At 37.4% G+C, this 72,089-nt stretch overlaps 1 protein-coding gene across 1 annotated transcript; it reads left to right on the top strand.

The window, feature by feature from the left end:
- Window positions 1-16,911: 16,911 nt before the first annotated feature.
- On the top strand, window positions 16,912-56,234 carry LOC128665125 (bombesin). Its single transcript, XM_053719870.1, has 3 exons — window positions 16,912-17,108; window positions 39,828-39,973; window positions 55,900-56,234. The coding sequence occupies exons 1-3, from the start codon at window positions 16,946-16,948 to the stop codon at window positions 55,948-55,950; spliced, it is 360 nt and encodes a 119-aa protein (XP_053575845.1). The 5' UTR covers window positions 16,912-16,945; the 3' UTR covers window positions 55,951-56,234.
- The last annotated feature ends 15,855 nt before the right edge of the window (window positions 56,235-72,089 follow it).

The following is a 72,089-nucleotide window of genomic DNA, read 5'->3' as shown; positions in this document are numbered from 1 at the left end:
GCTGCCAGACGCTGAGCCAGGTCCTTGCTGATTTTCTTCCGGACTCTCAAAGAAGAAACTCTGAGAAACTTCTCATCAGATTTTGAAAGTTTTCTTGACCTTCCAGTCCTTTTTTTGTCCTTGACCACTCCTAAAGCTTTAAAGTTCTTTATAACAGCTTGAATACCACACCTTGAGTATCCAGTTTGTTTGCTGATTTCACTTTGAGAGTGGCCTTGCTGATGCAATGTATGATTTTATGTCTGTTAAATTCTGTGATCTTTGGTATTTTGAATGGAATGATTTGATTGAATAAATAGAACATACCCCTCTATGTGAAGAACACTAGAATGTGAAATATTCATGTTGGGTTTAGTGCCCTTGAATTAACTGCGGCGTGTCAGCGTGTGATTGAAGTCTATGCGGGAATACATTAATGCGTTCACTTTATTCTAAGTTCCAGTTTTTGCACGCATTGGGTTAGCGATCGTGCGCAAACTTTTAACTCATACGCGCGCAACCCATCACAGGTAAAAAGCCTCCATCTAGAGAAGATAACACGTGAACGGGAGAGCTATATATAATTACAATAGTATGATAAATGTGATACTATACTTATAGATGCAGCAGCGTAAAATAGAATTCAAATAGATATAAAATTCCAATCGATTTATTAAGATGCCTAGAGATATAATAAGATCCGTACGGATTCCGTAATTATAACAGTATACATAAAAGTATTATTAATAATACATATATATATATATATGGAGCTCTTAGAGTGACTTGAAACCAAAAGTAAAGCATTACACTCATTCACTGTTTATACATATGAAATGTAAAAGTCAGACATTTTCCATGTGTTATGTAATCTTCCAACAAACAAAAACCTAGATAGAAAAAACAAATAGATAATAAAAATAACTAAAAAAAAAATACAACACCCTGATTGCGTAACTTTGCACACCATTTTATAACCAATCACATTCAAAATCATGCCTGTAAGTAAATAGCATACTCTTGCCATCAATGGAAGTGATTCTGATTAAACCCAGATTAAAGTCAGCTGTTGCTTTAAGGTTATCTTGAATATTTGGGGTTGCATCCTACATGATTTAAAAAAGAAAAGACTAAATTATGTTTATGTCACATACATAGAGCTAGATTACAAGTGGAGTGCTAAATTATTGCGTGCCCGCAAACGGGCAAATTTGCCCATTTGCGGGTGTGCGATAATTAATCAGCCATTATTAGTGGCTGGTTATTGCTACCATGAGCTTGTGGTAGCAATTAGCAATTATAAAATTAACCAGAGATCAGATATCTGGTTAATTTTATAAATCTGCCCAAAATGGCCTCAAAATACTGTCTAGTGTAGTTTATTAAAAAATAAAGATGGCAGTAAACTTGTAATACCAGCGCACATTAGCGTGCACTGGTATTACACAGTGGAGAGCTAATATCGCTTTCATAAAAGCGATAGCATTCCACTTGTAATCTGACCCATAGTGTAATATACATAGAAATAAAAATTTAAAAAGTGCAGCATATAATTATTTATATAAATATATAACATTGCAAAGCAAATAAACCCAAAATGAAAACATATTTATCATAACCATAACAGTGCAAAACCAAAAAATAGAATGCTAAAAATGATATATAGTAAATGTTTGTAATTTTAGGTCTATGTCACATTACAATAGCATAAGTTGACACCGTTTTAAAATATTGTGCAAATGCTTTCAAGTAAAGGTTAAATTCTTTCTTTCACAATAATATTAGTAATGTTTCTTTTTAATGTAAGCATAAAACAATTATTCACAACTCAGTGTCATGTGAAATTTATGTACCAGTAATAGGGCCAAAGTCCTAGGTTTTTGGGGTTGATGCAATGTTTGTTGGGAGAAAAGTTTATTGAGACTGCCAATTATGTGATACCTCTCCAGCCACTATTTTCAAAACCTCACCAAAAATGGGGTACAGAAATTCAATGCTAGTCTTTTCATAAAGAGTCTTTAATTGCCATTGCTTCTTTGCCTTGGAAAAGAAAGACGTGTATCTGTCTTGTCCTAAGGTAGTACTTAGCATGTTTTATTTTTGCCTTCAAATGTCCAATGTTATAATGATGTTCCAGAACAGCCACTTTGGTTCATGCTTCCAATGTCAATGCTATCAAATGGAAAATGTACACATTTTAAAGCCATAGGGGCCTAGTTATCAAGCCGTCAACCTCAAATACGCTGGAATTCCGCAGCGTATTTGTGGTGAATCTGATTCGCCTTAGTTATCAAAGGCTAGATACCAGCAAAAGTAGAATTTTGTGACGTAAACTTCGATCCGCCGGACTCAGTCCGACACAGATCGATTCTTACGTCACTCCAGATGTTCCGCACACAAGTTCGGCACAATCTGACTACTTTTGCTAGTTATCAAAAAACTAGCAGGTACGCTCTGCACTTTTACGGCCCAGCGTACCTGGTTTTCAAACCGCCACCCTGGAGGCGGCGGAACCCATAGGAATCAATGGGAGTCTGACCATAGCGAAAGTACAAGTTCGCTGCTGCCAGATATCCCATTGATTCCTATGGGAGCTGTCTACACCTAACACCCTAACATGTACCCCGAGTCTAAACACCCCTAATCTGCCCCCCTACACCGCCGCAACTAAATAAAGTTATTACCCCCTAAACCGCCGCTCCCGGAGCCCACCGCAAGCTACTCTATACATGTTAACCCCTAAACCGCCGCTCCCTGACCCCGCCGCAACTATAATAAATGTATTAACCCATAAACCACCGCTCCCGGAGCCCACCGCCACCTACATTATACCTAGTAACCCCTATCCTGCCCTCCCTATACCGCCGCCCTCTATAATAAAGTTATTAACCCCTATCCTGCCGATCCCGCACCTCGCCGCAACTAAATAAATAGTTTAACCCCTAAACCGCCGCTCCCGGACCCTGCCGCAACCTATATTAAATTTATTAACCCCTAATCTGCCCCCCCTACACCGTCGCCACCTATAATACATTTATTAACCCCTATCCTGCCCCCCACTACACCGCCGCCACTGTAATAAATTTATTAACCCCTAAACCTAAGTCTAACACTAACCCTAACACCCCCCTAACTTAAATATTAATTAAATAAATCTAAATAATATTTCTATTATGAACTAAATTAATCCTATTTAAAACTAAATACTTACCTTTAAAATAAACCCTAATATAGCTACAATATAAATAATAATTATATTGTAGCTATCCTAGGATTTATTTTTATTTTACAGGCATCTTTCAATTTATTTTAACTAGGTACAATAGCTATTAAATAGTTATTAACTATTTAATAGCTTACCTAGCTAAAATAAAGAGAAATTTACCTGTAAAATAAAAACTAACCTAAGTTACAATTACACCTAACACTACACTATACTTTAATAAATGATTCCTATTTAAAACTAAATACTTACCTGTAAAATAAACCCTAAGATAGCTACAATGTAATTAATAATTACATTGTAGCTATCTTAGGATTTATATTTATTTTACAGGTAACTTTGTATTTATTTTAGATAGTTAGAATAGTTATTAAATAGTTATTAACTATTTAATAACTACCTAGCTAAAAGAAATATAAAATTACCTGTAAAATAAATCCTAACCTAAGTTACAATTAAACCTAACACTACACTATCATTAAATTAATTAAATAAATTAGCTACAAACAACTACAATTAAATACAATTACATAAACTAACTAAAGTACAAAAAATAAAAAAAGCTAAGTTACAAAAAATAAAAAAAATAGGTTACAAACATTTAAAAAATATTACATCAATTTTAAGATAATTACACCTAATCTAAGCCCCCTAATAAAATAACAAACCCCCCCAAAATAAAAAAATGCCCTTCCCTATTCTAAATAAAAAAAAGTTCAAAGCTCTTTGACCTTACCAGCCCTTTAAAGGGCCTTTTGTGGGGCATGCCCCAAAGAATTCAGCTCTTTTGCCTGTAAAAGAAAAATACAACCCCTCAACATTAAAACCCACCACCCACATACCCCTAATCTAACCCAAACCCCCCTTAAAATAACCTAACACTAATCCCCTGAAGATCATCCTACCTTGAGTCGTCTTCACTCAGCCGAGCAGCGATGGAACTGAAGAGGAGATCCGGAGCGGCAGAAGTTATCCTCCAAGGGGCGCTGAAGAAATCTTCCATCCGATGAAGTGATCCTCCAGTCGGCGCTGAAGAAGTCTTCCATCTGGGTGATGTCATCTTCCAAGCGGGGTCTTCAATCTTCAATCTTCATCCCGCCGACGCGGAACATCCTTCTTTCCCCACGGACTACCGACGAATGAAGGCTCCTTTAAGGGACGTCATCCAAGATGGCGTCCCTTCAATTCCGATCAGATTGAGCTCGCATTCTATTGGCTAATCGGAACAACCAATAGAATGCGAGCTCAATCTGATTGGCTGATTGGATCAGCCAATCGGATAGAACTTGAATCTGATTGGCTGATTCAATCAGCCAATCAGATTTTTCCTACCTTAATTCCGATTGGCTGATAGAATCCTATCAGCCAATCGGAATTGAAGGGACGCCATCTTGGATGATGTCCCTTAAAGGAGCCTTCATTCGTCGGTAGTCCGTCGGTAAAGAAGGATGTTCCGCGTCGGCAGGATGAAGATTGAAGATTGAAGACCCCGCTTGGAAGATGACATCGCCCGGATAGAAGACTTCTTCAGCGCCTCTTGGAAGATGACATCACCCGGATGGAAGATTCACTTCATCGGATGGAAGATTTCTTCAGCGCCCCTTGGAGGATAACTTCTGCCGCTCCGGATCTCCTCTTCAGTTCCATCGCTGCTCAGCTGAGTGAAGACGACTCAAGGTAGGATGATCTTCAGGGGATTAGTGTTAGGTTATTTTAAGGGGGGTTTGGGTTAGATTAGGGGTATATGGGTGGTGAGTTTTAATGTTGGGGGGGGTTGTATTTTTCTTTTACAGGCAAAAGAGCTGAATTCTTTGGGGCATGCCCCACAAAAGGCCCTTTTAAGGGCTGGTAAGGTAAAAGAGCTTTGAACTTTTTTAATTTAGAATAGGGTAGGGCATTTTTTTATTTTGGGGGGTTTGTTATTTTATTAGGGGGCTTAGATTAGGTGTAATTAGCTTAAAATTGTTGTAATATTTTTAAAATGTTTGTATTTAGGAACTTCAGGAGTGTGAAAGGCGCTGGGAAGCTGAGGGTTAATATAGATGAGTCAAAATGACTGATAATATAAAAAGTGTCTGTGACTGTTCGTGAATTTAGATGAATTAAAGATTTGTTGTTTAACAAGGTTTAAGTATGGGTGAATTATGTCCCATATGAGGTAGAAACAGTTATTCATATAGCGAATTCCGTTAGGATAATCAACCCAACAACTAGGTAAAATAAACAAATGAGATTTAATAAAAAGATTTTTTTTGCATATATAAAATACAGTAAAATACGGTTGTGGCCACAACTACAATTAAAAATGATAATTCGAAACAGTATCAGAAATATACACAGTGAATGTGTTGTCTGTCAAAGTATTCCTTATAGGCCTTAAACTGACATATCGTTTAGAATTTTATGATTTTAAACACTTAATAGTGAAAATAAACAATTAGTAGCTAAGAAATTTTGCACTCAATAGTGAAGTATAGTACTTGGTAGTGAAGATATTAAAAAGTCTTATGAACAGTAACCATAAATTTATTTCTTGGTAATCCCAGTGTTGTTAGTGATTAGTATCAATGTTCCAAGAACTCCTATGCTTTTAGCACAAGAGGTTACAGGTGATTTGAGAGAAATTGACAATTCTTCAGTGTCAGGTTTTTACTTAAGTGATGCAATTTTTGTATCCAAAATAAATAGTGACTCTTCTCAATACAATTGTTACTTTTATCCAAGTGTAACTTTTTTTCAAATGTGCAGTGTTGCTCCGGTTATAAAATATATGCAGCTGTGTGTTACGTAAGAGACGATAATTGTGTTCAAAGTTAGTTGTTAATATTCACAGTGTTTCAAGTCCGATAATTTATCGGTATGTTTCTGTAGATGTTATTATCCTTATGAACGAAGTGTAATGGATATGGCTTGAGACAGACTTACCTGGCTGCGCTCCCTGGCCGGCGTTGTCCCTGCAACTTTTTTTATTTTTTGTACTTTAGTTAGTTTATGTAATTGTATTTAATTGTAGTTATTTGTAGTTAATTTATTTAATGATAGTGTAGTGTTAGGTTTAATTGTAACTTAGGTTAGGATTTATTTTACAGGTAATTTTGTATTTCTTTTAGCTTGGTAGTTATTAAATAGTTAATAACTATTTAATAACTATTCTAACTAGCTAAAATAAATACAAAGATACCTGTAAAATAAATATAAATCCTAAGATAGCTACAACGTAATTATTAATTATATTGTAGCTATCTTACGGCTAGATTTAGAGTTCTGCGGCCAAAAGGGTGCGTTAGCTACACATGCTTTTTTCCCCCCGCACCTTTTAAATACCGCTGGTATTTAGAGTTCACAGAAGGGCTGCGTTAGGCTCCAAAAAAGGGAGCGTAGAGCATATTTACCGCGTTGCTTACGGACGCGGCCAGCTTCAAAAACGTGCTCGTGCACGATTCCCCCATAGAAAACAATGGGGTCATTTGAGTTGAAAAAAACCTAACACCTGCAAAAAAGCAGCATTCAGCTCCTAACGCAGCCCCATTGTTTACTATTGGGAAACACTTCCTACGTCTGCACCTAACACTCTAACATGTACCCCGAGTCTAAACACCCCTAACCTTGCACTTATTAACCCCTAACCTGCATATTTTTTTTAACCCCTAATCTGCCGCTCCGTATACCGCCGCAACCTACATTATACCTATGTACCCCTAATCTGCTGCCCCTAACACCGCCGACCCCTATATTATATTTATTAACCCCTAATCTGCCCCCCACAACATCACCGCCAGCTACCTACAATAATTAACCCCTAATCTGCCGACCGGAGCTCACCGCTATTCTAATAATTTTTTTAACCCCTAAAGCTAAGTCTAACCCTAACACTAACACCCCCCTAACTTAAATATAATTTAAATCTAACAAAATAAATTAACTCTTATTATATAAATTATTCCTATTTAAAGCTAAATACTTACCTGTAAAATAAACCCTAATATAGCTACAATATAAATAATAATTATATTGTAGCTATTTTAGGATTAATATTTATTTTACAGGTAACTTTGTATTTATTTTAATCAGGTACAATAGCTATTAAATAGTTAATAACTATATATTTATATTTATTAACCCCTAATCTGCCGCCCCCAACATCGCCGCCACCTACCTACACTTATTAACCCCTAATCTGCCGACCGAACCACACCGCTACAATAATAAAGTTATTAACCCCTAATCCGCCTCACTCCCGCCTCAATAACCCTATAATAAATAGTATTAACCCCTAATCTGCCCTCCCTAACATCGCCGACACCTAACTTCAAACATTAACCCCTAATCTGCCGACCGGAGCTCACCGCTATTCTAATAAATGTATTAACCCCTAAAGCTAAGTCTAACCCTAACACTAACACCCCCCCTAAGTTAAATATAATTTTTAACTAACGAAATAAATTAACTCTTATTAAATAAATTATTTAAAAGTAAATACTTACCTGTAAAATAAACCCTAATATAGCTACAATATAAATTATAATTATATTGTAGCTATTTTAGGATTAATATTTATTTTACAGGCAACTTTGTATTTATTTTAATCAGGTACAATAGCTATTAAATAGTTAATAACTATTTAATAGCTAAAATAGTTAAAATAATTACAAAATTACCTGTAAAATAAATCCTAACCTAAGTTACAATTAAACCTAACACTACACTATCAATAAATTAATTAAATAAACTACCTACAATTGCCTACAATTAAACCTAACACTACACTATCAATAAATTAATTAAATAAAATACCTACAAATAACTACAATTAAATAAACTAACTAAAGTACAAAAAATAAAAAAGAACAAAGTTACAAAAAATAAAAAAATATTTACAAACATTAGAAAAATATTACAACAATTTTAAACTAATTACACCTACTCTAAGCCCCCTAATAAAATAACAAAGACCCCCAAAATAAAAAAATGCCCTACCTTATTCTAAATTTAAAAAGTTCAAAGCTCTTTTACCTTACCAGCCCTGAAAAGGGCCATTTGCGGGGCATGCCCCAAATAATTCAGCTATTTTGCCTGTAAAAAAAAACATAGAATACCCCCCCAACATTACAACCCACCACCCACATACCCCTAATCTAACCCAAACCCCCCTTAAATAAACCTAACACTAAGCCCCTGAAGATCTTCCTACCTTATCTTCACCATGCCAGGTTCACCGATCCGTCCTCGGAAGTCTTGATCCAAGCCTCCGAAGTGTTGATCCAAGCCCAAGCGGGGGCTGAAGAGTGACGTCCATCCTCCGGCTGAAGTCTTGATCCAAGCGGGCAGAAGAGGACATCCGGACCGGCAAACATCTTCTTCAAAGCCGCATCTTCTATGTTCTTCAATCCGATGACGACCGGCTGATCTTCAAGACCTCCAGCGCGGATCCATCCATCTTCACCGACGACTTCCCGAGGAATGACGGTTCCTTTAAGGGACGTCATCCAAGATGGCGTCCCTCGAATTCCGATTGGCTGATAGGATTCTATCAGCCAATCGGAATTCAGGTAGGAAAATTCTGATTGGCTGATGGAATCAGCCAATCAGCTTCAAGTTCAATCAGTTTGAGATCGCATTCTATTGGCTGTTCCGATCAGCCAATAGAATGCGATCTCAATCTGATTGGCTGATTGGATCAGCCAATCGGATTGAACTTGAATCTGATTGGCTGATTCCATCAGCCAATCAGAATTTTCCTACCTTAATTCCGATTGGCTGATAGAATCCTATCAGCCAATCGGAATTCTAGGGACGCCATCTTGGATAACGTCCCTTAAAGGAACCGTCATTCGTCAGGAAGTCGTCGGTGAAGATGGATGGATCCTCGCTGGAGTTCTTGAAGATCAGCCGGTCGTCATCGGATTGAAGAACATAGAAGATGCGGCTTGGAAGAAGATGTTTGCCGGTCCGGATGTCCTCTTCTGCCCGCTTGGATCAAGACTTCAGCCGGAGGATGGACGTCACTCTTCAGCCCCTGCTTGGGCTTGGATCAACACTTCGGAGGCTTGGATCAAGACTTCCGAGGACGGATCGGTGAACCTGGCATGGTGAAGATAAGGTAGGAAGATCTTCAGGGGCTTAGTGTTAGGTTTATTTAAGGGGGGTTTGGGTTAGATTAGGGGTATATGGGTGGTGGGTTGTAATGTTGGGGGGGGGTATTGTATGTTTTTTTTTACAGGCAAAAGAGCTGAATTATTTGGGGCATGCCCCGCAAATGGCCCTTTTCAGGGCTGGTAAGGTAAAAGAGCTTTGAACTTTTTTAATTTAGAATAGGGTAGGGCATTTTTTTATTTTGGGGGTCTTTGTTATTTTATTAGGGGGCTTAGAGTAGGTGTAATTAGTTTAAAATTGTTGTAATATTTTTCTAATGTTTGTAAATATTTTTTTATTTTTTGTAACAGTTCTTTTTTATTTTTTGTACTTTAGTTAGTTTATTTAATTGTAGTTATTTGTAGGTATTGTATTTAATTAATTTATTGATAGTGAGTGTAGTGTTAGGTTTAATTGTAGATAATTGTAGGTAGTTTATTTAATTTATTTATTGATAGTGTAGTGTTAGGTTTAATTGTAACTTAGGTTAGGATTTATTTTACAGGTAATTTTGTAATTATTTTAACTAGGTAACTATTAAATAGTTATTAACTATTTAATAGCTATTGTACCTGGTTAAAATAATTACAAAGTTGCCTGTAAAATAAATATTAATCCTAAAATAGCTACAATATAATTATAATTTATATTGTAGCTATATTAGGGTTTATTTTACAGGTAAGTATTTACTTTTAAATAATTTATTTAATAAGAGTTAATTTATTTCGTTAGTTAAAAATTATATTTAACTTAGGGGGGGTGTTAGTGTTAGGGTTAGACTTAGCTTTAGGGGTTAATACATTTATTAGAATAGCGGTGAGCTCCGGTCGGCAGATTAGGGGTTAATGTTTGAAGTTAGGTGTCGGCGATGTTAGGGTGGGCAGATTAGGGGTTAATACTATTTATTATAGGGTTATTGAGGCGGGAGTGAGGCGGATTAGGGGTTAATAACTTTATTATTGTAGCGGTGCGGTTCGGTCGGCAGATTAGGGGTTAATAAGTGTAGGTAGGTGGCGGCGATGTTGGGGGCGGCAGATTAGGGGTTAATAAATATAATATAGGGGTTGGCGGTGTTAGGGGCAGCAGATTAGGGGTGCATAGGGATAACGTAGGTGGCAGCGGTGTGCGGTCGGCAGATTAGGGGTTAAAAAATTTTAATAGAGTGGCGGCGATGTGGGGGGACCTCGGATTAGGGGTACATAGGTAGTTTATGTGTGTTAGTGTACTTTAGAGCACAGTAGTTAAGAGCTTTATAAACCTGCGTTAGCCCAGAAAGCTCTTAACTACTGACTTTTTTCTGCGGCTGAAGTTTTGTAGTTAGATTTCTAACGCTCACTTCAGCCAAGACTCTAAATACCGGCGTTAGGAAGATCCCATTGAAAAGATAGGCTACGCAAATGGCGTAGGGGGATCTGCGGTATGGAAAAGTCGCGGCTGCAAAGTGAGCATTAAACCCTTTCCTGACTGACTCCAAATACCAGAGGGCGGTAAAAACCAGCGTTAGGAGCCTCTAACGCTGGTTTTGACGGCTACCGCCCAACTCTAAATCTAGGCCTTAGGGTTTATTTTACAGGTAAGTATTTAGTTTTAAATAGGAATAATTTATTTAAGTATAGTGTAGTGTTAGGTGTAATTGTAACTTAGGTTAGTTTTTATTTTACAGGTTAATTTCTCTTTATTTTAGCTAGGTAAGCTATTAAATAGTTAATAACTATTTAATAGCTATTGTACCTATTTAAAATAAATTGAAATTTGCCTGTAAAATAAAAATAAATCCTAAGATAGCTACAATATAATTATTATTTATATTGTAGCTATATTAGGGTTTATTTTAAAGGTAAATATTTAGTTTTAAATAGGATTAATTTAGTTCATAATATAAATATTATTTAGATTTATTTCATTAATATTTAAGTTAGGGGGTGTTAGGGTTAGTGTTAGACTTAGGTTTAGGGGTTAATAATTTTATTACAGTGGCGGCGGTGTAGTGGGGGGCAGGATAGGGGTTAATAAATTTATTATAGGTGGCGACGGTGTAGGGGGGGCAGGATAGGGGTTAATAAATTTAATATAGGTTGCGGCGGGGTCAGGTAGCGGTGGTTTAGGGGTTAAACTATTTATTTAGTTGTGGCGAGGTGTGGGATCAGCAGGATAGGGGTTAATAACTTTATTATAGAGGGCGACGGTATAGGGGGGGCAGGATAGAGGTTACTAGGTATAATGTAGTTGGCAGCGGTGTCCGGGAGCGGCGGTTTAGGGGTTAATACATTTATAAGAGTTGCGGTGGGGTCTAGGAGCAGCGGTTTAGGGGTTAATACATTTATAAGAGTTGCGGCGGGGTCTAGGAGCGGCGGTTTAGGGGTTAGTAACTTTATTGAGTTGCAGGGGGCTCCGGGGGCGCCGGTATAGGGGGTAGAACAGTGTAGTTTAGTGTGGGTGCTTAGTGACAGGCTAGCAAGAAAGCTGTAAAAAAGCCGAAGAGCAGCGAGATCGGATGAGTGATAACTCTCACAATCCGCTGCTCATCGCCCCGTACTTGGTGCGTGGCTTTTTGACAGCTTTTTTGATAACTTTGGCGAATTTTTGCAGGTCCACGGCGGCAATGCGAGCTTAGGCGGGCGTATTGGGCCGGCGATGACAGGTAAAATAGACACGTTGATAACTACCCCCCATAGTGTGAAACACTTCAATGCTGCCAGTTTCACAACAATGTCTAAGGTGAACCAAGTCCTTCAAGATCTTTGGATCATTGACCAATTAGATACTGCAGCAATGGTTTGTGAGCGTACATTAAACCAAGGCCACTACACTACAGAAAAATGTTTTTGTTTTTTTAAATAAATTAAAAAAATATATATATTTATATTAACTGGGTCCTGGCAGTCTGCTGCCAGTACCTAAGATGGTGGATAGTCATTAGAGGGGGGGAGGATTAGAGAGCTGTTTGGGGATCAGGCAGGTGGGAGGGTAAGGGGGAATCCTACACTGCAGAAAATAAATAAAAGTTCACATTGCCAGACTGTCTGTCAGTATCTAAGAGGGTGGTGGGGGAGGGAAGAGAGCTGTTTAGGAGGGATCAGGGAGGGATCAGGTTGGAGGGCAATCTCTACACTATAGCTAAACCTAACCTTACAAGATACCTGATTAACCCCTTCACTGCTAGGAATTTCAGAAGTGTGGTGCACAGCTGCCATTAGCAGCCCTTTAATTACCAAAAGGCAATGGTAAAGCTATGCATGTCTGTTATTTTTAAACAATGGGGATCCCAGAGAAGCTTTTACAACCATTTATGTTATGACTGCATACGTGATATGTAAATAATTTCAGTGAGAACCCCGTTTGTGAAAAAGTTAATATTTTTTTAAAATTTTATTGCATTTGGCAGCAAAATGGTGGCATGAAATATACCAAAATGGGCTTAGATCAATACCTTGGGTTGTCTACTAAAAAATATATAGTTTTGGTAGGTAAATAAAAAAAACCTCAAGGCTCTGTTTCTGCTTTCCTGTAGAGTGGTAGCAAAAATGCTAAAAATGCTCTGGTCTTTTGAGTAAGTTTTTATCTGAAATTCCCAGTCATTAAAGGGTTAAATTGATTTGATGCACATCTACAAATGTTAAAATGCAATTTACCTAGAAAAATAAAACACAGATTACATTATTTTATGTTCTATAAATGTAAAATCTCACAGTTTTGTCTTTCAGTTTTCTCCCATATCTTCAAACAGTTTAACCAGAAAAACAAGATAACAGAATTGATTGAACATAATGTAATAATTAAAGGGACACTGAATTCCCAGGGTATAAGTAAATGTTATTACATTGTATATTCGGCACAAAGAGCCGCCTTCTTCTACATGCGAAGGTGAATGAAACTTTCAAGTGTACATGTCTCATTTTTTACATGCACTTGTTAGATATTGGGCCAGATTACAAGTGGAGCGCTAAATATCGCTTTTATGAAAGTGATATTTGCGATCCACTGAGTAATACCAGGCACAAGCTAATGTGCGCTAGTATTACAAGTTCTCAGCAATGCCAACGCGACCTCACGTTCGCATTGTTGGGAAGTATTGTGCTCACGAGAGCGTGCTTCCATAGACTCCTATGGGAGCCTCGTTCTGATGCCGTCAGAGACGGCATTAGAACCTAAGTGCAGCGACGGGAGTAAATAGCGCAGCGAAGGCAGCAAATATAAATATATGTGTATATGCTTATATACATATATATTTATGTGTTAATAAGTGTATATATACATTTTAACATATAAATATACATGTTTATAAGCATATACACATATATTTACTGGGAACACACAACCCCATAGAACACAATGTAATTTTATAAGCTCTAATTGCTTCTGCAAGCTCGTGGTAGCAATAACCAGCCAATTGTAATGGCTAATTAATTATGGTTGCACCTGCAAACGGACAAATTTGCCCATTTGCGGGTGCGTGGTAATTTATCACTCCACTTGTAATCTAGCCCACTATATTTACTGGGCCTTTAAAACTAAATAATATAGGTGTTTTTTTGTTACAAAACTATTGTGTATATAAATATATATATATATATACCAGAAACCAACACTAATAGAATAAATCCCTATAGAAGATAAAGGGCACAAGACACAATAAAACTAAATACAAAATACAATACAGCATATAAGATCCACAAAGACCCATAGTAAGCGTTGTGTATTTTGTAACAATTCAGATTACATAAATACCAATCAAATTTACCACACAGTCCAATTGCAGGTGTATCCCTTTAAATAGGATAAATATGTTGAGCAATGATCCAAATGAACACTGTAACCAAACGATTACAAAGGCAGCTCTTCTTGCAAAACTCCACTTCACTTCTCACTCTGTTAAAACAAAACAGACAGAAGGTGCCTCCTAGTGCAACTATATTAGACTTTCCAAACTGTCAACAATTTAACATAACCATACTCACAAAAGTGGCAGCACTGGTATGTGCTAGATATAGCAGGCTGGGAACTCTGTTTCCCAGCTCACTGGCCGATGGTGTGGGGTGATTAACCCCCTGCTCTCTCCAACGCAGGATGTGGAAAAACACTTGTGCTTCACAGTTTTATAAGATTAAAACTTTGATTATACAAATATGTAAAAACCTTTAGGCACAACAATTGAACTGGGTCCTGGCAGACAGCTGCCAGTACCTAAGATGGTGGATAGTAGTTAGAGGGGGGAGGATTAGAGAGCTGTTTGCAGACGATCGCATGAAGAGGACCTCCACGTTGGACCTCCGTGCATCGACCGCTCCGCCTCCACAGGGATGAAGAAGATACCGGTCCGGCTATGGATCAACATGGAGCCATGGGGATGAAGATGCTTCGCTGCTGTGATGAAGATCGTTTGCCGGACTTCAGCAACTGTGAGTACCGATTTTGGGGTTAGTGTTAGGTGGTTTTTTTTTTTTTTTTTTTTTTTTTTTTAAGATTAGGGCTTTTTTTTTTTATTTTAATGGGCCGAAAAATAGCTGAATGCCCTTTTAAGTGCAGTAAAAGAGCTGAATGCCCTTTTAAGGGCAATGCCCATACAAATGCCTTTTTCAGGGCAATGGGTAGATTAGGCTTTTTAAGTAACGTTTTTTTATTTTGTGGATTTGTGGGGGTGGGGGTTTGTAATGTTAGGGGGGGGTTTGTCTTAATTTTTTTCAAAAGAACTGTTTACTTCAGGGCAATGCCCTACAAAAGGCTATTGGTAGTTTATTATAGATTAGGGTTTTATTTTGTGGTGTGTTTTTTTTTTTTTTTTTTTTTTTTTTTAAAGGGGGTATTAGAGTAGGAATAAATATTTTTTGGATAATTTCGTTTTATTTTTTGTAATTTTAGTTTTAATTTTTTAGCAATCTTAGGTATTTTTATTTTTAGTAAAGTTAGGTTTTTTATTTTTAGTAATGTTAGGTTTTATTAGTGTAAGTTTAGGTTTTATTTTTATTTCACAGGTAAGTTTGCATTTATTTTAACTAGGTAGTTAGTAAATAGTTATATTGTAGCTAGCTTAGGTTTTATTTTTATTTCACAGGTAAGTTTGTATTTATTTTTAAAGAGGTAGTTAGTTAATAATTGTAACTTTAATTTAGGTCTTTTATAATTATGTTAAAGTTAGGGGATGTTATATTTAAGGGTTAATAGTTTAATTTAGGTTGTTGTGATGTGCGGGCCGACAGTTTAGGGGTTAATAGGTTTAGTTAGTGTTGGCAATATTTAGGAATGGTGGTTTAGGGGTTAATAGGTTTAGTTAGTGTGGGCAATGTTTTGGAACGGTGTTTTAGGGGTTAATAGGTTTATTTAGTGTTTCAGTTAGCGTTGGCAATGTCGGGGACCGGGTTTTAGGGGTTAATAGGTTTATTTAGTGTTTCAGTTAGTGTCAGCAATGTCGGGGAATTGCGGTTTAGGGGTTAATAGGTTTAGTTAGTGTTGGCGATATTTAGGAACGGGGGTTTAGGGGTTAATAGGTTTAGTTAGTGTGGGCGGTTTTGGAATGGCATTTTAGGGGTTAATAGGTTTATTTAGTGTTTCAGTTAGTGTCGGCAATGTCGGGAAAACTGCGGTTTAGGGGTTAATAGGTTTAGTTAGAGTTGGCGATGTTTGGGAACGGCGGTTTAGGGGTTAATTGGTTTAGTTCATGTTGGCGATGTCAGGCAACTGCGGTTTAGGGGTTAATAGGTTTAGTTAGCTTTCTTTAGTGATTTAGTTGGTGTCGGCAATGTCAGAATGGTGGTTTAGGGGTTAATAGCTTTATTTAGTGATTTTGTTTCAGAAAAATTTCAGAATATGAATAATGGATCCGAAAATTTGGCTGAAAATTAAATTCGAACGAAACGCACATGTCTAATATATATATATATATATATATATATATCTAACAGTTCAGAGTTATATAGATAATATAATACAAATTTAGTAATACAGATACAGTAATGCTGAGTTATGTTTCTTGCAGAATTATAGTAGCATATAAAAAGTCATAATAACAGTTTGAAAAGATTAATAAATATACATATATATATATATATATATATATACATATATATCTGTATATTTATTAATCTTTTCAAACTGTTATTATAACTTTTTATATGCTACTATAACTCTGCAAGAAAACATAACTCAGCATTACTGTGTCTGTATTACTAAATATGTATTATATCTCTCTATATAACTCTGAACTGTTAGATCTATCTGTATGTTATAATTCTCAGTATATCATTAAACATCTTGTTATGTTATACTCTCACTATTGTTACTGCCCTCTATATGCTTCTGTCCCTTCTTAGAGTGCAGGGGTTATGTTACATCCCTTTGATGTCTAGAGTACACCAGCTGCACCTGTAGCACAGTATCCTGGTCTCTTCATGCATATTAATTGTTTTCCATCCACCTGCACAGTCTGAGCATGCTGCCAGCCTGGACAGTGTAGGGTTAATCCTTTCACACTGTGAAAACACGTGTGTTATTCATCACATTGTCATTGCTCCCTCCCTGAGCACCTACTATATAAAGTGGCTGAGGAAAGAGAGGAGAGAACAACACACACATCTCTCAGACTCTCACAGCTCTGCGGTACTCACAGCTTTAGACATGTCTGCGATTCCTCTGAACAGGATCCTGCCTCTAGGGTTCCTATTTCACCTGCTGCTTTTCTCCTTCATTTCTCTGTCCAGCTGCATGGAGTTCGTTGAAGATCCTAACAATCAGGGCAGAATCAGCCTGCAGCAGAGGCTGGGGAATCAGTGGGCAGTGGGTAAGTTACATACTGATATGTTTAGTGTGCATCAGACCAACAGGGGAGCAAAGTGGCACTGAAGAACACATGACAGGGACACTAGGTCACTGCCAAAGACAGCTAGCTCACACATTGCAGTGATTCCTTAATGGGTTAACGGGTCTGTCCCGCTAGTGGCTGATGAATGTGACAAATAATAGGTGAACAAGTTTTACTAAAGGACAAGATAACACAGATACATCAGTAGATGAATGGTTCTGTCTTACTAGTGGCTGATGATATTAATGCGTTTAATGGGTTAAATAAGTTTAATTAAGGGCAAAGCGTTTGATAAAACATATTTTATTCACCTGTCACAGTTATGTATTTAATGGTTTAGTTAGGCTCATCACAACAGAACTTTCTTATGGATCGAGAAGGGTTTGAAGCTAAAAATAACTAATATTTCAGTTAGCCGAATTAAAAAAGTTACTTACTGGAACATAGTTATTCTGCGACCTATATGCCTTGGGAAGTCTGAACTAAAGGGGGTATATAAGAAGTTACTTTTGGGCAGAACAAAAAAAAAACATTGGTAAGATAAAGTTCTCTTGAGTGATGTTTATTTGATGGAAACTGAGCTGCAAAGGTCAGACTTGCTTGAAAAAATTATATTATAAAATTAAATGATATATTTCAAGAAATATACTTATAAACAAAACAGTCCAGTTATTTAAAAAGGAGATTAACTTCAAACATCATTGTATAGAAAAAAGTATTAAGAAATTACACCCAACATAAATAGACTGATTTTTCCTGAAAATGATAAGATTAAATGTAAAGATCAAATAATATACACTAAATATGAAATTTGCAGACAACGTTTTAATACTTGTAATATACAATGCACAGTAGCAGGTGTAAAATGAAAGGTTGTAAATATTATGTGATAGTGAAAGAAAATTATTCTAAAAAATACTGTATGCAAATCTGTTATCTGTATTGAAAAAAAAAGGTTTCATTTGAAAAATCTGCTGATCTTTTTTGTAACATTACAGTTAGGGTAAACAAACTTTATAAAAAATCAAATAATACAATTATCACATATTCCATTTCTTAGTTTCACTGTTGCACCTTATTAAGTTATTTTAGTTTTTCTATTGTTATATTTCTAGAAATAGTTGTCTTGCATATTTTATTCTGGTGTCCCTAAAAATTAACTACTAATTCAATATCATGCTAATAATCAAGGATATTTATTAAATATTTCTGCATTTTCAATTTAGTTTGTATTTTTATTAATACATTTAATGTCAATATATTTTATTAATTTGAATAATGTTAATGCTAATTAATATATTTTGTCCATGACAAGTATTGCAACTTCTAGAAAAATGTGGATATTAAAGGGATATTCCAGCCAAAATTGGAAACCACATGGGTGCATTTCAGTATTGAACAGAAGCAATTTTGTAATATACATGCATTAGCAAAAATGCTTCTAATGAAAGCTATAGCTTTTTCATAAGTGTATTTAAGTATGCACCGTGCACCAGCATTTTAAACACAACAATTGTTTGGAGAGCCTAAGGTGCTTGTATCATCTGTTAATGACTTAATTTGTTAATTGCTGACATGATACAAGACCCACTGATGATCTGAGCAGCTTCAGTATATAAAATGCTGGTGCACTGAGAATATCTAGCTATGCAGCACGTGCATGTGCAGAGAAAAATGCTAACACTAAGTGATAACTTTTACTAGAAGCATCTTTGCCAATACGTGTACATTGAAAATGTTTCTATTCAAATATGCAATAAATCTATGTGCATTTATATTTTGACTGGAATGTCTCTTTAACTCAAAATAGGGTTCAGTGTTGAATTAGAATTGCTGACACAATGTATAACCCTTTTGCTTGTGGCTAGAAACACAGACATGACACAGGAGTCAGCCCAATGTAGAAGAAAAATGATTTCTGCCATTGACTTTGCCTTAAACTATATACCTGTAAATGGTACACATGTGTAGGCAGTGGTGTGGTGTGTATCTGTATTCCAAGCAGCAATGCTGTGGATGTGCGTATATCAGTTATGATATCCTGTGTTATACTCCAAGCAGTGGTAATGCTAGTGTATATGTACAGATATTTCCATGGTGTTGAAATCTTTAAATTTAATATGTAATAAACAGTATTTTTGTTCTACTATTACAACACTGCTGTTTAACATAATTAATTAGAATATTATAGGTTAAAGAGATAAAGTAGTGCAAAATAAACACAGAGCATTTCATTTGTCCAAAGCTATGTTTTAACATCAGCAACAGGGATAAACCCGGGGTTAGCAGCAGAGCTGCTGCAGGACTTTGTTGTGAGCAGGACATGGCTAGTGGTTATGTTCCTGATTGATGAGCCAGTCATGCATTCCAGCTCCTCAACACAACTTTACTTATGTGTTTCTCATTTTGCAGTGCTCATACAAACGTTAGAGACAATCATGAGTGCTATAATGAAATTGTTTTAATGATTTTTTTCTTAGTTTAACTACTTGGAGTTAATTTTAACCCTATATACCACACACCTGCACTGAGACTATATACAGTTCCATTCCAAATGTTCTATTTTTATCAGTGTCTTTTTCAGCACCTATATCACACTATAAATTATATAACAAGCAGTGTATATAACAAGTAATGGTGATGTTTATGTAGCAAGAACTGATATTATGTGTATTACATTGGTGATGTGTGTTGTATTCTGGTTATATAGACTGGTTCAGATGTGAATGTGCAGCATTTCTAGTATATATACTAAGCCGTGGTGCAGTGAGTGTGTATATGCCAAGAAAGAGGAAAGCGAGTGACAGTAATTAGCAGTGCTACAATGTTAATACTGCATGCAGTGGCACAGTGCGTATGCATATAATAGACAGTGCTGTCACACTTATTGAGTCACAGTTGATTATGTGTGTGAATTCTACAAGTAGAAGTAATGTATATAATAATACATTTTGTTATTACTTTTATTTGAAATGCGCCAGCAGATTCTGTAGAGTACTACAGGTGTACATGGGTACAGTAAATACAAGACAGGGAAGGCGGATTGCAGGGCCCAGCCCCCAGAGAATATATAATCAAGGAAAAAATGCGGGGCATATTTATATATGTGCAAAAATATGTAGTGTTAAAGGGCCATTATACACTCATTTTTTTCTTTGCATAAATGTTTTGTAGATGATCTATTTATAAAGCCCATAAAGTTTGTTTTTTTTAAAAATGTATAATTTTGCTTATTTTTAAATAACATTGCTCTGATTTTCAGACTCCTAACCAAACCCCAAAGTTTTATTTGAATACCGTCAGCTACCTTCTCCAGCTTGCTCCTGTTTGTGTAAAGGGTCTTTTCATATGCAAAAGAAGGGGGAGGGGGGTCTTATTTCCCACTTGCAGTGGGCTTTCAAGCTGCATTTTCAACAGAGCTAAACTGAAAGCTTCTAAGTGAGTTTTTAAACAATTTTATACTGGATTTTTATATCAGTATCTGCATCTTATTCTTTATAGTAGTGTCTATTACATGCAGTTATATGAAAATGAGTGTATACTGTCTCTTTAAGTTCACGTTCAAAGTGGCAGTGTTGTGTGTTTGTGTGTGTGTGTATATATAAAAACAGCAGACTGTGTAGTGGTGATGTGTGTGTATGTGTATATATTATTATTGTAAATTAATTGTAATTTTAAATGAGAAATCAAAATGCACTATCGGATCCCCCCTGGGAAACGTTGCCGTTCGCGAAATGTGAGTGACATACATGCTGTACATTGTAAACAGTATAAACAAAAAGTAACATATGTAGTTGCAACAATGATCACTGGGATTTAACAAGTAACACGTTGTAATGTAAAGCTGGAATAGTTAAAACATTGTATAGAAGTGACGGTATCATTGGCACATTTGAAACATACAGCTGAAGTGACAGCTGTCAAAATCTCACAAGCAATATGAATTAAAATATAATACGATTGTTTAGCCAATTGAATAGCGAGAATACTTTGGCATGTGTCTGGCAAGTGAGACGAATATGTCACTTCCGGTCTTTTGGGTGAACGGCGCGCAACCAAAGGGGGATTTAATGTGATCTGTGTTTGCTTGCAGACAGCTATCTTTGAGAAAGCAGCAAGCGAAACACGTCAGATGGCAGACTGGCTTAGACACAGCGGTATGTGACTGTGAGTTTATGTACTTGAACTTTTAATATACAAAATAAAATTTAAAGATCTTAATAAATAAATAGCCTCACTTATGTAAAGGGTTAATTTTACTATACTGGATAATCCTCAACTTCTCTGATATTTCACTCTTATTCTTATAGAGCCCCTGATTGTACAGCACAAACTGAGGAAGTGCTCTGAAATAGAGACATAAGCTAATTGCTAGTGGCACGAACTTAAGGCTAAGGGCTCGGTTTATCAACATGTTTGCTCCAGCTCACCTCTGGCGGGCAGCAATCCGCTGCCGGAATTTACCATTGCACGTGAGTGCTATTTTGCGCTTGTGTGCAACACCGCCCCCCTTGCCCGCGCACAGGCAATCACGCATACGCTGTCAGCATTTAACATTGCACAAGCATTTCTGGTGAAATGATTGTGCAATGCCGCCCCCTGTACATTAGCAGCCGCTAGCAGGGGGTGTCAATCATCCCAATTGTTGTCTGATTTGGATGATTGTGGTCCGCCACTTCAGAGGTGATGGACGAGTTAAGGAGCAGTGGTCTTACGACCTCTTGTTTCCGGCAATCTGGAAACATCAGGGGTAGATTGCAGCATTCGCTGCTTGGAAAATCTACCCCACTATGTGTAACCATAAAATATTTTAAATAATGATTCCCGTGCTATTGTATACCATGTATGTTATAGACAATAACATGTAAAAAACATTTTTGTTAAATGTATGGCGTTTTTATTTCCATATTTGGGTATTTCTGTCAGTTATTTTCCTAATCGTGTTTGGTGTGCTGAGAAAAAACAAGCTATGATTTGTGTGAATAAAACACCAAAAGTGCTAAGTTAAGTGCAGTAAGTATAACTTTGGTTTAGGGGTATGAAATGGCTCAGTGCTGAAGGAGTTAATATAGCAGCATGCATTTATCACAAACAAACATTTGTGAGATCAACGTGATGAATATTTTAATGTTGGATCCCGTTCTAACAAAATAAAGGTCAGTTTTAACAACAATTTTGGTTGGACCCTTTATCTGTGTACTTATCCAACCAGATACATGCACACAGCTCACTTCTTTATCAGGATTCCAGAACTCTATCACATTTTGTAGTCCTGGTTTGGAAGGTGGCTCTCACATCTTTGTTCCTCCTTCGTGGGTAACACTTAAAAACCCTCCCAGAAATGCCCAGGCATGCCCCTGGAACCCCACAATACAAGCCAGAGAATGAAAATAGGTTGCATGTATGGGAGATACTAGAAAATGTATTAGTAAAACATATATATGCATGTTTCTCTCACAAACCATTGGATTATCCTTATTGGGGATTTTTTAACTGCAAAGTCTTCAATCTTTCCCATTTGTATCCACTGCACTGTAGGGGCCATTTTCTTGCTTAGTTACTGTTGGCCATTATGTGCATCGTGCATATCAGATGACTCTCCAGCCATATTAAGTGGTCAAAGGAGCTGGTATGTATACATATACACTGACATGCTACACTTCTAGAAGATTTTATTTATTTTATTTATAAAATGTTTTACCAGGAAAAAAAATACAATGAGATTTATCTCGATTTTAAGTATGCCCTGGTATTTGCCAGCAATACATTACAAATTGTACAAAAAGTTACATATTCACATAATACACAGACACAAGGTAGATATAATTTATCTACTTTACAGGATTGATTTGTTTGTAAAGATTGAGAGACTTTTTTCAAGGATCTCAGGTTCCCAAAGGATTTTGTGTCTTCCGGGAGGTTATTCCACAGTTGAGGGAGCTCTGATGAGAACACCAACCGTCCAGCTTCCTTGTTGTAAAGGGGAATGGAGAATAGAGTGGAAGAAGAGGACTTAAGTTATAGGGTAGTGTGGAGCAGGGGTGAGCATACTGCTCAGATAGTGCAGGAGTTTCTCAGTAAAGTAGTTATAGACAAGGCAAGAGAGGTAAAGAAAGGGTCTAGAGTCAAGCGATAGACAGCTTAATTCTTTAACATATCACAATAATTTTTGTAATCACAGAACAAATTGGCATAACGAGGTATATAGAGTTGCATGTTTACTGAGCTGCATCTGAGGCACAGACACATACACAGTATCCCATAATAGATTGCTGGGATCAGCATTTGTTGCAAAATATGTTTCATAACCTCAAGATTTGGACAGCTTAGTGTCTAAAGTAATAGTTTAAACATGTGGTTTATATAGTTACTGAGCCAATAGCCCCTTTTACTCTGCTGGCAGACAATATTCCCAGCTAGGGAACCTGTCCTGACAAATTTGGAGCTAGCGAGACGGCATCCTCCACCCATCATTGCACAGGCAACCAGCTTTACAAGAGCAAGGTCTATCAATCATGACAGACAAATAAGTCTATTTAACTGCACCACTTATGAAAGTAGATGGTTTAAAGGGACATAACGGTGGAAAAACAAAAAACTGTAATGTGTTACAGCATTTTATTTCTGCACTTTTTGTTTGCATATAACTATGTGTTTAAAATCCTGCTCTAAAGCAGCAACATAGTTTTGGGAGCTAGCTGAACACATCTGGTGAGCCAATAACAAGATGTATATGTTTGCAGCTGCCAATCAACACCTTACACTATGCCACTATTCTTGAGTCTGCCTAGGTATGTTTTTCAACAAAAGATCAAGAAAAAGGAGAATGGTTCAATGCAACAAAAAAAAGGTTACTGCTTCCACTTAGAGTAATGTCCAGACAAGAACTAACATATACATTCCTTGTTAATCCAAGTAATAATTAAGTTGCAATAATATGCCTCCCTCTCTCTTTATGGCTGAGAGACCAAACAAGCGCTACCATTAATAACTTTTGTTTCTGTGTAATGCGCTATTCAATGACTTTGTTTAGCATATCCCCAAATTGCAGTGTGTGACCAGGTTACAAAACCGCGTTTATGAGAGCAATACAGACATAGCAAAGTCCGGCAGGTTTTAAAGATCCTGGTTACCAAACGAGTATCTATTGCCCATGTATACCATGCATACCTCCGCTCCCTCCAGTGCCCCAGTACCTCTGACCTGAATCCTCCTTGATCCTTCTGTGCACTGTTCCGGACCCCCGTCCATCCACACCATGCGGATTCAGCGTCTTCCGTATCGCCCCCTATTTTTCCTTTCAATAGGGTATGTACCCTCCATGTTTTAATTATTTCCAATAAAGAGATTTTTTACTCTGACAGCAACTGACATTTTGTTTATTTTTCAACAAAAGATACCAAGATAACGAAGTACATTTGAGTAGTAGTAAGTTGCAAAGTGTCTTAAAATTGCATGCTCTAAAATGCATTTACATCTTCATAATGGACATCTTAGGGGTAGATTTATCATAGTGCGAGCGGACATGATACAATGTAGCGTATCATGTCCGCTGCACATTGATAAATGCCGACAGCATACGCTGTCTGCATTTATCATTGCACCAGCAGTTCTTGTGAACTGCTGGTGCAATGCCGCCCCTGCAGACTCGCGGCCAATCCAGGGGGTGTTAATCAACCCAATCGTATTTCGATCAGGTTGATTTCTGTTCGCGGCTTCAGAGCAGGCGGGCAAGTTATTGAACAGCGGTCTTTAGACCGCTGCTTCATAACTTATGGTTCCGGCCAGTGGCGGCTGGTGACTTTTGAAGCTGGGGGAGCACTAGCCCCGCCCCTCAGATGGCTCCGCCCATTTTAATGTGCGTGTGTGTGTATATATATATATATATATATATACACACATACATACACACACTCTGCCAGTTACCTTAACACATCCTTAGGAACAAGGTGAGGGCAGTGTGTTATGTGTATTACTGTGTGTTGTTAAAGTTTGTGTGTGAGGTATGTACATAAATAAGCTGTGTTATGCACACAACACACACAACCACATATGCACACAACACACACACCAACATATGCACACAACACACATGCCCACATATGCACACAACACACACACCCACATATGCACACAACACACACATATGCACACAACACACACACCCACATATGCACACAACACACACACCCACATATGCACACAACACACACACATATGCACATAACACACACACATATGCACACAACACACACACATATGCACACAACACACACATATGCACACAACACACACACTCATATGCATGCATACCACATATATAAATATATATATAAAAATATATCACCCTTTAGTTTACTGTGGGACTTTTCATAGACCATGTATAACAAAAGACTGTTACAGACTGATTGCACTGCAAATTAGGATAAAAGTAATTTGAAATATTGAAGGAAACCCCACCAGCACAAGAAAACATGCTGCACTAGTAACTTGTGGTTATTAAGCATTTTTAATGTTTTTATAAACATTTGATTCCTGAATACTGTAGTTAAGTCATCATTCTATTAAAACAACATACCTTCCAATATTTCAAACTTCCAAAGAGGGACACCCTTTTAGAAAGTGTATATGTATGTATATATATATATATATGTATGTATATATATATATATATATATATATATATATATATATATATATATATATATATATATATACTAAGCAATTTTCACAGCATAACAACCATTTCTAACAGGAGCATAAGGGTTAAAAAAGCATGATGAGTTCTGCTGGGAGCCTTTATGTCCTGTCCTGCATGGCAGCACACATTATTTACAGCCCCCTCTTACCTCATTCAGTATCAGTGTAATAATTCTTCACACAAACACACACAGTACTACTACTGCCTGCCCTGGGGTGTTGGCTGAGACACGGACAACCTCTGCTGCTCTTGAGCTAATAAATAACCGACTACACAAATAAAATAACTGCTTAGATATTCCCACATACAGCGGAGGATAAATATCTGCTAAGAACTGCACATTCCAAAACCAAAGCACATTTTTATTGCCAGTGGCTGGTACATATAAGGGACCTTGCTGTCACAATGTGTATGAAGAGTTAATTCAGGATTAAACATGAAAATACTATATGGGTTACATAATTTGACTTTTATGGCGTCTCTATTAAAACTTTTTTTTTATTTAGTTTTTGTATTTCCATCAAAACTAAACACTTTAAGTATTGAGCAGTTGCCTGGAGGATATGTGCCAGAGAGCAGTGAAAACTGCAGGGATATCACAACAGCCAGGCTCAGCCGCTAAAGAGTTAGCTTAGTAAGGTCAGGTCAGGCAGTGACAGTCTCTCAAAGAAGAGTAGAGCTTCAAATATTGCTGTTTGCCACTCAAAAGACACTGCATTCTTTCTCCCTGCTCCAGCGCTAACTGCCTCTGCAGATACTCACAGACAGACTGTGAAGAAAAGCAGGGGTGCAGGAGAAGCAAAATGAAAAATGTCATGCCACGCTAACTGCCTGCTCTACATCAGTTAGCAGCAGGGTGCTCCTTAGGCTTCCAAAGGCTGGCTAGCACCAGCAGCAACAATTAGGATAAAGACAACACACCTTGTTAGTTGTTACAGAGCTCCTTTCCACTCAACGGCTATCTCCTCAATGAGATTTTCGCGCCGTTGAGGGGGAGGAGCCTTGTGAGGGCAGTCACATGACGCTAGTAGCGTATCAGAGGTGAGACTCACCCATGACAGGCAGACTGGGAGGAGCCAGAGCACAGGCTGAAGTCAGCTCGCACACTTCAGCCTGTGCGAATAGGGCTCAATTACTAGTGCCGGGCTGGGAGGAGCAACGCCTGCACAGTGATGCATAGAGATCACTGTGCAGGATAGGGTTTTGCTTGATCGCACGTGCGATCAGTGTGACAGTGTCTGGTCTGGTGTGCACAGTGCGCGCACTCGCGCAGTGAGACTCAGCAGCCCGAGGAGGAGATGCTAGTGACTGATGCGGTCGCCTGGGTCCTAGCTCCCTCCTGCTTCAAGTTCAATCTATCTTGACTAGTTGACTTACTACTATAATGGTAAATGGTGTGGTACTGCTGTACCGGTCCTACAGCCTACAGGATGAGCTAGTAAACAGAGCCTACATCATGTTTAAACAATATAATAACACACACACTAATTAAAAAAAAAAAAATAAAAAAAAAAAATAAACAAATTTTTTTTTGGCTGATTATTTTTTTTTTTTTTTTGGCTCAATTTTTTTTTCCTCCTTGCCCCCTGGGGGGTTCACGTATGAATGTGCACAACTGGAGGAGCCTCCACTGGTTCCGGCGAGCCTAAAGGCTTGTGCAGAAACAGGGGCATCAAGCTTGATACGGAAAAGTTAATTGCCATTGAGACATTTGTGCTTCTTGTGTCACCCAGGCAAATGCTGCTTGGTCTATTATATAGTAGGTCCTGGTGTTTCAAAGGATATATTATAGGATAAATTTACTTTGAGGAACACATGGTTGTGAAGTATATGTTTCTGGGTCTTTGTGTATGTGTAAGTTTTTTGACACTTGGGTGATCATAAGCAATGGCACATATCTTGCTAAAGAACTGCTTATTTGTAGTTATGTTTATAAAAATAATACCAGTGTGACCGCTTATTTTAAAAGAATGGAGGCTGCTGGTATTTTGCAACAGTTGATTAGTGTGTAACAGTTCTTCTACAGAAGGAATCTATCTGTGGTGTGTTGACTAGGTGGTGGTTTACTTTACTTCAGGACTTTACAAATCCAGACAGCCAGAGAACAATGGATCCTAAAATTCAATTTTGGACTCTTAATTTTGTGTTCTTCTACATACATCATGGTATAAAATAATTTGCTGTCTCATGTCCTGGCTTTATCTATTGCACTTCAGATGTCATCCTTACTCCATAGTGTCTTTATTTTAATTTAATCACATAAGTGCACATGCAAAACCTCTTATCCATACAGTACAAATACACATAATTCTTACTGGCACCTATACGTTTGTGGAGGGACTTGTTGTAAAGGTGAGATCATGTTGAAATTAATTGGGCATCAGTTCACCTTTATTTTCCTGCATTTCATTAGTGAGCGTTCCTGCTATAAACATGTACAGTTGTATGAAGTGCCCAGTGTATGATGTCTCGCACATCCAAATCAAAACGCTAGCAACATGGAAAAAATAAAATGAAAAGGTTTAAATGTTTGTAGCAAATCATAAAATATTTGCCTGTCTGTTTTGTTCTATCCAGCTAGACTACTTGACAGAGCACAAGGTGTTTCCAGGGGGCTGACTGTTGGCGTTCTAGCGGTGTGACTGCTATTTTTCACCTACACTTAGTTCACAGGATCCATAGAGTCTTTATGAATCCAACATGTTGGACCTATCTGATATTGTGGTTGTCTCACTTTTTCAAAGCTGACAAGGGTCTTTTATTTTTTACAGGTGTTAATTTGGACTGTTTAATAGAGGGAGCTTTATTTGTTTTATATTTTTTTTGTTCTGTAAGTTTGGGAAGGGTTTTTGTGCATTGATAGCCATTCTGATATGTTTACTATAACTTTAAATATGCAATTTGAAACTAAAATGGTTACTTTTCAATTTCTAAATGCTAAATTTAAAGGGACACTGAACTCAATTTTTTTCTTTCGTGATTCAGAGCGTGCAATTTTAAGCAACTTTCTAATTTACTCCTATTATCAAATTTTCTTCGTTCTCTTCCTATCTTTATTTGAAAAAGAAAGCATCTAAACTTTTACTTAGGTTCAGAACTCTGGACAGCACTTTTTTATTGGTAGATTAATTTATCCACCAATCAGCAAGGACAACCCAGGTTGTTCACCAAAAATGGGCCGGCATCTAAACTTACATTCTTGCATTTCAAATAAAGATACCAAGAGAATGAAGAGAATTTCATAATAGAAGTAAATTAGAAAGTTGCTTAAAATGTCATGCTCTATCTGAATCACGAAAGATAAAAAAAATTGTGTTCAGTGTCCCTTTAACTTTTGAATAAGGTGCATTAAATATGTTTTTGTGTGGCAAACTCTAGAGGATTGACATGGGAGCCTACATATTTATTACCTTCAAAGAAAATCCATAATTGTGGATTCTGATTTGGTTTAGCATGCTCTGAATTGCTTTTAATCACTAATAATATTAATCCATCACTTCTGGTCCCTTTAATAGTGTAATTAAAATTAACAATCAATTAATAATCCGTGAGTCATTTCTGAGCAATTTGTCCTAACGCCTTTGTGTGTGTTACCAAGATCTGTGAGCAGCGATTAGTCATAGAATAGCAGGGGTGATGATCTTTTTAAATAGATCCTTCACATAGACCTTGTCTTCAATTTAAAACTATAGGTGAAAAAAATGTTGTCTGTACAATACTGACTAAACTGTTTTCAGTTATTATTTTTCCTGATTACTCCATCCAATGACATCTGTAGATACATGGGGCAATGCGTATGTAAATACTTGCTCAAGCATACCAAACAATACAAGTTAGAATCATGTGCCCTTCAAAGGTTTCTCATATAAACTTTGTCTTAAAAACATATTGACTAAACAACTGAAGATTTAGGGCTAAATTAGAAGTGAAGCACAAGCAATAAGGGGTTTATCACGAGGGTTTGCGCTTATCTGGCTTACTGCTGGTTTTACAAGTTTGAACGAAAACGCGATCGCGGGTGCACAATCTCGATTTACACTAGAATCATCACCCGCGACTTCAGAGCTCTGGTTAAAAGTACAGTTACACTCGCAATAACACTGTCTAATAAAAATTATATATATATATATATATATATATATATATATATATATATATATATAAAAATTGCACTTAAAAGTTATAAGGGCTTAAAGATATTAGGTCTCAAGTGTTAGAAAGAAGAAAAGAAAAAAAGCCAGCAAAGGGCTTTAATGTAGAGATGCATACATATACATGTCTAACTAATGGTGTGTGTATGTATGTATGTATATGTGTGTGTAGATATATGAATGCATTCATGTATTTATATGTGTGTGTGTGTATATATATATATATATATATGTATTACCACTTAGATAAGATAGGATTGAACAAAAATACTAGTCAATCAAAGAGGGACACAGGCTGCACTTAGTTTTCAAAAGCTTTATTACTGTGAATCTCCAAATAAAACAGGCAAATCAGGTCGTCTATTCTCCACCCTAATTCCTAGTTGCAAAGTTGAAAACACCTTACAAACACACACACACACACACACTTCCAGACTCAGCTAGCTCATAGGATAAGTGTCATATACATAGTAGCTCTTCTGTTCACAAGAGAGTGAAGAATCACCTATTGTACATTACTGTCACTCAGTATTATCACATATGAACAGAGAAATATTGTTACCAACCAATACACAATAAAAAGTATGGGGCCCCAGTACTGAAACTGTCAATGTTATTACTGAATGTCCATATCCCAGGCTCATAAGTGTTAATACACGCTCTGGTTTAAGTTTGAACTTTCCAGTATGCTTATTCAGTGCTACAGTTCTTATTGCTTCGAGCATAGAATCAAAGCAGACTTTATATACACCACAGTTCACATGTATTGATTAATCCACACCGTGAATCGGAACAATTTAAGTATTTGACATATGTCCATAGAGGAGGGACGCACTATGTACACTGTCCGGACAGAACCAGGCTGTCTTTCAAATTACCGCAAGACTTATTAGCACAACCAGTGTAAGATTACAGGTACCTGTTTCACAGACGAATCGGTGTATAGATCCTTTGATTTTCGGCTGGCTTTTTTCACTTGCTACCTGACAGTGTGCGCTTCAGTGTCCTCCTTTGCTCCGAGTCTAGAGAGTTCCGTTTTTGGCTGATCACCTCACGTGCATCCTCAGTCATGACGTGTTTCTCCCCTCCCACATAGGGCTGAGTATTGGGGCTTCGTCAGATGTGATCCTAAGGGGCTGTGTGCCGGACTTTATGCTTCTATTGGCTCTTAGGTCCGCCCCCTTCTTCAGCATTAGCTTTGTGACAGCTTTATTGTGGTTAGTTATCTGATCGGGTATTAACCTGCAACAATTGGAACTGGCCATTGAGTGTTAATTATTTACATATTTACATTAAACATACTATGGTAAGTTACTTAGTTCAGTTGTCTCATTCAGACACGCATTCACCTTTACTTTTTGCAACTCTTGCATTGTATTCTTTATATAGATTCCCTTTTTAGGGGTATAGTAAGGATAGACTGTTGCTTTTTCAAAATCTCCTTACTTTTCCTCTTTTGACAACATTATCAACATACTTTTGATAGCAATAGTAATACTTTAAATCACATATCTCTTAGCTTACTTCCAATATTATCATGTCATAGATGTTCACTATTTACCTAATCATGATATATTTGTCAGAGAGTGCTCCTGTATACACATTTACCTTAATGTTCTTAATACCTTATTAATCCATCATTAAAGAGTTTGGCTTTTGCCAGTTCATCCTTTCACAGAAAACATACATATTCTATTTTTTCATTCAAGCCTATTGGGCTGAAAGTATTTAATCTAAATATCCATCTAGATTCATGTTGCAAAATGATTCTGTCAAGATTTCCACCTCTTCTATTCTGTTTTAACTGTTCAATGCCCATAATTTTCAATTTTGTGTGATCTGAGTTATGGTGAGATTTGAAGTGCCTCGCTATGGGGCTGTCCTTGTCCTCATTCTTAATGTCATCCCTATGTTCACAGATTCTGCTTTTTAACTCAATAGTAGTTTTACCTACATAGAATTTGGGGCAGTTAAGTAGGTATAGGACATTTTTGGAGGTACACAAAATTCTCTCCCTTACAATGTATGCTTTACTCCTAGTTGGAGTGCAAAATGTGACAGATCTTTTAACATATGTGCAGTAGACACAGTGTCCACAGGGTACACTTCCTACCTGATGTTGTGCAGCTGTTAGCCAACTGATAATTCAGACGTTGAATTAGATACACAACCAAAAAATATCAGAGAAACCTTACAGACAAGACTCCCTTTAGGAGGAGGACAAGGCATGGGGGGGGGGGGGGACGGAAGAGGGGAAGATGGGCACTCCTACAGACGGCCAAGACAGAGAGGCAGAGGGGGGAGGTACCGACAGTACAGACAGAATCAGACCAACAGAATGACAGCGAGAAATCAGAAGAACGAATAGTTGAATCTGATAGCCTTATAAAAGACAGTAAACAGAAGGCCAATGAACTAATGGTTATTAACTTATCCTCAGCAAAACTGAACTTGGCACATATTGAACTACTTAAAAAAGGCTTAACCTTCTGTCCCAGCTCTTCACTAGACAAGTTTGAGTTTGTAAAAGATTTAAACTTATATGCAAGAAAAATTGTATTTAAAAAAAAATGTGGAAATACAAAGGAATCTCAATATTTCTGAATCAGATATGTCAGCATTAGAAGATTTAGTTTTTTTGCTGGGAGACCAAGATGATAGGCAAACACAAAAGGAACACCCTACTAAAACAGGGTTCAGACCAAAATCAAAATTTATGCCCCAATTATCTTTGTCCCCCAGCATCCAAACTTTTGTAAAATGTGTGGAAGCTGACATAAACAGAATAGGTGTACCAGGGATTGTCAGTGACAATCTAAATAAAAGCAAAAGAGCGGCCCTGCAAGAATTAAGAGGAAAAATCTAGTGTTCAAGCCGTCTGATAAAGGCGGCAATATTGTAATCCAAGATCAAACCTTCTATGTACAGGAGGCTAAGAGACAGTTATCTGTCCAGGAACAATATGAAAAAGTAGACCATCAGATTTATGAGAGGTCCTGTAATGAATTGATCTTTCTCCTAAATAAAGCTAGAAATGATGGCCTAATAAATATAAAGGAACATCAATCTTTGATAAATCCCTACCCTGTGTTACCAACCTTCTACTGTATACCGAAGGTGCACAAAAATGTAAAATGTCCACCTGGTCGCCCGATAATCTCGGGCATTGGTGGTCCGACCGAAGGTATCAGTAGATATGTTGACTATTTTTTGCGTCCATTCCTTGAATCCCTGTCCTCCTATATTAGTGACACAGGAGATGTTCTTAAGAAACTGGATAAAATTACAGTAGAGCAAGATTTGCTCCTGGTAACTCTGGATGCGGAATCCCTGTATTCTTCGATCCCCCATGAAGCAGGGTTAAATGCAGCAAGATATTTTCTTGAGCTGAGAGGGGAAGAATACAGGGAAAACACAGAATGGATAATTTGCCTGTTAGAGTTTGTCCTAAAAAACAACATCTTTTCTTTTGATGGCAAACTTTTCAGACAACTCAGAGGAACTGCCATGGGTGCAACATGCGCACCTACGTACGTACAAAAACAAAATATGTTTTCCACGAACTTTCAAAATGGGTCGACAGGCATGTCGTACTCTGGTTACAGTTCGTGGACGACATATTAATCCTTTGGAAAGGAGATGAAAAGTCTGTTTGTGATTTCGTTGATATTTTAAATAATAATGATCTGAATCTGTTTCTCACATACAGCATCAGTACAGAAAAGGCCAATTTTCTGGATTTAAACATCCTGAAACAGGATAATATACTACATACAAATATTCATCGCAAAAAAACTGCGACAAATAGCTTGCTTGAAGCAAGTAGTCACCACCTTGAGCCCCAGAAAAAATGTGTACCTATTGGCCAATTTCTTAGGTTAAAATGATGTTGTTCCTCAACAAAGGTTTTCGAAGAACAAGCACAACTAATGGCAGAAAGATTTTTAGCCAGAGGCTATTCAAGGAAAGTAGTGAAAAAAGCGTGGGTTAGAGAGGAAAACATCAAGAAATGATTTACTGTATTCTAGAAAGAAAACAACAAATAAGGATACACAGGTGAGGTTAATTACACAATATAACTCTCACTGGCATAAATTGAGACATATTCTTAATAGCCATTGGCATATCCTGTCTGAAGATACATCACTTCGGGGATGCATATCTGAATACCCATTATTAACAGCAAGAAGGGCTCCAAGCATCAAAGACATGTTGGTACACAGTGAATTTAAAAGAGATGGGACCAGAAATTGGCTAACAGCTGCACAACATCAGGTAGGAAGTGTACCCTGTGGACACTGTGTCTACTGCACATATGTTAAAAGATCTGTCACATTTTGCACTCCAACTAGGAGTAAAGCATACTATGTAAGGGAGAGAATTTCGTGTACCTCCAAAAATGTCCTATACCTACTTAACTGCCCGTGCCCCAAATTCTATGTAGGTAAAACTACTAGAGAGTTGAAAAGCAGAATCCGTGAACATAGGGATGACATTAAGAATGAGGACATGGACAGCCCCGTAGCGAGGCACTTCAAATCTCACCATAACTCAGATCACACAAAATTGAAAATGATGGGCATTGAACAGTTAAAACAGAATAGAAGAGGTGGAAATCTTGACAGAGATCAAGTGCGCAGGCACGAAACATGTATGCAACATTCTTGTTCACTCTGTGAAGTGATTTTGTATTTTTATCTACCATGCTACGGTTTTCCTGTTTTTAACATGGATTAATAAATTTGATATATTTTTACTTTATTGCGGTCTGAAGGTGTTTTTGCTCTTTTCCACACTTTTTTCAATTTACTTATTTTGGTATCCAGCCAGTACCTGTGAAAGTTGCATTCACACCGACCGCTTGTTCTCACTCTCCATTGTGCCGTGATAAGGTCAAAGGTCATAACGGAACACGCTGAAGACTAAGGTGAGAGGAGGATTTTGGCGCTTTCACTAAGACTTTGTATTTATATATATATATGGGCATTATAGCCCTTTGCCGTCCAGTAGATGAAAACATGTAAAAGCATATTTATGCAATATTAATTTTTAATAAAGGTTTTAACTATGTATTTACCATAAATATTTGACATTCCAATGTTCTGCACATAGCAGAATATGTTCTATATATATTCTTATAAATAATATATACATTTTTATAAATATTTATACCTATAAAGGTATAAATATATATTTGTGCAAAATAGCTTCAGATATATGTAGAAATATTTATGTATAAATAGAACATATTCCGTTATGTAAAGAACATTGGAATATGAAATATTTATATGTTTTTGTTGATTTAGCGCAAATAAGAATATGCAATCGTGTTTGCACAAGAGTGGGGTGTTAGGGGTTTTTTCCACTTTTTTTTTTCTCCATTGACTTCTATGGGGGAATACGTTAAAGCGCACATGCAATATTCTTGCTTCAAATTTTTGCACTAAGGCGGGTTACCACTTGTGCAAAAACAATTTGCTTTCAACTTGTAATATGAGCACAACCTGACTAGCGCAAAAATCTTAATTGTAGCGCAATTAATGCTCAAGCTGAAGCGTTAATTAGTGCTTAACTTGTAATCTAGTCCTTAGTCGGTCTTCCTTTACTCTCTCTGCCACACACAATGGATTTTAACATTTTAAATGTTCTCATATAGGTTGTAAGGGCAATATGCAACCCAATTGCAGATTCAAAGAGATAAACATGGTATTCTTGGAAAGAAAGTTGTTCCCAGTCACTGCTATACACACTGTAAGAAAAAATTTGCAAAAATGTTACCTTTAGGGGTACAACAGCTTGTCACTGGGGCAGTACCCTTAAAGGTACACCTGCTATACCCTTTAACATGGGTACATATTGGTACCCTTGCAGATTGTACCTTTCGTAACTAGATTGGACCTTTGTGCTATGGTTATGGTATCATAATGTACCCTTAAACAATGGTGCATATTTGGCCTTTTAAGGGTACTGCCACAGTGGCAAGCATTTGTACCTCATGATGGCAAATTTGAACTCAACACAGCATATTAAAATGCTGTTCCATCAAATGTATTATATAACATTCAAATATGCATTAATTTTATGTGTACTTTTTCAGACACTATTACAATATTACAACAGCCGCACTGCAGTTTAGGGTGACATGCCACATAAAACATAAATATATAGAAAATAACATAATAATAAAATATAACTCTAACGAAAGGAAGGGTGAATTGTCACTCTATGCAAAATATATGCAAATTAGTCTATTTCCCCAATACACATTTTGGTGATGAACCTTCTACCAATAGATGACGCTGTGGCATGTAACACAATGTCCATGTATGTGACTGGGGAATGGTTACAATTTTATTGTTTTAAAAACAGGTTCTTAAACAGCTCTTGTTTATTTTATAGAGTTTATAATGAAAAATTGTCTCTCCAATTTTAGTTAATACATTTGCTTTATCTTTAAGAATTATCATATTGATGCTCTAAATATAAACATTACAATGTTACAACCAGCAACACAGTATCATTGAAGATATGGGTTATTAAGTATTTTTTGTTGCTTTGACCACCTCTCTCGTATTACCAACAACCATTGAACATTAAAGGGACACTAAACCCAAAAATTTGCTTTCATGATTCAGGTAGAAATTAGAGAATGCAATTATAAACAACATTCTAATTTACTTCTATTACATAATTTGCTTCATTCTTTAGGTATCGTTTGTTGAAGAAATAGCAATGTAAATGGGTGAGCCAATAACACAAGGTATCTATGCGCAGCCACCAATCAGCAGCTGCTGAGCCTATTTAGATATGCTTTTTCAACAATGGATATCAAAAGAATGAAGCAAATTAGATAATACAAGTAAACTAGAATGTTGTTTAAAATTGCTTGCTTTATCTGAATGAGGAAAGAAAAAAATTGAGTTTCATATCCATTTAATTATTTTGCTGTACAACATGTATGTTGAATTCATTTTTGGTGACTGCCAGTTATGTGTTCAATTAATAATTGAGGTGCACAAATTATATGGACTTGCAGGGTTTCGCAGCCTTAAAGTGCCATAAAACAGGTTGAGATCTGTGCATATCCTAAAAGAGCTAATTAATTTAAAATAGTTTGCATAAAAAAAAAATTAAAAATTGCTGGCAAGTATTTTAAAATAATTTTCAAATATAAGCAAAATGAATTACATAGCTAAACTGCCTGGAGCAGCTAACTCCACCCCTCTTATTAGTGTTTAGACACAGACATTGTATTTTAACTGAGCTCACAGCTTCTAGGCATGCTCCAGCAGATAATCCCTATTAACTTTTGCATTTTACCAAAAGAACAATAAACATAGATACAGCCATAAAAGGAATTGTGTGGGGGGAGTTAGAGCTTTACAATTCAGAAACTAAAAAGAAAGGGTAATGGCGAGGCACTGCAGTATAAATTTGCAGGTAAAGTAATTTAAGTGCATATTATATTATATTGTCTCTCTCCCAACTTGTTTTATGTCCCTTTAAACCACCCATCCTGCTCAACCTATTAGTCACACAAGTAATTGTACCTTTTTGGAGGGATTAAATGGTACAGACATGGACCCTTTGACAATTGGAAAAATATTTGTACCTTATTTACCGCTAAATGCTACATATTAGTTCCTTAAGGTGTAATTATATTGAGGGTACAACCACAGCAGTTTTACCCTAAGTGTTCACAAACATACCCCAACCGTACCCATTTTTCTGACAGTGCACTGATATAGTTCTGATGTTTTATCTTTACTTGTTCTCTAAGCATAGGTATCCATGCCCTTTTTTTTCTTAATTATTGTCTTCTTTTTTTCTGGATGTGTCAGGTGAAATTATTCTCCATATTGGTGCATAAGGGTATGTGACAGGAGTGTGGGACAATTACTGTAAACACCTGCATTGTTAACCAGCTTCTAGGGAAATAACATTTTGTATAAACGCCCACCCACATGTCAAGTATGAGGATTGCACCAAATACAGGTGGCTGCTTTTATCATACAGTCTTTCTATGTGTGTGTGTGACTCACTGGACTATAAACATGCCACTAGATTTGTATCATTTTCTTGGCCATTTGTCTGACAATGGGATATTCTGACCCCAAAATGTTTTAAGCCTATTGAGTTCTGAGCTTGTGGTTACATTTCTGTTATGCACCCTGGTATTTTGGCTCCTATGCCAATATACACAGATTTAGGTGGTTCTGAAGAGAGCTTGATCAGGGCTGCTCCCTGGTTTTGTGGTTGCTGGGAGGGTTTGGCCGAGGAGGAGGGTTCTGTGATTGCAATATAAGATATAACACACCTCTGAATACATCTCTGCACTAAAAGTTGTAATTGTATTTTATTTAACTTATGTTGTTGGTAAATAAAAATAAGATGAAGCCATTCAACAGTCTGTGTGGTTTCAGTTATTAGTTGTGAGGTCAATAGTATAAGTGTGATTTACTTCATATAATGCACAACACTGCTAACCACACATATTGATACAGCACAAACACAATCATATGAAAAACACTTCTACTGCCAACATCTTTACAACAAGTAATTGACCAAACCTCATGCAATCAAATAAGCACTAATGACTGTGTGTCAAAAATCAAATGTTAGATGTACCCCTCAGACAAATAGTTTAACTGAAGTAAGCTAATCTTTCCGCTTGGAACATTGCTGAAACAGTCTGCAATGATAGGATATTACTTTATAAAAACTGGTTCTGTACTCTTCAGTAATGCCATTTTAACTTCTGTATTTAGCGCATATATATATATATATATATATATATATATATATAAACAACAAGGTACAATAGTTACACTAGGTCTAAAGGAAAGAGTGAAACCCAGTTGCATACATTCTGCCCCAAATATAAGAAGAAAATAACTGGGGCTTAACACTTACAATTTGCCTCATACAGGGGCTGGAGTAAGCTTAATTTGACGCTTTTCTTGTTTTCCAGACCTTAAATAGATACATTTTCCTTTATTACCTCTGGGAACACAGAGAATTAGTTTTAGCAAATGTTTTAAAAGTGTTTTTATGATTTTACAAACCCAAGTCTAATCTGCTTATTACCCCATGGTGGTTATCTGGTCTCCGATTTGCTTTCATCAAGTTTTATGCTTTTGCATTAACCATAACAGCACTGCCTCTTATTTCCTTATCATACGATAGAATCTTACATGAATGTATACTAACTAATATATTTATTAAAAACAACATGTTAACAATTTGTAATTAAGGTAAAATAAATTTGTTCTTGTATTTAAATGAATTTTAAAATATTGGTAATTGTAGATCCTTGGTAATATATTCCCCCCAAAAAGGTTTCTACTTAATTTTATCAAGCAACTATAAATCTGATTTTCACTTTACACAACTTTATGTTTCCTTTTTTTTTTGTAACCATGATATATATATGACTTTAAGGTAACTTTAAACAAATAAACTATATGATAAAAAATATCATAGTAGTTTATTTAAATACTGTGTAAAACAGAGAATAAAAAAAAGTGAAAGTAAAATGTAGTAAATGTCTGAGTGTATTAAAGGGAATAATATGCTTTATAAATGTCACTTCCCTTGCATATGTAAATTCCTCTTTGAATGCGCCAAATATGACTAGTGATGATTTCAACAGTCTGGCGAAGAGGGTGTGGGGCATATTGGCTAATCCATTGGGGCCTGTAATTATTTATAAGGCTAAGAAACCCTGCATTAAAGATTCCCCCTTGTATAAGTCCATCCGCATAAACCATATATATAATGTCTTGTACCACTAGTCGTGTTTGTGGTAAGGAGCTTGCTGAAATCAGTGTGTGAACTTTTTTCCAGGTCACTTCATGGGTAAGAAGAGCCTACAGGACACAGACTTTGAAGAGATGGAAAGTTTTGCTAAACGTAACGTTGAGAACATGAGAGCTGCCCTCCTGCAGGAGCAGAACAGAGCAGGATCAGAAAGAGAGCTGCGGCATGCACAGGTATGTGTCAGTAACATCTTTACAGCATGCACAGGTATGTGTCAGTAATATCTTTACAGCATGCACAGGTATGTGTCAGTAACATATTTACAGCATGTACAGGTATGTGTCAGTAATATCTTTACAGCATGTGCAGGTATGTGTCAGTAGCATCTTTACAGCATGTACAGGTATGTGTCAGTAACATCTTTACAGCATGTACAGGTATGTGTCAGTAATATCTTTTCAGCATGCACAGGTATGTGTCAGTAACATCTTTACAGCATGTACAGGTATGTGTCAGTAATATCTTTACAGCATGCACAGGTATGTGTCAGTAACATATTTACAGCATGCACAGGTATGTGTCTGTAATATCTTTACAGCATGCACAGGTATGTGTCAGTAACATATTTACAGCATGCACAGGTATGTGTCAGTAATATATTTACAGCATGCACAGGTATGTGTCAGTAATATATATACAGCATGCACAGGTATGTGTCAGTAATATCTTTACAGCATGTACAGGTATGTGTCAGTAACATCTTTACAGCATGTACAGGTATGTGTCAGTAATATCACAGCATGCACAGGTATGTGTCAGTAGCATCACAGCATGCACAGGCTTCACTAGGAACCCATGTTTATGTGAGCTAGACAGCTTCATGGAGAGGTTTATTGAGTCACAGCACTGCAAGATACAGTTATATCTAAAAGACATAACTGCATGGAGCACAAGTCCATATGAGTTAGGAAGCTGCTGTAAGTAGAGCTATATGGAAATAAAAGAGCTGCATAGAGTAAAGTGCATGTGACCCAGACAGATGGAGAGGAAAATGGAACAAACATATTGAGCACTTTTAAATTTTATCTAGGTAGCCTCAGGTGAACAGGTGTCTATATATATAAGGAAACATAGCTACATGTGCACCAGAAAGCTGAGAAATTCCCAGATACAAACCAGGAAGCTGCAGGGAGCCAGAAAATGCAGGGTGCACAGGTGCATTTATTCAAGGGAGCATAGGTGCATGTGCACCAGAAAGCTAAGGGGAGTACATAGTCATGTATATCAGTTACCACAGGTTTTTATTTATATGGCTCAGATTACAAGTGGAGCGCTGAATAACGTTCCTGCTCGAGCATTAATTGTGCTAGAAGTAAGCTTTTTCTGCATGTTGGGTTGCGCAGGTATTATGAGTTGAGTAAACTGTTTTCGCTTGCACGCTAACCCGACGAGCACAAAAAGCCAAGCTTAGCATTTGCATTCATGTATTCCCCCCATAGAAGTCAATGGAGAATAAAACGTGGGGAAAACTAACACTACCTACTTGCGCGCAAACCAGATCACCTATTCTGATGTGTGTTACCCCAACATGAAAATATGAAATTTCACATTCCAATGTTTTTTGCACATTACAGAATATGTTCTATTTATTCATAAATAAATATATATATATATATATATATATATATCTCATGGTATTTTTGAAATATATACGCACATGATTATATGTAGATATATATATATATATATATATATATATATATATAATCTCTACATATAATCATGCATATATATATATATATATATATATATATATATATATATATATATATATATATAGAGAGAGAGAGAGAAACCATTTACAAATCTAAACAAGTCAGAAGACTTGCTTTAAACCCAGAAACTCTCTGACTACACTGTTTCCAATGCAGCAAAGGAATCTGGGTAAGATATGCAAATGAGGTTCACAATGACTCACCTTTTTACTTTTAGCCTGCTTTTTAAGACAGACTTCCCTTTATGCCATAGCACTGCTGTATTACACAGCTTTAATGCTTAGCTAGGGTTAGTACAGTGATTTAGACCAATCCCAGGACAGCTGTTTCGTGGTTATTGCCACTCATCAGCTGGGAGTAGGTTAAATCACTGCTTGGTAAAGTTAATTTCTGGGGGAAATTCAACAACAATTAAAATTATGGGGAGGCGAAAAGTGAGTTTAAAATCCTCCACTAAATACAAAATATAGAGAAAATAACTCATTGTGTAAACCATTTACAAATCTAAACAAGTCAAAAGACTTGCTTTAAACCCAGAAACTCTCGGACTACACTGTTTCCAATGCAGCAAAGGAATCTGGGTAAGATATGCAAATGAGGTTCACAATGACTCACCTTTTTACTTTTATCCTGCTTTTTAAGACAGGCTTCCCTTTATGCCATAGCACTGCTGTATAACACAGCTTTAATGCTTAGCTAGGGAAGTCTGTCTTAAAAAGCAGGCTAAAAGTAAAAAGGTGAGTCATTGTGAACCTCATTTGCATATCTTACCCAGATTCCTTTGCTGCATTGGAAACAGTGTAGTCAGAGACTTTCTGGGTTTAAAGCAAGTCTTCTGACTTGTTTAGATTTGTAAATGGTTTACACAATGAGTTATTTTCTCTATATTTTGTATTTAGTGGAGGATTTTAAACTCACTTTTCGCCTCCCCATAATTTTAATTGTTGTTTTATATATATATATATATATATATATATATATATATATATATATATATATATATATATATATATATATATATATATATATATATATATATATATATATATATATATATATATATATATATATATATATATATATATATATATATATATATATATATATATATAATCTCAATATTAAAGCCCTTTGCCTGCCTTTTTTTTTTCTCACACCTGAGATGTCATATCTTTGAGCATGGGCGGCTGCAGAAATGTTTTCAGGGGAGGCAAAAAAGTGAAATATTTTTTATATATATGTATATGTCAGTATATGGCTGGGTTATAATACAATTTATTTAATAATTATTCTTTAAAATAAACCCCTCAAAAATGCATATAAGAAACAATTAAAATTAATATAAATTCCTAAATTCTTTATATTAGTTAAATTTATCTGCAATTATAAATTACTTGGCAAACAAAAGACTAGTTTTTAAACTACACAGGATTATGAATGCAAGATAAAATACAAAGTGCCCTTTTAAAATTACTAACTGCAATTTAGTTTTAGTAACAATGAATGTATTTGCTTTAAAATATCAAGTTATATATTTAACAGCTTCTTATACTTCACCCAAATAAGCAAATTAATTAATTCCAGGGTTCCTATGATAAATCCAATTTCACCTCATAAATTAAAAGAGGTAATTTTTGCAAGATGGATAAAAAATAGGCCCAGATTGCTTTATAATAGACTGGATCCCAAGGCAGCAGTTTGTTAGTCAAAATTCTGCAGCAGAGGGGGCGGAGCTAACTATGAAGCTGAGCAGACGCAGGTACTGAGAGCTCCTGCTCAAATAATAGTTTAAACTCCACTAAAAGCCTGCAAAAAACAAATTTTCAGCAACTAAAGTGACCTTAAACCTCACAGTATATATGGGTGCACTAGCTGGAAGTTATTACTGACTTGGAGACCCAGCTTCTTATGCTACTCACGGAGACGACTTTTAGAAGAGCTGGGTAGCCGCCATTACAGCAACAGCAGCATGGACATTACAATCCCCTAAAGTTTGAGAGCCTTTTGATCACTGCTGTCACGATCGATGCTCCTTGATGCAAGGATACGTTTGAGCTCACACCCTGGTTTTCCCTAGATACTTACTTGTCTGGAACGTTTGGGATTCCTTGCCCAATAGAGAGGATGGACTCGCTGATCAGGACGGCTTTTGCCGCTTTAGAACTCTGCATGGAAGCGCAGTTTGCCTCTCTAGCTCGATGCCTTTCTTTGAAAGCGGAGGACCCGATAGATGACTCAGCGGGGGATCCTAGCATGGCGGATGATATACCAACAGAGGCCCATAACGTGCTATATTCTTGTCCCCATGGCGAGAGTAAAGCTGAAAACAGCAGTGTCCCATCTATCCTCTTTAAGTGGCCTACTGACGTGGATACTCAATCTATACCTCTTTCGACACCAGAGTCTAACCCAGACCTTTTCATCACACCTGCAGCCCTGTGCTCCGCTCCTGTTCCGAGGCGGCTGGTCGGAATGGGACCGGAGGGGAAAAATCCTTCTATTAATCGCATTAGAGCTGCCTACACGCCTAGTCGCCATAAAATGGGCGCTGAGAAAAATATGTGGAGACGCACGGAGAAGCCGAGGATGGTGCCGCAGGAGTACTCTGCCATAACGAGTCAGTCAATTTCATATCGCAGCCCCCACACTCATAACTTACCTTCTCCTCTACAGCCGAGGGTGAAAAGCGAATATCAGTTGTCGGGTCCCTCAGAGCTCACGCAGAGTGAAGTCATGAAGCGTCCTACTGGCTCTCTGCGGGGCCCTTTCGATCCGGGTGGCTGGCATGGTCGGTCTTATATTTGATGAGAGTGACTGGAGCGTATATATACACCTTATGGATGGACTATCTGTGGTTATAGTACTTTGAGTACAGAGTTCCCCAGCTCTTGCAACAGCCCTACTGTTATTTATAGTGGGGACACTATATAAGGATTGTATTATCCTCTATAATTTAACTGTGTTATGATTCTATGCACTGTTTGTTTACCACTTGTTCATGTATGATAGTAATGTTTTGATATTCTGAAACGGATTCACACTCCCCCTCTCATGTTTACCAACTTATATTGTTATACTAAAAGGCTATATCTCAAGTGAGGAAAATTTAGAATCTTAGGTGTAAAAAGGATGTTAAATGAAACCCTAGCTATCACTTTGGAAACCATATCATGATGTCTAGGGTTTACATTTTGTCTCTAAAGCATTAATACCTAAATTAGCTGACATGGAGACACTATTACCTTGCAGAATGGGTCTCTCTTCAATATTACTCTTATGTTTGCTACATAGGCTTCTATCATAGAGGTAACTTTATTAATTCAGATATACACCTCCTGATATATACAGAGTAACACAGAAAGGCCACTAACCCACACTTTAGTGCAGCAGTGGCAGGCTCCTTAACTAGAGTCTGCACCGCATATTGGAACTTAATTAATTAAATATCTCACATGCAGACATATGGAGCTACATCACACAGTACTTAGATCCCCTGATTTAACACTTCCCCCTTTATACCCAAAGGGCATGAAACTCTAGAAGCCCTGCTGGACAATCAAACTAACTGACTCTGCCCCCCCCATCCCCTATACCCCCCCTTCCCGCCCCCCCCCATCCCCTTCCCTTGTCTCACACTCCTTTCCTCTTCCCTTGTCCTGTACCCCTCTATTACTTTCTTAACCTGAGCGGCTCTTGCCCACTGTATATCTTTCTTTTCTTTTCCCCAATAAATTTATAATGCTAACTCCCTGATATGCTCTACTTTACATAGACACATATTATTATGATTCCTATAGAGACTTAGGAACCATCTCTAATGAAACAACAAAATTGAGGCATCATGATCATGTGTCCAGATAATAAGGCTTGTCGCACTTTTTTTTTTTTTAAACTTTATTAAGCATAAATCAGTACAAAGAAGATGTAAATAAAACAATCAGCGTAAAAAACAAACTTTGAACAATTTTTCAAGTATAAAATACAAGGGTATTCATAATACAAACTGGCACAGAATTTTGACATAGGAATAATTGCCAACTAATAGGTTACTCTCATTCTTACATCTGAATTGAGGAGAAATATCTCAAGAGATAGGGTGATGTCCTTTAGTATGTGTTCAAAAAATAAAGTTTAGTTTATCAAATTAATTAATTGTAGGGCATCACAAGAGTTTTTGGCCGTGTCTGTTCCCATTGTCCCATCTGTCGTTAAGTCCTAATGTGGAGACAGATAGTCCCTAACAAGGTTACTAAGTAGGGACATCAGGTTCGAATTAACATCAAAAATTGAAAGAGAAAAAAGGCAGCGGTAGTATATGAAAAAAAAAGGAGAAGAAAAAGAGAGAAGAAAGAAAAAAAAAAAAAAAAAAAAAAAAGGAAAAAGGGGGGGGGGGAAGGGAAATAGAGAAATTTCTCAGAGGGATAATGGATCCACCATGGGACCAAAAAGACAATAATAGGCATTTGGGCGTCTAAGGAGGTTTAAGAACCCACCTACTCCAGATCGTCCAGTACTTGTCAATACGGTCAGTCGTGTTATAAAAACCTCTCTCCATTGACACTAAATAATCTATGAGTTGAGTGATCTGAGCTAAAGTTGGAGCTTCAAGTTTTTTCCATGACCTGGCTATACACATCTTGGTTGCAATAAAAATTGCAACTCCAAGGATTTGTTGGGGTTTTTGTAGTTCCCTAAGACCGATATGCAGAAGGGCTAATGCTGGGGATTTGGGTAATGTGATACCCAAGTCAGAGAGCAATAGAAAAGTTTCTCTCCACAAGGGGGCAGGCTTGTCGCACTTTAACCCCTAACGCTACCAATTACATATGCTATAAGTGATACAGCAGAGATATTAGATAGTATACCATAACCTCACTCAAATACTACTTTTTGGCTATTGACATTGTTATATTGTATAACTGAAGTTTCTTTTTTTTTGGTATTTTTGGTCCTGGGTGTATCATGACTGTAAATACAACAAGTGTAGTGTCGATTTCTGTGCCTTAAGGATTAGATCAAACCTTACTTTTTGTACGTAAAATTTATACTTGACTTTACCACTCTTAATCTGCTACTGGACACATATCTTTGTTTTGTTATGTTACTTTTGCATTTTACCTCAATAAAAAAATGTATTTAAAAAAAAAAATAAAAAAAAATTCTGCAGCAGAGTCCCTTTTTTCTCTCTTGCCTGGAGTTATATCACGCAATATAATCCCATCCCTTCTTATTCTAATCATCAGTGAACTTTGGAAATAGGCCCTTCGGAAGCTTGTTCCTTATTGGCTACTGGGAAATGTCATTTTCAGCAGCCAAATGCCTTTTGGCTGTGATACTGGATTTAGGCCATCAGGGGCAGCAGACAAAGACAAACAGTTTAATTTTTAACATTGCTAACAGTAAACTATATAATTTAATATGTATATTTAGTATATTCACTGTTATCTGATGATATTAATAAACTATGTGATCAGCATATATGTCCCATTTAATATAATTGAAAATGTATAATTTGAGATCACACACCAGTATTATCAATTCTATGTTAAAAATAGAAAATATTTATATAGACTTTCTATACACCATATGATATGACTTAGGTCACCCCTTGCAGGCAATCCTGTATTAGCATATATTAGCCCCATCTGGAAGACAGAAAAAAAAACCATGTTATATATTTCAAAAATAGGATTATTACAATTGTAATTTAATTACAAATCTGAATTGCATTTCCCATATCCATATATATATATATATATATATATATATATATAAATATATATATACAGTCTGGGCATCGATTAAATCTTTTGATAATTATACAGTTCATATAGATGAATTTATAACTTCTCTTTTTAAAATCACAATTTAAATTTGTATATGCTTTCAGCACTCATAGGGTTAAACATGTCTCTCTGTTAGCCAGTACAGATGTTTATCTAACACAGCAGGTAGGAATTTGCATCGAAGTGTGAATGGTCACCTATCCACAAAATTTGTCACTTGGCTCAGACTGCTAGGCTCTCTTCTTCTTATAAGGAAGAGAAATTATATAGGAAATTTTATTACACATTTCCAGGTAGTGTGTCTTTTGAAGTGATCTTTCTAAGATGACTTTGAAAGCAATTCCTTTTGATGAATTGGGACAAAGGCCTGCGGTGCATCCTATGTAACCAAAAAGAAGTAGGGGTTGTTTTACCCAGCCAAGACCATCTGGCAGAGAGGACTGTAATTTATAGTAAATAAAACTGATGCAACCAGTTTCATATATAATTAACCCTGTGGTCTTATCATGTATAAATATATATACCTATATATATTATTTTAATAACACCCACAGATATCCAGAATATATATCCTTAAATACTAGTCCTAGTTTACTAGTACACTATACATTTTGAAGTTACTACATGCTCACACATTTCCTGTCAGGAGTGATTGAGCCACTCCTTAGAGAGTCACGTATCAAGCAAAGGCTCATCGGGAAAACAATTATTCTTGGCAGATTTTAAGTGTCAGCATATAGATTCACAAGATGGCAGCGCGTGCACAACGCAAGGCTCTGTGTCTAGCTAATCCTACTACACAGGTTGCTACTTTGCTGGTTGTCTTAAGCCTGCTAACTGTGATCAGTACCGCACATATTAGGTACAGCAGGCTGGAACTTTTGGATATCAGAATTCAGTACTCACAAACTGTTTCTACTAACCTCCGGAGCATCTATGTGCCTGTCAGTTTGCCGTGGACTGCTGGGGAGCCTCCGGTGTCTGCATTGTCAGGGCGAGGAGCGCGCAGACGGCGGAGGGATTGTAAACAGAGGCGTGGCAAGCGTGGAGGCATCCGCAATAGACTGTCAGCGTCTCCCCATCGAGTCCCCTTGCCCAGTATTGTTCTTGCTAATGTGAGATCCCTCACTAACAAGATCGATGAACTAAAATTAAGGATGCATGCATGCAAAAACATCAGAGACAGTAATATATTACTTTTCACAGAAACATGGTTAAATGATGATATTCCAAACAATGTTATTAAACTTGAGGGTTACGATATCTTCAGAGCAGACAGGAGTAGTATTGAATCTGGAAAGTCCAAAGGTGGTGGGCTATGTATTTATATAAATCACCACTGGTGCACTAATTCTACAATCACCGAAAGCTACTGTTCTGTTAATTCAGAATATTTGATGCTAAAGTGCAGGCCTTTTTATTTACCTAGGGAATTCACTTCTGTTATTGTTATAGCATGATATATTCCACCTGATGCTAATGCAAAAATTGCAATGAAAGAACTTCAAAAAGCGATAAATAAGCAACAAATTGCTCAACCAGACGGAGCCTACATTGTAGCAGGAGATTTTAATCATGCAAATTTAAAAACTTTGTTACCGAAATTTCATCAAAATGTTACCTGTGCTACAAGAGAGAATAAAATATTAGATCATGTTTATACAAACATTGTTGATGCTTATAAAGCACTACCTCTTCCACATTTGGGCAAATCTGATCACCTTGAATTTTCTTTATACCCCAGGTATTCTCCACTAATTAAAAGTGAAAAATCTTCTGTAAGAATAGTTAAAGTTTGGCCGGAGGACGCGACTCAAAAACTCCAAGTACAGTTTCAATCTACTGACTGGACTACATTTGCTGTAAGAGACAAGAGTGACTCTCAAGTTGATCTAGACTTGTATGCATCATCTGTCCTAGATCATATTCGTTATTGTATCAGCAAGGAAACCACCTATAAGAGGATCAAAACCTTTCCTAACCAAAAACCTTGGATGAACAAAGAGGTTCGCCTCTTATTGCAAGCCCGTAACATTGCATTTAGAACTGGTAATGCTGAGGCTTATAGTTTGGCACGATCCAATTTAAAGAAAGGAATAAAAAGAGCTAAATTTGCCATGAAAACACCCATAGAAGAGCACTTTAATAACAACTCTGACTCTAGAAGAATGTGGCAAGGTATACAGTCCATTACTGACTATAAAACCACAAGCACAGTCCCCATAATTAATGATGCTTCCTTTCCAGACGAACTTAACTATTTTTATGCTATATAAAAATATTGGCTACAGTAATTACTGATATTTTTAATCTGTCTCTGGCTCAAACAACTGTTCCTACATGCTTTAAGGAAACCATCATCATTCCTGTGCCTAAACAATCAACAGCAGTCTGTCTTAATGACTTTTGCCCCATTGCACTCACTTCAGCCTTTATGAAATGTTTTGAGTTGCTGGTCATGGCCTATCTTAAAACTTGCCTTCCACCTGCATTGGATCCTAACCAATATGCGTATCGCCAAAACAGAAGATGCTATCTCGTCAGCTCTGCATTTTGCCCTCACTCACTTAGATCACAATAACACCTATGTTAGAATGTTGTTTATTGATTTTAGTTTGGCATTTAACACAGTTATTCCTATTAAGCTGGTTGCCAAACTCCATGATCTTGGCATAAATACTTTATTATGCAACTGGATTCTGGACTTCTTGACAAACAGACCGCAATTGGTAAAAATTGGTAATCACACCTCATCTACTCTGACCCTTAATACTGGTGTTCCACAAGGGTGTGTATTGAGTCCACTGCTATATTCTCTTTTTACCCATGACTGTTTGCCTAAGTATGTATCCAATAGTATTATCAAGTTTGCTGATGACACCACTGTGATAGGCCAGATCATTAACATCGATGAATCAGCTTATAGAGAAGAAATAAGGCAACTGGCTATTTGGTGTGCTGAGAACAACCTGGACCTAAACACTAAAAAAACGAAAGAAATTATTATTGATTTTAGGAAATCTAATCGATGTTTACAATTGCCCATTCATATAAATGGAACTGAGGTTGAACGTGTACCAAGTTTCAAATTTCTGGGCACACACATCTCTGAGGATTTGACTTGGTCTTTGAATACCTCAACTTTAGTGAAAAAAAGCACAACAACGTCTCTATTTTTTAAGAACGCTGAAAAAAGTTAATTTATCTACTCAGATTTTAATTAATTTTTATCGCTGTACTATTGAGAGTATTCTCACCAACTGTATCACAGTATGGTATGGAAACTGTACTAATTCTGATCGCAAAGCTCTGCAACGGGTAGTTAAAACCGCCCAGTATATCATAGGTGCTCAGTTACCTACCATTGAAGATCTTCAAAGCAGACGTAGTCTTTTAAAGGCCTATCGAATTATTCATGATCCCTTCCATGTTAGCAACAGACTATTTGCCCTTTTACCATCTGGGAGACGTTATAGAAGCTTAAAAGGAAAAACTGCTAGATTACGGAATAGTTTTTTTCCAAGAGCCATTACTCTGCTAAATAATAACTTTTAAAAATCTCTCTTATGCTCATAGCTTTTTTAATTTTTTAATTTTTTATCCTTCTGATGATTAGATCTTTTTATTATAATGAAGAAAGTGCTAAATTAATGGTTTTAATTTAATTTATTGATTATCCTGTTAATGGTTCTTTTTCACCTCACTTTATATTCACATAACACATATAATATAAAATACACATATGATTCATATAAAACACTCATGATTCACATCATTTTTATAATGCAAATGTACACATGTGTGCAAGATGACTAATTTTTTATTACATTTTTTTACACATATATATACTTTTTTGTATGGAACTGATTTTTTTTGCACTTGCACTTTATTACACTTGCATTGTACTTACTTTTGTGGTATAGAAATATTTTGCACAAGTCACTTGAATTTTTTGCTATCTATTACTTTTACCATTATAGTGCTATCTGTGTATAGGATTGGTTAGATTTTCAAATATAATTTCGTTGTCTCTGTTTTCCTACTTTGTACAATGACAATAAAACGAATCTAATCTAAATCTAAATCTAAACTTTTTAATACACTTTTATACACTTCTTTTATGCACTCAGATACATAGGCACAAACACATTCAGACTAACACACACAGATACATTAGCACCTAGACACACTGACACATACACACTGTCACTCACACATACTGACACACAATGAATATGCACCAGGGTACAAGTGAGGTCTTAAAAAAAGGATCCTGGAGAATGGGTTTGTACCATACTGCCTGCCACTTGTTGCATGCAGACTGTTTTTATTTAAAGGAACGGTGAAGTCATAATTAGACATTCATGATTTAGATCATACAATTTTAAACAACTTTCTAATGTGCTTATATTATTTAATTTGCTTCCTTCTCTTGTTATCCTTTGCTGAAAGGTTTATCTAGGTAAGCCCAGGAGCAGCAAAGAACCTAGGTTCTAGCTGCTGATTGATGGCAGAATATTATATATATATATATATATATATATATATATATATATATATATATATATATATATATATATATATATATATATATATATATATATATATATATATTGTATGTCATTGGCTCATCCATGTGTTCAATTAGAAAATGCATTGCTGCTCCTTTAACAAATCATTCCAAGAGAATAAAGCAAATTTGATAATAGAAGTAAACTGGAAAGTTGTTTAAAATTTTATGTTCTACCTAAATCATGAAAGAAAAATTTGGGGTTTCATGTCCCTTTAAATCGTATTTTCTTAGGCTGCTGCAGGAACAATGAATCCCAGAATTGTGTAGTCTGAGTAGTTAAAGGGACATTAAACACTTTGCGATGCTAACATAAAAATAAATAAATAAAATATATATATATATAATCACATATACATTGGAATATAGTTTGATTATTTATTTTGTCCCATTTTCCTGTAATTCCATTCTGAAATTGTGAGCTTTTTAGTTCCTGTTAAAAATGGAAGAGCAGAACTCTGTTACATTCCATATAGCTATTGGCTGCACACTCTAGTAACCTATTTACCTATTTATAACCGTGTCCCACTGCAGAGAAAGTAACCTACGTTACAACATGGCAGCAGCTCCCATTGTTTTATAGACACTAAAACTTTATTTTCAAAAATGTAAACAGCTAATTAAACTTTAAAAAAAATACAGCTACATGTTTTCTCAGACTAACCTTTTCTTTGAATGCATCATTCTTGCATTTATTTAGTGTTTAATGTCTCTTTAAATGATAATGCACACACACAATAGGGGATTAAAGGGGAGCCATACTAGGCAGACCTAGCTTCCTGTAAGCCCTGGTTTCCTTTCCCTTGTTCTTGCAAGCTGCCTGCCATTCTTCTACTACTTTGTACATACTGTGGCAATATGGCAGCCGTAACCACAGGGTACTTTCCTTGTGATTGATGTAAATGTATTATAACCAGTGTATGCTATTAGATTGCTACTTCTTCCTCTCTGGTTTTACATTTCATCTTATAGCTTTATTAATAATGTCCCTCCAACAAAACTTTTTATAGCTTACTGTCATTTATTGAGTAACCCTAAACTGACCACTACAGTCACAACCAATTTTATAATTATTAAAAGTTATCGCTGTTGGAATCAGATCTGTTTTTAAAAAAGAACATTTTTGCGATTGCAGAATTGCTTCTAAGTTTGCTGTTTATCACAATTTGTCATTTGAGAATTATGTGAATGTGTGCATATGAGCCCATTTCTATGTTTATTTGATCACAATCAGCATTTTTTCATTTTTTGCTTTGTAAAAAAATGGTCCTATACTTAATACGAGGCAATCTTTTTTTTTTCCTGATTACAATCCAAATTCACTATACGTAACACATTTAAAGAGCCATTTTACACTTTTTTAAATTCCACGACTAAAAGGACTTCATAAACCACAATTTTTTAACATTACAATTTTAATAAACAAGGCTATAAACAATAGAGTGTGTGTGTGAGGTGGTCTAGGGCTCCAGCATTACCAGGGGACCCAGGGATACTGGTGACATCAACACTCTTATGAGTGGTGACATCACCAAGCCCAGAAAACCTGAAAGTGCTGGGAGGGGTTGGTATTCAAACCCCTCAATCTCAGCTCCCTTAAGCTCTAGAAACTCTCACTGTTTAAAAGCTTATCACCTGCTCATTCAAAGTTTAGACACATTTTAAAAAATTAAAATAGACACTATTTTTAATAAAGTTAACCCAATTATACCCATACTAGTCCTAAAGCCTGTGTACACGGGCCAATTTTTTGAGTACCGCGGTTCCAACCCTTGCTCCCTCTCTCTTCCCCCCTCTCTTTTGCGCTCTCTCCCCCCTCTCTTTTGCGCTATCTCTCCCCCTCTCTTTTGAACTCTTTCCCCCCTCTTTTGCGCTCTCTCTCTCCTCTCTTTTGCTCTCTCTCTCCCCTCTTTTGCTCTCTCTCTCCCCCCTCTTTTGCTCTCTCTCTCTCCCCCCTCTTTTGCTCTCTCTCTCTCTCTTTGTCTCTCTCTCTCTCTCTCTCTCTCGTCCTCTTTTGCTTTCTCTCTTGCCCTCTTTTGCTCTCTCTCTCCCCTATTTTGCTCTCTCTCCCCGTCTTTTACTCTCTCATCTCTCCTCCTCTTTTTCTCTCTCATCTCTCCCCCTCTTTTACTCTCTCATCTCTCCCCCTCTTTTGCTCGCTCTCTCCCCCTCTTTTGCTCGCTCTCTCCCCCCTCTTTTGCTCTGTCTCTCCCCCCTCTTTTGCTCTGTCTCTCCCCCCTCTTTTGCTCTGTCTCTCCCCCCTCTTTTGCTCTCTCTCTCCCCCCTCTTTTGCTCTCTCTCTCCCCCTCCTTCGTGTTCTCTCCTCCCTCTCTTTTTGCACTCTCTCCCCCTCTCTTTATGCGCTCTCCCCCCTCTCTTTTTGCGCTCTCTCCCCCCTCTCTTTTGCCCTCTCTTTTGCGCTCTCTCCCCCCTCTCTTTTGCGCTCTCTCCCCCCCTCTTTTGCACTCTCTCCCCCTCTCTTTTGTGCGCTCTCTCACCCCCTCTTTTGTGCGCTCTTTCCCCATTGTCTTTTGTGCGCTCTTTCCCTCTTGTCTTTTGCGTGCTCTTTCCCCTTTGTCTTTTGCGCACTCTTTCCCCCTTGTCTTTTGCACTCTCTTTTTCTCCCCCCTTTCTTTTGAGCTCTCTTTCTCCCTCCTCTCTTTTGAGCTCTCTCTCTACCTCCTCTCTTTTGAGCTCTCTCTCCCCCTCTCTTTTGAGCTCTCTCTCTCCCTCTCTTTTGAGCTCTCTCTCTCTCTCCCTTCTCTTTTGTGCTCTCTCTATCCCCCTTCTCTTTTGCACTCTTTCCCCCTTTTCTTTTGAGCTCTCTCTCTCCCCCCTCTCTTTTGAGCTCTCTCTCTCCCCCCTCTCTTTTGAGCTCTCTCTTCCTCTCTCTTTTGAGCTCTCTCTCTCCCTCTTTTGTGCTCTCTTTCCCTCTTTTGTGCTCTCTCCCGCTCTTTTGTGCTCTCTCTCCCCCTCTTTTGTGATCTCTCTCCCCCTCTTTTGCTCTCTCCTCCCTCTTTTACTCCCCCCCTCTTTTGCTCTCTCTCTCTCTCTCTTCCCCCCTCTTTTGCTCGCTTTCTATAATTCCCTCCTCTCTTTTGGTCTCTCCCACCTATCTCCCGTTGACCATGCGCACTCCTGCGAGGCCATGCCCCTTGTCACGCCCCCAACAGGTAGCTTCCGCAGTACCCACTCCTCTGCTGATCAAGGCCAGGTATGTTTGTCCTCTGCAGTCTCTACTGTGCATGATTGCATCTGACAAACATACCTGGCCTTTTATTATATAGGATAACAGGCCATTAAAATGGACCCCAAATACCTATTGTGTTAATGCCCCTAAGACCCTCTTAAAAATAAAGCCCCTATATAAGTGTTATTAGCCGGGTGATCGCTATGGTAATAGTGGTCACCTGGTGTGAATAAATATCCATTTATTTGCATAGCGGCTCATGGGAGAATCTACGTGCAGATAAGTTACATAACTATACAGAAAGACCTTATTTAAATGAGGATAACCCCATGCTTTTTACTATAGAGTTTAGAGGAAAACTCCAAACATACCAAGAGAACAAAACAAATTTGATGATAAAGTAAATTGAAAAGTTGTTTAAATTTGCATGTCCAATCTGAATCAGGAAAGATTCATTTTTGCTTGACTGCCCCTTTAATGTCTCTTGAATGCTTTATGTAAATTATAGAACTGTGCACATTTTGCAGATTGCTGTTTATGTGCTTGTGCCTTTAAAATAAAGGGGTTGATCAGCAGATAATAATATGTAATATGCTGGAATTGTCAGAGTGTTTTCCCAGTGACCCCAATGCTAAAATGCTTTTGATGTTAATACCCCATATACTTTTCAATAAACTACATTTTTTCCTTACATGGTGCATTCTACCACTTAGGCTCAGACTCTCTGGCAAAATACTTGCATGTAATATTTAAATGTGCATATTACAATGTTTTATAATGTGGGCAATAAGTATCAGCATAATCTCACAATTTACTTTATTTTTTATCTTTTTTACAGTTGGTAGTAAGGAAGATCTTGGAGCAGTATCTGAAGAATATGCAGAATTAGCAAAGAAATGTGTCTTCCTGTACATACAGAAATATATTTGTGCCTGAGACATGGGACTTATTTTAAACATTCCAAAGTTTATTGTTTACAAAAAAAAAAAAAACTGAAGTCTAAAGACAATGAGAATTTTTCATTTATAATTTTAATTTAAGATCCATTTTCTAAATTTAAAGTAAAAAAAAAACAACAACTCCTCTTCAGAGATATGTACGGAATATTTTTTCTGCCATTTTATGCAGTGTTCTAACTAAAACCTGTGAATAAAAGTCATTCTTTGCACACAATGTCTAACAGTGGTCTTCTTTGTCTGAAAAATAAAAATTACAAGAAGCTTTACATGTTGTATTCTGCAAGTCAAAATACTTCTAACATTTAAGAAACATTACTAAAAAGGTTGAGCAATGCATTGCTTGTATTATAATATAGAAATCATGTTTCACTCTGAGAATAAATATTAAAATCCATATTTCACCAAATAATCCAAGTAAGAAGACGCACTAGAAGATAATACAATAGATATAAATAACTGGTGAATAGTGTGTGTGTGTGTGTATAATATATATATATATATATATATATATATATATATATATATATATATATATATATATATATATATATATATACACACACACTGTTTATATATCTCGTAGGACACAAGAATCCAAATAAGAAGTTTAATAATACACACAATTATTAAATATTGGATATTTATGATTAGATTCATCTACTGAAAAATCTCATAAATAAAAAAACTAATTAATTCAAAATAGTTATTACAAAAAAAAAAAAATTCTTCCAAATCAATGAACATTAAATTAGGTTCTCATTTTGTCTAAAAATTACTACATTTTAGAAATGTTTTTCCATAAATATTCCTACCTAAAGATGGCAATAGTATTTTCCCCCTTTGTAAGCCATCATAAAGGTAACACTTTTTAATGATTACAATTATTTGTTGGTTAGTATAATATTATAATTTATTTGTTTGTTTTATACAAAAAATATATACACACAAAGTCACATATAACAAACAAAGAAACATAATTTATAGAATTTAATTTTGTTATTATAAAGTCACAGTTGAGACAAAAAGTATTGTATCACTTTATGATATATATTTTCACATGACAAATGTAACCAATGAGTGCACAGTGTGTATTTTAAACAGAACTGTCTCCTTAAATGTTAATCACTTGGATGTTTTTCACCTGTATTTTGGTTTGTTCACAGCCTATAAATTGTAGGCATTAATTATGTATTTGATCACTTGGCTTGAGAAAGGGCATAGCCCGAAACGTTGCCTATGTTTTTCTGCTTTAAAATAAATCACTAAAATATTGAATTGGAGTGCTGCAGCCATTTCTTCAAATCTATATTAGTCTGTCTTGGTGGGACAGAGGCAGCTTGCACCCAATAATCACATATACATTGAAATTGGTGCTGGATTTTTTCCTGCTATTGACTTTGTTTCACCTTCATTTGCACAATTTCAAGTAATCTTCACATCAAGCGATGGAAGTTCAATCAGATGTGTTTACCTTTACTGATGTGGAGGCTGCTGCCATCGCTACTCTGGTAAGAGGACTAAGGGATTTTCTGGATGTTCCAGATACAGAAATAAACTCTAAACAATGGGAGAGAGAAAAGAAAAAAGAAGTAAATTGGGAACTTCATTCCTCTACCCTTGCTGAATACCACAGATTATGCAGAATTCCTAGAGGGCTCAGAGTGTCATTAAGACCTACACTCCTTATGGAAGACAAAGAATATTGTTCTACTTTTGTGAAAATTCTTAATAAATGTTCATTTGATTTAATGATATTAAGCATTCAACATATCCAGAAAGAACTACAAGTTAACCAACAAAAAATTCAAGCATTATAAGTTGGTTTAAAAGATAAATTATCCCTTACCGAATTCACCACTATGAAAGCAGAAGTGAATGCTAACATAGAGGAGTTCCGTAAGACTAATGAGGACCGCAAACACAACAATTTTTCCCTTGACGCTGATGACTATCTAAATGGTCATGTGTACAGATGGTCAGACGCCAGAATCGTCATGGAAGATGCTCTGTACGATCCGATGCAAGTGATATATCAAGAGGCAATTCGGCAGGAAATACACCTCAGTCCCAGCCATCTTTTTCCCCACAGGTAGCCAGACGAGATGAAGGACGAGGGTCGGCCACAAACACCAACGAAGTCGCAAGTCAACCACCAAGAAGTCGCCCGCATGAGACGGTAAAGAACCTAGTGATTAATATATCACATACAACTTTATCACAAAGTCAAATGGACTTATTAAATAGAAGTTTGGGATTTTGCCCCAGTAATACACTTAATAATTTGGACTTGGATATTGAACTTTATAGGTTCTTTAGAAGCTTACGCCTAAAAGTGCATTTCTCTAAAGCTTCAATAAATGTGAATACTGGTAATGTAATGATGAATGATAATTGTTTAAAATTGTCTAACTTTGATATAGTCAGTAAATCTGAGTTTATTCCGCCTACATGTTATCATCCTATGGAAACTTATCTCCCTTGTCAGTAAAGATATAGAACAGCTAAAACATAACATCAAAATACATCAGGGGTTACCCATGGAATATAATTTGTCAGCTGCAGAAAAAAAGTCCTTATTGGATAAAAAATTCAAATATCATTATAAAACCTGCTGACAAGGAAGGGGCTATTGTCGTCATGGACAAATTTAAATACATAGAGAAATTAATCAATAACTCATGGATAATGAGGTCTATGAGAAATTGGAGAATAATCCCCTCAAAAGAATACAGGCAGAACTAAATATAATTGTCCATAGAGCCTTTGAAAATAACATCATAGATAAAAAAAAACTCAAGGAATATCTTATTAGAAAGGAATGCATTACCCCTATAATTTATACGCTTCCAAAAATTCATATGTATAGATAACCCTCCAGGGCGTCCTATTGTCGCTAGTATTGATTCTGTTCTTTCGAATGTGGCCACTTTTCTAGATAGGATATTTAAACCCATAGTATGTAAATTACAATTGTATATAGAAGACTCCACTGATTTCTTAAATAAAATGGGCACAGTTGAGTGGAAAACAGAGGCACAGCCTATATTAGTCACATTAGACGTTAAAAATTTGTACACATGTATCCCTCACCTTGGGGGTATAGAATCTTCTAAAAAAATCTTTACAAGATGAAAATACATTCTCAGAACATCAGATCAACTTCATAACAGAATTACTAACATTGGTGTTGAATAATAACTATTTTTTATTTGGTGATGTCTTATAGACAAAAGAGGGGCACCGCAATGGGTGCTATTATGGCGCCGCCCACCATACGCAGGCATCTATATGGGAGTATATGAACAGAAATATGTATATCCCAATGAATTGTTCAAGAGGTTTGCTAGCGTATGGTGGCGCTATATAGATGATGTCTTTATGATTTGGTCCAGAAATAATGAAACCTTATGTCAATTTTTTTTTCTCAATTAAATGAGAATACTGAGAACATTGAGTTTACTATGCAAAGCAATGTCAAATCTATTAACTTTCTGGATGTTATGGTTTACATAGAGGAAGGGATGTTTCAAGCAGACATTTTTGTCAAAGAAACTTATAAGAACACCCTGTTATCCTACAATAGCTGTCATACAGAAAGTACAGTGAAATCTTTACCTAAATCTCAATATATAAGGGTTAAACGAATTGTAAGTGATACAAACTCTTGCAAAATAAGATTGCAGGAAATGAGTAACAAATTTACCCAAAGGGGCTATCCGAAACAAGTATTAGTCACTGAATATAACAAGGTTAATCAAATTGATAGAAAAGAATTGTTACTTAAATGGAATCCTATTTTCTTGGAAATTTTTCTTCTTCTTATTAGCACATATAATGTTAACAGTAAACAAATCTCAGGAATTTTTCAAAAACACTGGCAAACTCATAAAAATTTTAAAAATTTAAAAACACTGAAATTAGTGAGTTTCAAAATTTGCCAATACTTTCTTACAAAAGACAGAGAAACTTATGATAGTCTCATCAAAGCTGACATAGGGAGTAATAAACATACAATATTACCATCTAGTAAAAAAAGGAACTTTCCCGTGCTATAGTTGCTCTCACTGTAATAGTGCCAGTACACAGTAGCACATCCTCAAACAGGAAAAAGATATAACATTGATGGTTTATATACTTTTCAGACAGAACATGTTTTTTACTTACTAAAGTGTCCTTGTGGATTAATCTACATAGGGTAAACCAGTCAAAAAATAAAAGACAGACTCACATAACATAAATATACTATAAGAAAGGGTGTTTCAGACTTACCAGTTCCAGTTCATTTTAAAGGGAATAACCATGATGTTAGTCAATTAAGATTCCAAGTATTGGAGCATATACCCAAACAGAGAAGAGGTCAGGATATAATTAAGAAGTTTAAACAAAGAGAAGTAATATGGATTAATAGATTAGATAGTATGCATCCTAAGGGATTAAATAGGGTCCATAATCTTTTTCTATTTTTGTGAATTAAAATTCTTCATTTATTAATTTCTGTTTTTTTCTTTTATACAGATCAAGATTCAAAAATCCAAATCAGAAGTTTAATGATACACAAAATTAATAAATATTGGATATTTATGATTAGATTCATCTACTGAAAAATCTCATAAATAAAAAATAAATAACAAATTAATTCAAAATAGTGAATAAGGGGGGCGGAGCTAACTGCCAAGGAGAGTGGACGTGCTGGAAGAGAGCTCTCTCATATCGAGCATATAAAAAAAGCTTTTTCCTAATTCTTTTTGAGGATGTCTGAGGTCCAATCTACTAGTCAATAACAGGGCAGGTGTCCCTCACCTATACTGGCTATAGTTGACCTTCTAAGACTTCAATCTACGATAGCTTGAGCCTATCTGTGCTGAGACTAGAAAGGAGGGCCCTACATAAGCTGGCAATTGGGGCTGGGTGCTTCTACCCTGAGAGAGCTCCTCTCCCCGTGTATACACACGGACCTGACATAGAGGGATTGGACTCTGAAAGGACCCAAGTTAGGAAAGTACTTAGCACAGCTGAGTGTGTCCTTGCGGCGTCTCCTGTCATCAGAGTTAAGGCGCAAAAATCTGCCATCTTGCCACTGCTGCTGGAGTTTGGGCTGCGCAAGATAAGTTGTAAGAAGCCAGTTGGTCCCTAAACCAACAACCCTGCACTCCAGCCTTCAGACCGGACCGCAACCTGTGGTTGCGAGACCCTTCCCACGTGATCCAGCTCTTACTGGAGACCTGAAAGGCATATCAGATCCCTGCTTAACCCATGCGGCACTGAATCCACCTCTGAGCCCTCTGGTTGGGTTAATACTTCTTCAGGGCAAAGACGATCACCTACTTGCAGCTGCCTCTCTGAACGCGCTCCTCTTAGAACTCCGGAGGATCGGGGCTCTGCTCTGGAGTTGTTGCACAGCGTCCACCAGCAATTACTAGAGACAGAACCAGCTGATCGTGCAGGAGATGGTTCTGAGATAGGATTCATTGTCCCTGGCTGCTGTAGGGGGACTCGGCTGGAGTTCAGACTGGGATTAGATTGTGAACAAGCAACCTGCTTATGGGTAAGAACTAAAGCTTCCATATCAGACACAACCCTCGGTGCTAACACATCTGGCCCAAAACTTACATGCACTAACACAGGAAACCAAGTGGACACTCCTGCCTGGCCCCACTGCTAACTGCTTGCTACTTTCTATGCCACCCAGCCTGATTTGCTGTTCTTAGGCCAGTTTGGACACTAACCCAATAATTGAGTGGGCCTGGGGATTTTGCAATATTACTGTTCACTGGGTCTATTCTTGATCTCTGGCGTGAACATCCGCCATCTTCTCTACTGCCTAACCTGCATCACAACTACCTCTAGTGCATCCAACACAGAAGCATACCCAGATCTACGACTTCTGACAGTGGGTAAGATTTACATGACTACATATTGACCCCTGAGCAAAACCGGATCCCATACCTGCCCTGGCTGGCTATTTCTCGTGGTCCCTGTGGCCCTTACCACTACCCAGCAGAGACTACTGTCGTCCCCACATATGCTAGTGGCCCTGAAAGGGGGCAGTCTTACAGACTCTGAACTGCCAATAATACTAGATTATAGCAGCAGAAGAGGATCAAAGCCCCACATGAGTGCTGCAGACCCACACATCTAGAAAAATTGCGGTAGTATAAGGGGGGAAAGATAAATAATAAAAATGAAGGTAATATGCAATCAAGCCAACATCCACAGTAGAGAGATAAGTTGGAGTTGCTGAGACTGGGAACATAACAGAGAGGGGCACCAATAGTTTCCATCTTTCTCTGATATTGCTACTCAGTCACTTTTTGTTTGTAAGGCCGTCCAAGGACCCCCCAACACTAGCCCATAGGTGCCTCCCTCCTCCATTTCCCACAAGGCTCTCTCGGTGGGTCATATCCACGCTCCTTTTCCTACATTGTCAATAGGAGACACTTCCCCAGGGGGTGAGGCTAGCCTTCACCCAAGAAAATAAGACTTTCTCCCCAGAGTAAGATGTGCTGAGCAATGGCCTAGTGGGGTGAATGGGCTACTGGGGGGAGTGAGGTAATTAGTCTCAACTACTCAAATCTGAAGAGAGGCATTCTATCATATCAAGCCGGAGGTGAATTCAGTTTAGGTGGTCTCTACCTTGATATGTCCCAGTCTAATAGGAAAAAATCTAGGCCAACAGGACCACCCAGAAGGACAGTAGTAGATCATTTTAGAAATTCTTCTAGAGACGCCTGCGACTCCCCTCTTGAGGGGGCCACGTATATGGAAGGTCTGGAAACTGACCTTACTACCAGGACAACTGAGGAAACTCCACTAACGGACACTATGGCTGCTAATATTGTAGACACCTTATCTCAAAAGATGAATAGTCTCCAGGACTCTGTGACCAAGGCAATTAAGGGATCTGCAGCTGAATTGTGCAGAGATATTGCTGCAATAGGCGAAAGAACAGAGGCATTGGAGAGGAAACAAGAATATTTAGCTATGGATCAGGAGCATCTCCTATCTTATTCACAAAATCTGGCTGCCCAGATTTCGGATCTAGAACTCAAACTCTCTGACCTTGAGGACAGATCTAGAAGGAATAATTTAAGGTTCAGAGGTATTCCAGAAGACATTGCTCCAACAGAACTTGACAAGTTTATTAGTGAATTTTGCACTCAATTTCTTACTGATCTAGATACCCCAAGCTTTCTCCTAGATAGGGTCCACCGCGTACCTAGACCCAGGAACTTATCTGCTGATAAACCCAGGGATGTTCGGGCCAGAATCCACTTCTTCACACATAAAGAAAAGATATTAAGAGAACTTGCTAATAAACCATCTATGCCTGAAAAATTCCAGTCCATCTCAGTGTTTCCAGACCTCTCTCAATTCACCCTTCAAAGGAGAAAATCATTTGCTCCATTCACACAAGTCCTGCGACAACATAATGTGAAATATCGGTGGGGATATCCTACCAAACTCATTGTCAATAGGAATGGAACATTATTCACAATAACCAACATAAATGATGGCATGGACCTTCTCAAGAGGTGGGACCTTAGGACGTCTGCCACCCTCCCAGATGACCCGGAACATTCTCGAAATCTTCAAGTCTCTGCACCTGAATGGGTGCCTACCCCACAAAGATCAGCGGAAAACCATACTCCAAAGGTCTACTCAGCCACCCCTAGGGCCAAACCTACAGAAAAGGACATTTGACCCGAGGACCCTCTGATCTGGGATGGATATAAGTATCTTTCACTGTTGTTTAGAGAACTATAACTATGTTTAGTTATGTTAGTGATTTATAGCTTCTGTTTGCCTCTCATTCTTCACTCCCCCTCCTGGGGGTCTTCCTATTCTAATTGAGAAATGTAAATATATTTAGTGTCAAAGGTATATGCTCAAGATGTGTTAGATAATACCCAGGATTAACCATTACTATACAATACCCTGCCCCAGTTAAATAGGCTCTGACGTAGAAGTGAAACTAAGTAGTATTACCAGACTGATGCATTCTTCCATAGCTAAGCCAAATAAAGGCTGTGAGCATCAGCCGTCACTGTAGTTTTTTACTTGCTGTGGGAGACTGCTCACTTAGGAATAACCTTAATATTCATATGCCCTCCCATACCCCATATTCTCCCTATATTCAGTCTCCCTATTTGAACGTCACTATATCTGACTAGGTTACTACCCTGTAGATACACCACTTATATACAGCCTAGCGTAACTACTCTTCACCTGAGGGGCGTCTTGTATAGCTAGACATCTATTCAAACAACATACCCTGTCCTTATCCACTTTCCCCCCAGATTAAAGTGACCCTGCAAGGGAGTTTCCTATACACATCCCTGCTACCATTTGTGACAGGGACTCCACCGTACATTGTAGTGGGAGCGGGTTAACCAACCATTATACTCTCCCCTATCTGCTCTACTCTAAACCCTTCTTTCAGAAGACTGATTTCCTATCCCTCCATCGTAGAGATAGAAGAACTGAGGCCAGGCTTTAGAGAATGTAGCTTATAAAACCCTATTATATTTACTTCTCATAGTTCACCCTGTTTAATTATATGTTATTGTTTCCATTGTTGACAAAGTTGATATGCTTTATTGCTCAAATGTTATATGTTTCTCTTGTGGTCTTGGAGCTCTACGTCACTTAGGCTCCCAAGCCACAACCGTGGGCGTTAGCCCAGATAAACACCACTATTTTCCAAGTGGTACATGGTTCCCTTATTTGTTAAGAGACCTCTCTGAGATGACTTGGAGACCAATTACCATAACAGGATTTTCCCTAGGAAGTTAATGTTTTCACTGTAGTTGTGACTGTTTCATATGTTGTCACGGAGCCTCTCGGTTCTATAATGTTTCACTCCCCACTCCCCCCGTGGCCCTCAAATTGCCCCATATGAGTGGTCACTGTGTGGTATATGCTCTAAAGTTACCCTCTGTACTCTCACCCGCCCCCCCCATTTATATTGCTCATTTTGATGAGCTCAAGGAATCAGCTTGCCTTTGGTAAATACAAAGACTCCTTGTTAAGCAGTGTATAGTGCCGCTAGTTTTATCTTTTACAGTATAGATTTAGTTTAATATAATTTTGTATTTATAACCTGTGTTGCCTCTTATCCTTGTCTTATACAGATACTTGCCCTATTCCTACCCTTACTGGGATTATGCCCTACTACTACCAGGCTACCAGAATACCCACCCATTGGACATCTCAAGTATTGACTACACTTGGTTGCCCTCAGGTAGGCGGAGAGAGATTTTCTTCTTTTCTTACACTTTTCTTTACCCTACTGCTACTCATCCCACTCCTGCCCACTCCACACCCTAACCCTTTCTCCACCCTCCCCACCATGGAATCAGCTCCGAATACCCTAACGTTTGCCTCACTAAATTGCAAGGGCCTTAATTCCCCCACCAAATGTAGCCTCCTGAATAACTTTATGCACTCTAATAGAATTAAAATTATCTTTGCGCAGGAGACCCATTGGCTTTCTACCTCACCCCCAATCTTTAAATCCTCTCTTTATACTCACATCGTCTCGGCCTCATACTCGGACAAGTCGAGAGGAGTAGCCATTTTCATTCACAAACAGGTTAGCTTCAAAAACATTTTTCTAGAATCAGACCCGGAAGGTAGGTTCCTTGTCTTAATTTGTACATTAGACGGACAACTCTTCACACTTGTTAATATGTATGCCCTGAATCACAGCCAACCAAGTTTCCTGAAATCCTTACTACGGAGTATTGACAAACTTAAATCAGGGACCCTCCTAATAGGGGGAGATTTCAACATGATCTGGGACCCATCCCTTGATAAAAAAAGTAGGTGCCGGGAAAGTGTTAGACTCGTATTCAATTTCCACAGCCAAAAAGTTTAGGGATATCATATCACAATACAATCTGTATGACGTATGGAGGGCATGTCACCCCATGGCTAGGGATTACACATTTTTCTCTAAGCCCCATAGGTCATACTCTAGATTGGATTATTTCTTCATGGACTCATGGACCCTTAATAAAATCCATGAGACTGTGATTAAACCCTGCTCCTGGTCAGATCATGACACTCTCATACGCTCTCTAGACTCTACCTTATGTACGTCATCCTGCCCGAGTTGAAGACTGTCAGACCGTCCGGAATTTATACCCCTAATCCAAAACTCTATTCAAGAATATTTAACTTTTAAATCTGACTCTCCTACGTCTCAGCAGACTATCTGGGCAAACTTAAAAGCTTATATTAGAAGCGTTTGTATCCATAAGCAGGCCTGCATCACAAAAGAGAAGGGTTCCTCAATGGGCCTTCTTGCGGCTAAACTGCGAGCTAAGGAAACGCTCAATAAAGCTAATCCCACCTCTGAGGTCTCCCTGGAGATAGAAACCCTCCGTAACCAGCTTAAAGAGCTGGAGCTTAACCGGGTAAAGGAGGCTATAGGTAGATTCAAACAACTTTTATACTACCAGGGGAACAAAGCATCTACTCTCTTAGCACGTAAACTCAGAGGGAGGTGTTTGAGATCCCGTATTCTGTCTATAAACTGGAGAGGCCATGAGGTCACCTTGCCTAAAGATATTGGTGAGGCTTTCTCGTCCTATTACTCTGAATTATACAACCTTCATAAAAAGGAGCCTGGAGACCCCCTTCTTTGAACCAAAATAAAAAGCTTTCTAGCAGCTCTGTGCCTCCCTGCTTTGACTGAGGATAAGGGGAGTTTACTTATGGCTCCCCTGTCCGCGACAGATTTAAAGGGAGCTATCAACCAGCTTAAAAATGGTAAAGCCCCTGGACCAGATGGTTTTCCTGCCATGTTTTACAAAACTTTTTGGACCATCCTCACACCACTTCTTCTTAAGACGTTCTCAGAAGCTAGAAACAGTTGCGCTTTTAGAAAAGAGTTACTAGAGGCCACAATACTGACCATACCCAAACCCAATAAAGACCCTTCCCAGTGTGGCAGCTACCCATTTCACTCATAAATATAGATGTGAAGCTATATTCCAAAGTATGGGCTAATAGGTTGCGTCTCCTTACCCCTGATCTACTCAACCTGGATCAGGTGGGATTTACGTGGGGTAGAGAAGGCTCAGACAATACTAGAAAGATTCTGAACATCTTCTCAGAGACTAATAGGCTGAAGGTACCCATGCTGGCCCTGTCTCTTGATGCAGAGAAGGCTTTCAACATTGTCAGATGGGAGTATCTTTGGGAGGTCCTACTACAGTTTGGGTTCCCTAATGAAATTATCAAAGCCATCCAAGCCCTGTACAGCTCCCCATATGCTAAAGTTAAGGGACTAGGTTTCTGCTCCCTGGTTTTCCCCATTGTCCCCTATCATTTTTGCATTGGCGATTGAACCCCTTGCCCAAGCCATTAGACAATCACCCCTAATTTGAGGTGTCCCCCTAAGTGGCTCCGGTGACCTAGAGGGAAGTGGAGAGGGGGAAAAAATAGCACTATTCGTGGATGATATTACCCTCTTTTTTACGTACCCATTGGGTTCACTTCCTGCCCTATTTGATCTTATTACCCAATTCGGCTCTTTGAGCTTATATAAGATTAATTTCTCTAAAACAGAAGCTCTACCTATACATATTCAGCAATTTGAACTGGAAATCCTCCGCAAAGCTTACCCATTTACTTGGGCACCTGAGACTTTCATCCATCTAGGGGTTCAATTGGGACCCGACATAGATATAGTAAAAGAGAATAACTATGATAAACTCCTACGGGAGATCAGGAGTTCATTAAATTACTGGAACTTCCGCAAGGTCTCCTGGTTGGGACGAATTGCATCTGTCAAGATGTCAATCCTTCCAAAGATTCTATATTACTTTAGATGCTTACCAATAAACCTACCCAAGGATTACCTTGAGAAGCTCAATGCCCTAATCATGAAATATGTGTGACAGGGGAAAAAACCTAGAGTCTCTAAGAAAACACTACAAAAACCCTTCCACCTGGGAGGAGTGTCCCTTCCTAACCTATTTATCTATTATGAAGCGGCCCGTCTAACACATATCTCTTTTTGGGGTTCCACAAACAGTCCCCAGGGTTGGAAAAAAACTAGAACAATTTTCCCTCCCGCCGGGTCTTCTCCTGGAAGACCTGCCATGGCTCCCGGACTATTAAGTCAACCACCTTAATATCCAAAACTCCATCATTAGACAGAAATTGGACATTTGGAAGTCTATTAGGCATTACACTGAGATAGCTCCTCACCCGTCCCCAATCCACTCGGTTTTTGGGCTTCTACGGGGACTACCGAATTCTCATGTTACACAATGGAGGAGGTGGGATTTATCCCGTGTCTCGGACTTATACTCACAGAACACTTTACAGCTAGCAGAACCCGATCCCAGACGGATGTGATCTTTTACCACCTTGGTTCCAATTCAAAAGTATCCGACTACATAAGTTCCTCATCAGTTGGGGTTTTCCGACTTCAAACCTGAGGCAGTGCTCTAGTTGGAAGAGGAGCTGGCATTCTCTCTGTACACTATAGCTTAATCATGAGAGATGTCATGTCTGGAGATGTGTGGCAACTGAAGGCTTGGGCCCAGGACCTAAAATGCATCATTACTGAAAAGATCTGGGCAAGCTCTCTCTCCCTGACCAAGAACGCACTACATTGCGCTAACTCAGTAGAGTTGCAAGTTAAGATTTCACTCAGATGGCACTACACTCCCCTGAGATTGGCACAAATGTTTCCATCCCACTCTTCTCTATGCTGGAGAAAATGTGGACAAGTGGGAAGTGACCTCCATATATGGTGGGAGTGCCCATGCTTAGATAGATTATGGGAAGAGGTGTTCCGGCTCTGCGACTCTGCTGGAATACTACTCCCGAAAGACCCCAAAATTGCTCTCCTTCACATATTTCCCACAAAAATGCCAAAGCCTATGAATTAGCCATTTTCATTTTTGTGGCAACCAAGGTCTCGATAGCTAGATCCTGGCAATGCCGAGAACCCCCAAGTATTGCTACAATCGAGAAAATCTTGAAAACATTTGCCGTTATGGAACAATGCTTCTTTTGGCATCTGAACAAACCTGACTCCTACTAGAGGATCTGGGATTTATGGCTTCATAGACAGAAATCAGCATCAGAATAATAAAGGTCTGTATAGATCTAGGACACAAGATTTGTCTGCCCAGTAGCTGTAATTAAATATCATCCCGCTAGTGGAACCTATCCTCTCCACTCCTCCATCCACACTCCCTCCCGCTCTCCTTTCAATATGCCCCCCTTCTCTTCTGTTTTCCCCTTTATCCCCTCTCTCTCTCTCTCTCTCTCTGCCTGCTAACCGTTAATGACTGAGTCGATGGGGGTGCAACTGGGCATGATGAGACCCACTTGGGCCTTCAATGTTCTTTCGTATGACCCTAAACTATATAAAATACTTCATATCTCTAGAGGCATCTTCCTAGACTCAGGCTGTAATGGCTCAGGCAAAGTCTGTTAACAAACTTGCTATATACTGACCTGCAACACAGGACCCTCTTAATTATGCTTAGTCTATTTATACACAGTTCAGTTGTAAAACGTGGTACCTTAGACTCATGCACAGTAAAAATGTCATATTGTTTTATACTAAATAGGTAACTTGATGTTCATTGTTCAGTAATTAATGTTTTAGCTTATCACCCATCCCCACTTGTAACCCTTTGGGATGGACGGGAACTGTGTCTGCATGCATATTTGTACTTCAATTTTACCTCAATACAAATTGACATATAAAAAAAAAAAAATAGTGATTAAAAAAAAAATTCTTCCATATCAATGAACATTAAATTAGGTTCTCATTTTGTCTAAAAATTACTACATTTTAGAGATGTTTTTCCATAAATATTTCTACCTAAAGATGGCAATAGAATTTTCCCCTTTTGTAAGCCATCATAAAGGTAACACTTTTTAATGATTAAAATTCTTTGTTGGTTAGTATAATATTAGAATTTGTTTTTTTTTACAAAAAATATATACACACAAATTCACATATAACAAACAAAGAAACATAATTACAGAATTTAATTTAATTTTGTTATTATAAAGTCACAGTTAAGACAAAAAGTATTGTATCACTTTATGATATATATCATCACATGACAAATATAACCAATGAGTGCACAGTGTGTATTTTAAATAGTACTGTCTCCTTAAATGTTAATCACTTGAATGTTTTTCACCTGTATTTTGGTTTGTTCACAAATGTAGGCATTAATTATGTATTTGATCACTTGGCTTGAGAAAGGGCAAAGCCCGAAACGTCGCATATATATATATATATATATATATATATATATATATATATATATATATATATATATATATATAGAGAGAGAGAGAGAGAGAGAGAGAGAGAGCAAAGACAAGTGCACTCCGTTTTCAAGTCAATAATGACCCGTCATCAGACAGTGTACAGTTACACTTACCCACCACCCGAGATATAACAGGATCCCAACTGAACACCACGCTCTCCTTAGCAGACACGCCCCCAACATGGGCGTCATCATCCAAGACAACATGTGTCAGGAGATACTATACCTATGTGAAAAAAACAATCAAAACAAAACATCATCAATTTCATAAATAACAGCATGTCACTGTGTGGGGAGGGAGAGAGGAAGCAAAACTGAGAAAGACATTAGACAAAGGATGCCAGTACATATGGTCTTGCAAGTCGCATACACACTACCAATGGTTACCATAGTAACAAAAGTTCCCAAACAAATCGTTGAGGGATGGAAGTGCAGGACCAAGAATATGGGCATTGCGTTAAACATTATTATCCACACTTGTGAAAACCTACCCATATGCAGGAGCCAAAAAACATAACAAGCTTTTCTAGTCAGCTTTTTACAGCTATGCTGCATCACTTTCAAGTGTTTCAACATTTGGGTATCATGGCCCTTTAAGTATCACTCCCCTACCACAATCCCCAGTCATTCAACCGAAGGAAAATGGAAACAAGGAATAACACAAAGGTGTAGAGGTGCCTGAAATTTAGTCAAAAAGATCTGTTTTAAATTTAAGGGTAGGGTCGTGGACTCACCATATCCGGAAAGAAAGAAATTTATCAGGTAAGCATAAATTTTGTTTTCTTTCCTAAGATATGGTGAGTCCACAATGTCATCAATTACTGTTGGGAACCAATACCCAAGCTAGAGGACACAGATGACTAGGGAGGGATAACAAAACAGGCAGACCTAAACAGAAGGCACCACTGCTTGAAGAACCTTTCTCCCAAAATAAACCAAAGCTGAGGCAAAAGTATCAAATTTAAAAATTAGGAAAAAGTATCTAGAGAGGACCAAGTTGTAGCCTTGCAAATCTATTCCACATAAGCTTCATTTTTAAAAGCCCAAGAAGACAAAACAGCCCTAGTAGAATGAGATGTTATTCTCTCAGGAGGCTGCTGTCCAGCAGTCTCATAAACAAAATGGATCAAACTTCTCAACCAGAGAGAAAGAGAGGCAGCATTAGCCTTCTGACCTTAACGCTTTTCTGAGAAACAAACAAACAGGGCAGAGGATTGACAAAGATTCTTAGTTGCTAGTAGGTAGAAATTTAGAGCATGCAGAACATCTAAGTTGTGCAACAAACGTTCCTTATGATAAGAAACAACAATTTCCTGATTAAGATTTGTATCAGAAATCACTTTAGGTAGAAAACCCAACTTCGTACGAAGAACAGCCTTATCAGTGTGAAAAATAAGATAAGGTGAATCCCATTCAGAGACTCTCTGAGCAGAAGAAGTAGAAATAAGAAACAAAACCTTCCAAGATAATAACTTATTATCTATGGAATGTAAAGGCTCAACTGAGCCTGTTGCAAAACCTTAAGAATTAAATTAAGGCTCCAAGGAAGAGAAACCGACTTAAAGACAGGCCTGATTCTGACCTGGGCCTGACAAAAAAACTAAACATCTGGCACATCCGCCAGACGCTTATGAAATAAAACAAATAAGCCGAAATCTGACCCTTCAGAGAACTGGCTGAAAAACTTGTCTCCAATCCTTCCTGGAGAAAAGACAAAATCCTAGGAATCCTGATCCTACTCCAAGAGTAGCCCT

This window comes from Bombina bombina, chromosome 6 (assembly GCF_027579735.1).
Source record: "Bombina bombina isolate aBomBom1 chromosome 6, aBomBom1.pri, whole genome shotgun sequence".
Lineage (NCBI taxonomy): Eukaryota > Metazoa > Chordata > Amphibia > Anura > Bombinatoridae > Bombina > Bombina bombina.
This window is presented reverse-complemented; position numbering and strand designations above follow the sequence as displayed.

Excerpts from the sequence above, each read along its gene's own strand:
- LOC128665125 (XM_053719870.1), top strand. The coding sequence starts at position 16,946 with ATGTCTGCGATTCCTCTGAACAGGATCCTGCCTCTAGGGTTCCTATTT. Across the intron at positions 17,109-39,827 it reads GGGGAATCAGTGGGCAGTGG|GTCACTTCATGGGTAAGAAG; the intron begins GTAAGTTACATA and ends ACTTTTTTCCAG. Across the intron at positions 39,974-55,899 it reads GAGAGCTGCGGCATGCACAG|TTGGTAGTAAGGAAGATCTT; the intron begins GTATGTGTCAGT and ends TCTTTTTTACAG.